Source organism: Glycine max, chromosome 12 (assembly GCF_000004515.6).
Source record: "Glycine max cultivar Williams 82 chromosome 12, Glycine_max_v4.0, whole genome shotgun sequence".
Classification (NCBI taxonomy): Eukaryota; Viridiplantae; Streptophyta; class Magnoliopsida; order Fabales; family Fabaceae; genus Glycine; species Glycine max.
This window is the reverse complement of record NC_038248.2, coordinates 6,837,197-6,893,429: the sequence shown is the minus strand read 5'-3', so window position 1 is coordinate 6,893,429 and position 56,233 is coordinate 6,837,197. Positions and strand designations below refer to the sequence as shown.

The 56,233-nt window shown below is 31.1% G+C and overlaps 4 protein-coding genes, 1 long non-coding RNA gene and 1 other non-coding gene across 8 annotated transcripts; 4 read left to right on the top strand and 2 right to left on the bottom strand.

Annotated features, from left to right (window-relative positions):
- The first annotated feature begins 2,475 nt into the window (after positions 1-2,475).
- LOC100793041 (nucleobase-ascorbate transporter 12) lies at positions 2,476-10,397 on the top strand. 2 transcript variants are annotated; one of them, XM_003539760.5, is made up of 10 exons: positions 2,476-3,217; positions 3,335-3,432; positions 3,534-3,704; positions 4,110-4,210; positions 4,964-5,099; positions 5,253-5,303; positions 5,402-5,689; positions 6,313-6,547; positions 9,004-9,290; positions 9,860-10,397. In XM_003539760.5, exons 1-10 carry the CDS (start codon positions 2,755-2,757, stop codon positions 10,079-10,081), a joined length of 2,052 nt encoding a protein of 683 aa, XP_003539808.1. In that variant the 5' UTR covers positions 2,476-2,754; the 3' UTR covers positions 10,082-10,397. The 2 variants fall into 2 exon arrangements, with proteins under 2 accessions (XP_003539808.1, XP_006592309.1); XM_006592246.4 differs by lacking the exons at positions 3,335-3,432; positions 3,534-3,704; positions 4,964-5,099.
- A 5,528-nt stretch (positions 10,398-15,925) lies between these two features.
- Positions 15,926-17,931, top strand: LOC100809331 (arogenate dehydratase/prephenate dehydratase 6, chloroplastic). Its single transcript, XM_003540737.5, has one exon. It carries the CDS (start codon positions 16,399-16,401, stop codon positions 17,683-17,685), a length of 1,287 nt encoding a protein of 428 aa, XP_003540785.1. The 5' UTR covers positions 15,926-16,398; the 3' UTR covers positions 17,686-17,931.
- Positions 17,932-24,461: 6,530 nt separating this feature from the next.
- On the top strand, positions 24,462-28,107 carry LOC100808784 (pentatricopeptide repeat-containing protein At1g74900, mitochondrial). Its single transcript, XM_026124573.2, has 4 exons — positions 24,462-26,163; positions 26,280-26,459; positions 27,328-27,700; positions 27,812-28,107. Exon 1 carries the CDS (start codon positions 24,655-24,657, stop codon positions 26,140-26,142), a length of 1,488 nt encoding a protein of 495 aa, XP_025980358.1. The 5' UTR covers positions 24,462-24,654; the 3' UTR covers positions 26,143-26,163; positions 26,280-26,459; positions 27,328-27,700; positions 27,812-28,107.
- Positions 28,108-30,443: 2,336 nt separating this feature from the next.
- On the bottom strand, positions 30,444-30,524 carry TRNAL-AAG (transfer RNA leucine (anticodon AAG)). The gene has a single exon. It is a non-coding gene; the product is annotated as a tRNA-Leu (tRNA).
- Positions 30,525-40,229: 9,705 nt separating this feature from the next.
- Positions 40,230-42,907, top strand: LOC100792699 (uncharacterized). 2 transcript variants are annotated; one of them, XM_006592245.4, is made up of 2 exons: positions 40,230-41,111; positions 42,295-42,907. In XM_006592245.4, the coding sequence occupies exon 1, from the start codon at positions 40,439-40,441 to the stop codon at positions 41,105-41,107; it is 669 nt and encodes a 222-aa protein (XP_006592308.1). In that variant the 5' UTR covers positions 40,230-40,438; the 3' UTR covers positions 41,108-41,111; positions 42,295-42,907. The 2 variants fall into 2 exon arrangements, with proteins under 2 accessions (XP_006592308.1, XP_006592307.1); XM_006592244.4 differs by having other exon boundaries at positions 40,232-41,111; positions 42,337-42,907.
- Positions 42,908-51,475: 8,568 nt separating this feature from the next.
- On the bottom strand, positions 51,476-53,092 carry LOC121173187 (uncharacterized). Its single transcript, XR_005887583.1, has 3 exons — positions 52,882-53,092; positions 51,875-52,015; positions 51,476-51,799 (listed from the first exon to the last, which is right to left on the bottom strand). It is a non-coding gene; the product is annotated as an uncharacterized lncRNA (long non-coding RNA).
- Between the last annotated feature and the right edge of the window lie 3,141 nt (positions 53,093-56,233).

The following is a 56,233-nucleotide window of genomic DNA, read 5'->3' as shown; positions in this document are numbered from 1 at the left end:
TTTGAAAAAACAAAAAATAATTAATGAAAAAATAACATGTAATTTGATTGGTTAAAAATTAATAATATCACTCTTTTAAATTATTGGGACACCATAAAAACTCTCTTCCAATCAAATGCCACTTAACTTATTTTTAACCTTTGTTTGGAAGGAGTAAAATAAAGAATGATTTTTTAAAGTTTAATTTTTTTAATTTAGTTAAAAAGAAAAAAAAAGAGAGGGAAATAATTTTACTACAAAATTTTTAATATTTCTATCCAAATTTTCAATATTTCTTTAGAGTATGACTGCGAGTGACATTCTAAAAGGGAAAACCTAACAGGAGACTTTCATTTTTAAATTAATTAATACAATTACATAATATATTTATATATAAAGGAAAAATATAAAAATATATTCAACTTTATCCTTCAAATAACACTCCGATAAAAATTATTTTGATTTTGGTTTCTATAAGTTTTTTGTTTATTATTTTTAGTCCCCGCAAGTTTATATGTTTTCAATTTTAATCCCTTTAAGATTCTAATTTTTTATTTTTAGTTTCAACGTTTTCACACTCATAAGAATCAAAATTGGAAAGATGCATATTTATAAGACTAAAAATGAAAAAAAAGACTAATAGTGACAAAAAAACACAAATTTATAAGAACTAACGGTGAATAGAATTTTTTACAAAGACTAAAATTAAAAAAAAAAAACACGAACTGAAATCAGAAACATTTTTTTCATAAGAAATTTGATTATTTCATTTCATTAAGGATAATTGAGTATACATGTAAAGAAATGCAATCATAATCATGAGAGCTAACATGATAACTTGATGCCCTAACTAACAAATGGGTCACAAAATTAGTTTATCTCCTAACAAAACACCCACACTACATTTGTTTGAGTTGAGCAAAGACTGTTTACAATTTGTTAGAATAACATTGAAATCTAAAAGACCATTTCTACTTGCACCCAAATGATTTATAATCATTTTACAACAATCAGTTTCAAAGATCACATTATGAACCTTTAAAGATTGGATACAATCAATGCTTTTTTGTAGTGAAAATGCTTCCGTCTCTGGCAATGTTGGAATGTCATTGAAAAACGCTGCTCGAGCTTTATTGAAGCTGTCATTGTTATCTCCAAGGCACATTCCTATAATAAAAAACATATTTAAATCTATATAAAATAAATTTAATTATAGTGTAAAGTGTTTAAATCGTCAAAGAAATAAAAAGACTATCTTTAATATAAATTTTAAGGTAATTATCATAAAAAAATCAATAAATTTCTTATATAAGGTCATTTTTTATTAAATGGTGTAAAAAACCTTTAGACTATTAATATTTCAATTAAATTTATAAAGTAATGTGTCAAATAATGGTGTAAAGTAACAATGAAAAAAGTCATGAGCTAAATTAATCCTTAAATTACTATTTATATAAAAAGAGAAAATAATTTATCCATTGTTAATATAACTATTTACACTATTGTTCAATTATAACTTAATGTTTATGATAAATTTATTAATTTTTATAATAAATATTTAAAAAATAATACTATATATTAATAATTTCTTATCGGTTAACATGTTATTACATAAAAATTAATCTCGTATACAAATACCATCATGAAAGTATGAAACTGATTGACAATTGCAACCTACCGAAAAAGAAATTGCAGACCTATCAATCAGGATAAATCTAAATCAATGAAAATAATAAAACATGAAGCCCTCACGGAAAGGACACATTAAATAAGAAGACAGCACACTAGAAAATAAGTACTTATTGTGACGCATTAAAATATAGTTGAGTAGAAAAATTAAATATGGCCAATAGTAATTAGATATTTAGATGGTACTAAATGCATTTTAATAATAAGTGTGAAAGAGATAAACTACTTTTAAGATTTTTTAAAAATTAATCAGAATTCAGTGAGTAGTTTGAAATCTCCGTACGCTTTTAGGAATTAAATTGGTCATTCAAACTCAACCATAAATAAATATATTTAAAATACATGAATTTTATTTAAAAAAAATAGAAACATATTTTAAATGTTAAAACAATGTGTTTCTATTTATATAACATACTTATTAATTTCTTTTATCTCTTATTATTATAAGATTTTATTCTATCTCTTTTGTATATTAATTATTTTTTGATTAAACGATCATGAATTATCTTTCTCTCTCATGAAGATGGGAGAATATGAGTAGTAGGTTTCTAATAGAATTGAAGATAAATTTAATACTAACAATTAAATTAATTAACTTTTTAGAAAAAAAACATAAATTAATCAGTTATTTCTTATAATCATGGAGGAGTCAGAAGGATTTAATAATCCCTGAGTCCTGACGTTGCTCCGTTTAACAAGGGCGTTACAGTTCCATCTTATTTTGTTTCTTTCTTCCGAACCCATGTAATGTAATGAACTAATAATCCATTCTAACACAATCTAAATGCGATTTTTCAACTCCACCGATTGTCCCGGGAAAAGAACAAAACGAACAAAAGAAAAGACTAGAAAAATATCTATTCTAATAAATAAATACCAACGGCTTTCTCTCTACACTTCTTACTTAGTTCACACTCTCCACTCTCTTTCCAATTCTGCTTCCAACACACTTCACTGCACATTCTCCATTTTCGTTCTCACTTAATTGGCGCGTTAAACCCTTCTTCATTGCTGCAACTCCACGCGCCAGATCTGCAAAACCATTAAGCTATGCTCCAGCACCACTACGCATAGCTTATTCCAAAAATGTCCAATTCCAATCCTAACAACCGTAACCGACACGCTCCGTCGCCGCCGGAGCCCAAGCCCATGCCGCCTTCTTCTTGGGCCAAGAAAACCGGCTTCAGGCCCAAACTCTCCGGCGAGACCAATGTCACCGATTCCGGCCCGATAACCACCCCGCCTCCCAACGTAGATCTCGAGGCCGGTCGTGTTCGGACTCCGGCCACCGCTAACGGCGTCACCAACGGCGACAAGGCTCCCGTTCCGGTTCCTCCGCCGCCTGCGGCGGCAAAGAAGCGGAGAGACTCCGACGGCGTGCCGAAGAGTTCTGTTCTCAGCACCAACGGACAGGCGCCGGCGGCGGAGCCGCCGCCGCGGAGGACGGCGAGGCACGAGGAAGTGGTAGACGGTTTGCCGGCGGATGACGACGAGTTTGTGTCGCGGCACTCGCATATGAAGTATGAACTCAGAGATTCACCTGGTTTAGGTATTGAATTTTTGCAGTTTCGATTCTGAATAATTGAATGGTTCATTGATTTGATTCAATGATGGTTGGAATTGAAAATATGATTTCGATTTTCACGTGTGTTACTTGACTGTTTAGTTCCTATTGGCGTGTACGGAATTCAGCACTACTTTTCCATATTAGGTTCGTTGGTTCTGATTCCGCTTGTGATTGTTCCTACAATGGGAGGCACTCATGTGAGTTGTTTTCGTGTGGCTTAGTTGTTGTTTTTCGTGATGTGTTGTGTTTGAGTGTTTTAATCTTGGTGGCGAAGTTGTTGATGTGTTAGTGAGTGTAGGAGGAAACTTCTATGGTGGTATCGACCGTGCTCTTTGTCTCGGGGGTGACAACTCTCTTGCATATTGCTTTTGGCTCCAGGTTGCCCTTGATTCAGGGCCCTTCTTTTGTTTATCTCGCACCGGCGCTCGCGATAATCAACTCCCCGGAGTTTCAAGGATTGAATGAAAATGTTTGTATCTCTTCCCATTTCTTTATGTTTCACAAGATGGGAAATGTATTCCTTGCAGTCATGCATTCACACTGTTAATTGACACCATTGATGTAGGATGAGATTGGCCGAGTCATGTTTTTTTAAGTGTGATTTGTGAGATAAACTATGAGCTGTCTGATTTTCATTCAACAGTTTCAGTTGATCGACTGTGTGAATGCGTTAAATTCTGACTGCAGGAATCCTGGAAGATATCGATTGTTGTCTGTATGTTGGTTTTGTCTAACAAAGTTGTTGGGTATTGCAACGATTTCTAATTCTATTTAGTTGTTCATAAGTTCTCGAGGGAGTCGTGTTGTATTGTAAATTTCTGATGGATTGATTTGAACAAAGACAGCTAATAATATTTTTTTTCTCAAATTGAAGAAATTCAAGCATATAATGAGGGAGCTCCAGGGGGCTATAATTATTGGCGCAGCTTTCCAAACTTTACTTGGGTATACTGGACTTATGTCGCTGTTAGTAAGGTATGGTATTGGGATTTTCTCTGCTTCATTATTTTTTGTTGTTAGTATTTACTTATACAAACTTCAACTTTTCACCAAACAGAATTTATTATTGTGGATTGATGCAAGTGTTATGTTGAAGGCTGAGAAATTCATGTTAAAGAATTGTAGAGGTAGCAGTGAAACTTGGACACAAATTTTGTAGGGTCAAAAATATTAACTCCTGAGATTTCATTTCTTGTTTTTTGATTATATTAAATGAATTACAAATATTATTTTTCATTTTACTAAACATATATTATTCTAAAAATATCCCTCTCCCCAAATAGAGCTAGTGAAATATTAACCAAAATTAGCTAGTCAAGCAATGTACTTGTAAAATAGTTTCTAAGTACTTTTAAAAGATAGGAGATGATATATTTTTCTTTTATCATTTATTAAGGTTATATCTAAATTTATTAGTTGGTTGGTTTAGAGTATTGATAACAGACAGTTCACGCATAATTACTATGCTGTGATCATTCTGCCATGGAAAAGTGCTGTTTCAAAAGTTTACATACCTTGTTTGAGTGTCATTCTTTCAACACATATGCATCCCCCCTCTCCATTTTTGTTTTGGTTCAATATTAAACTATGTCCTTTGCCATCCATCACAATTTAAAGTTTAAACAACTTCTCTGCCGCAGTTGACTGAAATAAAAACATCACATTTCAGATCTTACTTTCTGTTCAGCGTAGCTGATAATGAGCGTCATTTTATGTGTTTCCTTACAGATTGATCAATCCTGTAGTTATATCCCCAACTATTGCTGCAGTTGGACTTTCATTCTACAGTTATGGTTTCCCATTAGTTGGTACATGTATTGAGATCGGTGCAGTACAAATATTAGTGGTTATTGTTTTTTCTCTTGTAAGTTTGTTGAATTTATCTTGAGTGTTTATTTATTTATTTTTAATATGGATTCATTTATTTATTCTTTATTTAAAAGATCCTAGTGTGTCTAACGTATTGTTTGTTTTGATGTACTAGAACTTTTAATTTATTATTTCTTGCTTTCCACAGTATCTTCGTAAGATATCTGTTCTTGGACATCGCATATTTCTAATATATGCGGTAAGTTGAACATTACAATATCTTACATTACTCTTCAGTAGTTGAAATAAAATTTGTGGTGTAGCAAATGATTTCTGTTTTCATCACCTAACTGCTAGGTTCCTCTGGGTCTGGCAATTACATGGGCATTTGCTTTCATGCTGACTGAAGCAGGAGTTTACAGCTACAAAGGGTGTGATGCAAATATACCTTCCTCAAATATGGTTTCAGAGCACTGCAGAAAGCATTTCTCAAGGATGAGGCACTGTCGGGTTGATACTTCTCAAGCATTGAAATCCTCTTCATGGTTTAGGTTTCCTTATCCACTACAATGGGGTACTCCTGTCTTCCACTGGAAAATGGCTATTGTGATGTGTGTGGTTTCCTTAATCTCATCTGTGGATTCGGTTAGTTTTTTTACTTTCTCTGTTTTGGTTCCTGAGCTGTATTTTATCTTGAGTCTGAATATGATCATTTGACTTGCTTGTGTTATTTTAGGAAAAACTAATTATCTACAGGGCCCTTTTACCAACTTTATAACTATTTTTTAGAAATATTGTATTTATAAGGTTGTTCTTTTTCTTGGATGTGATACAGGCTTTGTTGGGAATTATGATTTGGACCTACCACTATGATATATGTTTGATAAAAACGATGGCCTGGATGATGAAATATGAAACTTATTCTATTCACTTAAGAGTTAAAACTATTTGTAAATTCATTTTAACTGCATACTTTGTCAAGGAAGGTGGAAAACTTTTGCTATTAAAATGATACTTTATCAGATCCAAACTTAAAAAATATTGTTGTCTACTTGTCACATTGTTTTTACATTATCAATGCCTTTTCTTTTGTCCATCCTTTTTTCCACACTAGGTAGATACCAATTACAATATGTATTGATGTTCTAGAGAACAACTGTATAATATCTCAATTAAAACAATGTTACTTGTATTTTTCTCAATATGCAGGATTGTAACTAATCGCTGTACTGTGTCATTGATATTCATTTACTTTAATCTTTTTGTAGGTTGGCTCATACCATGCATCTTCATTACTGGTAGCATCCAGACCGCCAACTCCCGGAGTTCTTAGTCGAGGAATTGGTTTGGAAGGTCTTGCTAGTGTCTTGGCTGGTCTCTGGGGAACTGGAACTGGATCTACAACTTTAACTGAAAATGTTCACACAATTGCTGTGACTAAAATGGGAAGCCGCAGGGCAGTTCAACTGGGTGCATGCTTTCTGATAGTGTTGTCTCTTATAGGTAAGTGTCTGTTATCTTTCTGTTCTTGGATCTAACCTTCATTAGAAGTGTACTTATTATGAACAATGAGTTACTGGGATGAAAAGCCAATTTGGGTTGTGTATCCTTGATTTTTCTTGTAAGGAACTCATGTAGTTTGTGGTATTATTTACCATGCAATTTCTTTGGTTTCCCAGTGACTCTGAAATTTCATTTTGCTGGTCTGCAGTACTTTGGACAATAGTTTTGTGGAAAACCATATGATGTTTGTAACATCATTTCTGGAAATTAGGCTTCCTGAAGAATTAGAGGCAGTAGGATAACAAATTTTTCATTACTTTCATTCATTACAATGTGGATTCCAAGTGAATTCTAAGTTTCTAATCCTATGTAAATTCTTGTCCAAACAAATGGCTACTGCAATTTGCAACTGATCAATGATTTCCTAACAAGTGAATAAAGGACAATGAGGCAGGATCTGTTTAATTGGTGTAGATAAAAGCATTCTTGCATCATTCAATAATTTTTATTGGATAATTATTTTACATTGCAGTTGGATCAGAAGTTCTTATCATAGATCATATTTGTGAACTTTTACATTAATCTATTTAGTATTTCATAGGTTCATTTTTTTACAAAATTTGACACAAATGGTATAGGTAATTGATAATCATAGTTCAATGTTTGGATCAACAAAAATCAAATTCTATATGAAATTATGAGTGGTGTAAGAATATTTTTGACTTATATTGGTTTAATTCCTCTCTTATCGAATTAGATGGTGATGTAAAAATTTACAAGTTATTGCAAATAATTCTGTAATGTGCACATAGAGTGATGAGAAAGCCTAGGGTTTATGAAGTCAAACTTGATAGCATTGGAGTTAAGAGAGGAAGGACATAAACTGTGGTAGATTCTAGAGAATAGATTCAACGGCATTAGGCTTTCCTGTGGGCTTCTTATTCTGGTTGTAATATAATATGTTATGTTGTTACCATTGAAAACGGAAAGAAAGAATCTTTATTAAATAGGAAAAATCTATGGGTCTGGCTCAGTGCGAGTGCAGCCTGGAAAGGGAAATACTATATGACAATGCTCCGGAGAAATTAGACCATGGACTCTCTCCTAAATGCCTTACACTGTTCAACAACCAGATCCCTTGATTTGTTACTCTCCCATGCATAACAACCGTCCCTAACCAACGCTAATCCAGACTTCTAACCAACACTAACTACTAAACTGATTCATGTTACATCAATTTGGACCTTGCTAGCTTCTGGCCCAATTCCCTTTGTAATATTGACTGTGTTATTGTAATATACTGACAATTTTCTAATAGACATCTGTGGTGCCATTTAAGGCAAGGCTAAACCGCTAGCAGCTTTACATGTGTTTGTTTGCACTCTGAATTATGCACTCAGAAAGTGAGAAACTGGTCTTTCAAGTTAAGACTAACTATACCAGATCTTAGTAATGAAATGAGCAGTTATGTTAGAAAATCCAATATATGATGTTGACAAAACTCTTAGGTTACTGACCTGTAATTTGAAAAGTGAAAAGAATTGTCTTAGGTTACCGACCTGTGATTTGATTTTATTTACTTAAAATGCCTGTAGAAGATTTTAACCTGTACTTTTTGTCTTTGATCCACTGCTTAGTGTTCCTGGCCTAAGTAGTATGCAATAGAGAAACTTATTTCTAAGGACTTCATTGCCTTGACTCCTCAGAGTCCTTCATTAAACTATATTCTTCAATTCTATTTATACCATGTCAATTATTTTATGGATGTGCATTGGAATGGTATTACAGAATGTTGACATTGCTTAGGCTGTTCACATAAATATGATTACATAATTTTGCAACCTTTAATATTCAGTATTTCCATGCATTTACAAATGGTTTTGCATCCTAAATTGCATATTTCCAAGATATTATTTTATAATTTCAATGTTATTTTTGCATCATGGGACATGTAAAGAACTTCAAAATGCTCAATTATATTTAAAGTAATGTGTTGAGTTTGATACATGTTGGATATGGACGCAGCTGCTTTCTGATGTATCTGTGCCTCATATCTCTATGCTGCCAAATGCTTCAATAGGTTTTATCAATCTTTGCATGGCCATTTTGTTACTTTAAAACTGGTGGCTAGTTAGCCCTTTTGAACTGATGATTTAAGATTGATTTCTATCTTCCAAGTGACAGAACCTAACTTGTGTTAATTTGTCTGTTGAACTTATGATGTCTTGAAGCAGTATAGCTACTGGCATTGTATATAATTGGTTATTCATTACCAAGTCCATTGTCAACCTACATAGAAACTTTAATAAAATGTTGGTTTCTTGCGCTAAGTGTATTTATTTGGTCTGTTTTTTTGTCGGCTTCTCTTGTTCCCATTTGATATAGTTTTGCCTCTTGTCTGTAAAAAACTCCTTGCAAATTTATCCATGTTTAATTTTGCTTATGCCATACAACAGGTAAGGTTGGAGGATTCATTGCTTCAATTCCCGAAGTCATGGTTGCTGGTCTCCTCTGCTTTATGTGGGCAATGCTCACAGCATTAGGCTTGTCAAATCTACGCTATAGTGAGGCTGGAAGCTCTCGAAATATCATCATAGTTGGGTTATCATTGTTTTTCTCTCTTTCCATACCTGCCTACTTTCAACAATATGGCATCTCTCCAAATTCCAACTTGTCTGTGCCAAGTTATTTTCAGCCCTACATTGTGACTTCTCACGGGCCTTTCCACAGCAAATATGGAGGGGTATGCTTGTGTCATTCTTTTTTACTATTATGAACATCGTGCTTGAATTTGTGTCAAATTTTGATCCCAAAATTTGTTAACTACTGTATGATTTTCAGAAAAGATAAAAAGTAACCCAATGGCCACTTTCATCTCTCTAGGTGGGCGTGGCTCCCAAAATTGTCATTACATATCTATCTACGTGATCTTGTGAATGGATGTTGAAACTACCCACGCTCAATAGGGAATAATTAGATGGTTTTATATGTTTTAAGGTCAATTGCCTATTACTGCATAGTTTTGACTAAGATTTCTGCTTATATTTGCAGCTTCTTTTTTGACAGAATCACAACCCTGCCTCTTCTTTATTTTATAGTTGCTAAATCATTTTATTATATGGAAATATAGGAGATCTTGAATTCATGATGCAGTGAAACTAACTGTTAATATGTATCTGGAATTAGCTTTAACTATGCTATTTTGGCCCTTGAATGCTGGTTAAAATTTACTTTTACACCTTGGTAGAAATTTCTCGTAAGCTGGAATGTCTGGTTTTTCTAAAAGCACCTGTTAATCTGTTCCTTTTGCAGTTGAACTATGTCTTGAACACACTTTTTTCACTACACATGGTGATAGCGTTTCTTGTCGCTTTTATCCTGGATAATACTGTACCCGGCAGTAAGCAGGAACGTGGGGTATATGTTTGGTCCGAAGCAGAGATTGCTAGAAGAGAGCCTGCTGTTGCTAATGACTATGAATTACCCTTGAAAGTTGGTCGGATTTTCAGATGGGTGAAGTGGGTTGGCGTGTAAAACTAGGGTTTCTTTGGTTGACATATTCACTTTATTAAATGCTCTCAACTGTTGAAGGGGCATCGAGTCTAGATTCAAATGTCTTATGTTGATTCAATGATGGAGAGTAATAGGTGATGTTACAGAGTTAATTTGTATACATTGGGGATTTGTAGGGGTCTATTTGTGTTGTAATTTATTAGATTAATCTTGTGGCTAGTTTTGATTCATTCGAAATTTCCAGGTGTATTTTTTATTTTTTTTTTGCTTGCTTAAAGGTGAGAAGTTTGACAAATCATTTTGAATGTATATATACTTTTCTTTTTTTGCAGTTTAATCGAGCTTCATTGCAATTCCTAGTTGTAGCAAGCTATATATAATATGTATGCATCATACTTGGTAAGTGTATTCACGGAACAATCTGTTAGAATCAAATGCAGCTCATTTACATTGTCTTCATATTCAATTTAATAATGAAAAATGCATTCATCAATTTTGCCGAAAGCTACAATCTCAAGTAATCCATAACTATCCAAGGATTGTCTGATGTCATTGAAATGATGGAATAGCTAAGCTCACAAGACCAACTGCTTGAATCTAATGATTTATATGTTGGTTTTTTAAAAAATTTCCAATGGGATTCTTTCCGTTAGGTCTGTTAACTCCAGCAGAAAGTAAAGACGCCCCTGATTTGACAGCCAATGCAGCGATTGGTGGTTGAGGCGATGGCAACCGAAACACTAAATCGGAGCTGGTTCTCCCTTAGGGCTCCAAAATTGGTCCCCGATCGCCAAAGCAGCGACTGGTTTGGAGAAGGCGTAACACACTCTCCAACTTGTCGGAATCAACTTTGTACATGTCTCCTCCTTCTTCTGCAAATGTGTCTCCTTCCTCTGCGTATGTGTTTCCTTCTTCTGCAAGCTGTCTGTCATTGTCATTCACTGAAGAATCCGGTGAGAGCTCATTGTCAAGGTTGGAGGTGGAATGTGACCAAAAATCGAGGCTTGTTGAAATTTTGGGGGAAAGTTGATTTGGAAATTTTGAGAAAGATAGGGTCACCGATGCGTTGATGAATCGGTGAATAGTTGTTGGCAACGGCAAGCAACAATGGCAAGCGGCAATGCTAGCAATGATGGCAGCGAGCTGGTGGTAGTATAATGTCACGTACAATATTTTCCTAAGCCAATCTAACTGATAGAATATATGATAATATATTCTTAATCTATCTATCAATTTGTATTTGATAAAGATATATTATCATAATGATAAAGATATATTATCATATGATAAAATATTCTATTATTAGTCTTAAAATTATAATGTATAAATGAGGAAAATTCCCACTGGTTGAATTAACTTTTTGAGGTTGAGTTAAATCTCTCTAAAAATATTCATAAAATATATTTTATTAAATAGAATATGATAGCTAAACTAATAATGCTGATCTATTCTATCAATAACATATCTCACACAAGAAAGGATCCAATTGAATAAAATTACAAAACTAACGGACCAAATTGCAGTCTAAAAAATTAAAGAATTTAATTGAACATTTTTAATAAATCAAGGGACTAAATTGGGTATTAAGTTTTAAAAAATCTAAATTTATAGTTTCTTATTTTTTATAATAATAAAAAATTTATTTGTCACATTCCCCTAGCTCAATCATAATAACATAATAAACGTATTAAAACATATTAAGCTCTGGCTGAAAAAATGAAGCGTTTCACCCCCAAACAATTTTTCGTTTTCTATTTTCAAATAGAAAATCAAAACATTGATTTTTTTTTTTAATGTGGCATAATTAATTGGGCCTATTTCCTACTGGTCTAATTATCTCAGCAGGAAAACGGGCAGTTTCTTCTTGCAACCCATGAATTGCTTCCTGCACCTATCTGGAATGTAATTTTTACATTCTGGATTAGCTTTTCTGAAATGTAAAATGTTACATTCTGGATAGGTTAATTCGAAATGTAATTTTCTGCTCCGGATTAGCCTTTTCAGATGGTTAAAAAGGTACGTGAAGCAAATTTTTAGGAGCAGGAAACAACTGCCAAAAAAATGTTTCCACCAGATCCATGGAAATGGATAGACTACATGGAGGCCTAAGGCATCTAAATAAATTATATCAATATTTGGTATGCTCTTGACCAAAAACAAAACTTTGGTATATCCATACAATAGTAAAAAAATTACTGAGTTATATTTTACACTATTCTATGTTCTTAAAATTGTCTCAGATTCAAAATGTTTTAGATATAACACCAGTCTCCATCAAGTTCACAACATATTTGATATTTGATGTTTGATGTTTTCTGTTTTCTTTGATTGTCCTAATATTGTGGCACAAACAATTTGGTCAAAGAGAAACATTAGAAATGTGGCATAATCAATTAGGCCTGCTGGTCTAGTTTTTCACCGGGAAATATCGGGCATTGCTTTGTGTACCTAGCAAAATTGCTGGTACACCCAGTAAAACAATAAAAATCCATTTTTATCCTTCTGTAAAGCTGATATGAATTGTCCAATCCATATGAGACCCAAAAGATTATTAGTACGACGCTTTAATAAACTGAACTAATAGATTAATTATATTATAAAATAATTAATTTCACTATATATAACAATAAAATTTCTAATGTATATTTAATGCACACGCAAGTTTAGATAATAAATTTTGTGATAATTAATTTTGATCTAATAATTAATTTGTTTACATAACTGGTCTATTAGTTTAGTTTGTTAGAGTGTCATGCTAATAACACAAATCCGTATGAGACCCAAATGATGTCAATCTGTATGAGTCTTACAAATTGGTCAATCCGTATTGGGCTTATGGATTAGCCAATCCGTATCAGCTTTATAGAAGAGCAAAAATGGAATTTTGTTGTTTTATTGGATGTACGAGCAATTGGACGGGGTGCACAAAGCAATGCCAGGAAAGTCTTCACGAGGCCCATGGAAATGGGAGGACCGCTTTGAGGCCTATGATATCTATAAAAAAACATTTTTTTTTTGTGATCTAAAAAATATCTTCTGTCAAATTGTATAAATACATTTCAGAGAGTTTACACATTTGTTTATGTTTTTAACTAAGTTAAACCTCTTTAACAAATAAAAGACTTTGGTATGTCCATACCATACTCAAACATGGAGTGACATATAAAATTAATGAATAACATTATATTATGGTTTAAAATTTTTGTTTGAGATATAAAATTTTCAGACGTTTCCCTGGTCTCCATTAAATTCACAACGTGTTTGGTGTTGTCTTTGGTTGTCCTAATATTGTTAAGAGTGTGCTTTTTTTAAAAAAAAAAAAACAAATTATTTATAAGACTAAAATTTAAGATTTTATTTAAAATAATTAAGTTTAATTTCATTCAAACCAATGACATGTTAGATTATTTGAGTTTAAGAAACTTTTCCTTATATTTGCACTCAACTATTTCTATAAATAATTTATTTATTGAAATTATTATGTCATTTTATTTCCTTCATAGACTTATTTTTTAAATCATATTTTATTTTTTTAATGTTGTTTGCAAGTTTATCATTTATTAGTTTAAGATTTACTTTTATATTTTGTTCCTTTTTTTATTAAATAGTTAGATTGAATTTTAAGCTAATAGAAAATTTGTAAATGGGGTAAATTCAGATACGTACAACAAAATCATAAAATAAATTAAGCTAAAATAATTTTTTCATTCTCGTAAAATTAAAAATGTTTAGATTTCATAAAATTGAAATCGTGTCAAATTTTAATTTAGAGTTAAGCTTAGTTAGATCCCAATCTACATAAGGATTTTAGGGAATAAAAATTGCCAAAGTAGTAGACTTCTTTTATAAAATAAATGTAATTTGTGACGGTTTTTGTATAATTTGTGTTATTTTTCTTTAATTTATCAAAGTTTTTAATCCTTAGAAATTCAACATTTACAAATAATGTAGACTTAGACGTATCCAAATTTAGCTCTGTATCAACATATTGACCCATTTCAAATTTACAAAGACAAAAAATGTACTAAAAAATTCACAAGAACAAAAAATATATTTTATTCAATAAATTATTACAAAAGTAAATTAGTTACTACATAAGCTTTTGATATTATGTTTGATTTCTTTACAATATTTTGAGTTAGTTTAAAACTTCCTAAAATATAAAATAAATTACAAAATTTATCCAATCTAAACTATATTAAATTATAGCATCTTGTAAATTAATTTGATGATATAAAAAAATTGAAGTGATTGGTTGTAAAAAAAAAATTCAAAATTAATCCAAACTAATTTATAGGCACTCCTATTCTTTGCTTCATTATATTTTTCTTGACATTATTTTTAAAAAAAACTACGTATAAAAATTATTTATTTTTAAGAAAACGTAAAAAATGAAAAGAGGGATATCATTTCCCTTATTTCCATGCCAATTAGGAAGGACTGTAGGTCCTAAAGAAATAACTTCTCTCCTTATTATAAACGGTAGAAATTTTATATTTTCTCCTTTTCATTTCTTTGCACTCTATTTCTATACAAACACAAACATAAAATAACATTAACATTAACAGAAAGAGTTCAAAATCATGTGTAAGTCATTTCTGTTTTGTTGTTAAAATTAATTGTTTTAAGATTTGTTTTTAAAATAGCTGAAAAAATCAGTTCACCAAACACATTTATTTTAGATTTTTCATCCTAAATCAGTTATTAAAGACCCTCAACTGAAATTAGGTTGTTTGCTATTTGCACCTTGGAGTTTTATTGCAACAATGCTATAAAAAAAACGCAGTATTTATATTTGTAAATACAGAATCTCATGAAATTTGTCCTTATTATATTTGATACTTCTTTATTTTTGGATCCTAAAAAAACTCCCTAATTTAGTGGGTTTAATTACACCGATCTTTCTCTTTTGCCTAAATCTTACACTGACTCTCCTCTTAAGCATAAAAAAATGTTATACCAACTTCCTTTAGGGGCCTCAAAATAATGCAAAAAAATGGAGAAGTATTAATTGTAATATGAGCAAATGTAGGAAAATCCATGAAATTTAATCTAAAATTTATTAAAAATAACACAATGAGTAGAAAGTAATTAAAATAAATAAGACTAAAAAAATTATGACTCCCAATAAATATTAACTAATAATTTCATATTTTTTCCAATTGTCTATAAACTTTGTCAAAGAGCAAAGAGACGAGGGTAAGTTAAGAATAGGATGTAAAGCTTGTGTCCTCTATAGAGGATGAGGTCAAGTAAATGGATCTCATGTTGACAATCCTCGCCCTCTATTTCCAAGTGCAAGTTTATCCAATGAAAGACATTTGACCGTACATAATATTTCTCCGAAGAAATCTGTTTTCATAACAAGAAAAAAAGAAATTAGATACCAATATAATATTTCTTTCTCATCAAAATAATAGTTACTCTAGATTGTTTTACACAAATAAAAATAAAAATAAATAGATAAAAAAAAACAGTAATCATTATTTTATTTATAAATTTTATTTTTTATTACTAATATTATAAAAGATATAAATAAAAATATTTAATTAAAAAACTAAAATAATAATTATTTTAAGATAATTATTTTTCTTTTATATGATAATTGTAATGGGAGAAAGAGAATAGAATGGTTGATAAATAATCATCCTTTTTTAACTTTTTAAGAATTTGATAAGGATTCAATCCTCATGTCCATGAATATTGAGTAACATATTGAAAAATGTTAAATCTTTAAATGAATTTTGTTATTTTAAAAAAATTAGTTATTTAGTTTTCAATTCTGACGAGAAGATACCAAGTTCTAGATGAAAAAAAGAAGAAGAAGAAACCCAGTTCACCAAGCACATTTTTAACTCTTCTGTTTATTAAAAAACTAAAATCAAATTTTAAAAACAGAAATTAATCATGGCCCAGGGAGAAATTCTTGAATGACAACAATACTCAACACCAAAATAAAAATACTACTACCATTAATTATAGATACAATAAAATAATAATAATAAATATCTATGTCCGTATGCAATGTTAGAGATGGAAAGAGAAGGGGGTAGGTGTGGGATTGACCGAACCTCCTTAACGCACACACCATTCTCAAGATTTGTCATGTTCCATTTCCTCCTCAAAATCCTTAACCAACCAACCAATATATAAACCCTTTAACCCTTCCCTGTCTTCTCTCAGCTTGACGACGTTCCCACTTCAAAGAGAACGAACATCAAGCTTCAGACCAGAGCCCCAATCAGCAAATTCAAGCAGTACTAGTACCAATAGGCAACTAAATTCCCCTTTCCAACCCTAATTTTTCTTCTTAATTAATTCCATTTAAGTCCTTTAATATGCAGACCCTCACCCCACCGTACCCCAACCCTCTCAACTATCTCACCCGGGCGCGTCACTCGGTCATTCGGGTCGCTCCGACCCGTTTCACAGTCAAATGCGGTTACGGCTTCGAATCCGCGAGTTTCTCGCAGGGACTCGGCGCGAGCCGAGCCGATTGGCAAAGCTCGTGCGCCATCTTAGCCAGTAAGGTCGTGTCGCAGCGGGAAGATTCTCCCGCCGACGGCGACGACCACGACAACAACGTCGGCGACGTGAACGGCCATAACGCCGCCGTAACGAATCTAAATATCGTACCTGTCAAAGCCGATGGTGAAAACATCAAGCCGATTCCGCCGAAGCCACTCACGATCTCCGACCTCTTGCCGGCGCCGATGCACGGCTCGCAGCTGCGCGTGGCCTACCAAGGCGTTCCCGGCGCGTACTCCGAAGCTGCGGCGGGGAAAGCGTATCCGAACGGAGAGGCGATTCCGTGCGACCAGTTCGAGGCTGCGTTTCAAGCGGTGGAGCTCTGGATCGCGGATCGCGCGGTTTTGCCGGTTGAAAACTCCCTCGGCGGCTCAATCCACCGCAACTACGATCTCCTCCTCCGCCACCGCCTCCACATCGTCGGCGAGGTCCAGCTCCCGGTGCACCACTGCCTCCTGGCGCTCCCCGGCGTCCGCAAGGAGTTCCTCACTCGCGTGATCTCGCATCCGCAGGCCTTAGCGCAGTGCGAGCACTCGCTCACGAAACTCGGCCTCACCGTGACGCGTGAGGCCGTCGACGACACCGCCGGCGCTGCCGAGTTCGTCGCCGCGAACGACCTCCGCGACACGGCGGCAATCGCGAGCGCGCGCGCGGCGGAGCTCTACGGCCTCCAGATCCTGGCCGACGGAATCCAGGACGATCCGAACAACGTGACGCGGTTCGTGATGCTGGCGCGCGAACCGATCATTCCGCGCACGGATCGGCCCTTCAAGACGAGCATCGTGTTTGCGCACGATAAAGGAACCTCTGTGCTCTTCAAAGTGCTTTCCGCGTTTGCGTTCAGAAACATAAGCTTAACTAAGATCGAGTCCAGGCCGCACCGTAGCCGTCCTATTCGCGTTGTTGATGATGAGAGTGAGGGAACCGCCAAGCACTTTGAGTATCTCTTTTATATTGATTTCGAGGCTTCTATGGCTGAGGTTAGAGCACAGAACGCACTCGCTGAGGTTCAAGAATTCACCTCCTTCTTGCGACTCTTGGGGAGTTACCCTATCGATATCACACCCTGGACTCCCTCTTCTCCGCGCCAAAATTAACATCCACCTCCATTTCTTTCATCTCAACTGTATATATATATTGGAGCCCCTCATTGCACATAATGTGCTTCTCTTTATGTGTTTCCAACTTTCCATGGGGGTGACGAATATTTTATGTTTCAAGTTTTTGCACGTCTGAAAAAAGTGTACAAGAAGGGGAATAGAATATTCGGCTTGGCATTTTCATATTCTGTCTTGTAGTGTACTGGGAATAACAGAATATACGTGATGGCTATGTTACAATTCGATTTTCTATCCAAACTTCTTGCGTGTCTTTGGTTTGGAGGGTTCAAACACATCGGAAATAGATTTCCACTTGTTCCTGAAATCATATCCCACACAAAATCTTTGAGATTTAATCTAAGAGCATTTAACTGAAACCAAAATATAATGTGTATTTTTAGTTCTAACTGAGGGATTCTTATACACGAGATCTCCCTCTCCTACTAATGATCATTTTCCCCTCCCCTTAATTATCTATTTAGTTGTCATTGAGTGTGTCTTATAACAGTGTCTCTTTAATGATCGTTACGAACTATAAAAGAAGGGGATTACACGAGTGGTATAATGGCATGATCATCAATCAACCCAAAGTAGAGTCTCCTACTTAGTGTTCGTGGAGATCTTGTTTATTTTCCTCTCTTTACTAATACTGTTCCCTTCTAAAATGGATATTTAATTAATCATTTAAAAAATCTCTTTTTTTATTTTTACTTACCTAATTATTTTAATTCAATTTTTTTTTTATCTTTTTTACATTCTTTTTCGTTTCTACCAAATAATTTAATTTCTACTATGTTTCAACTTTCTTTCATCCATTTTCATTCCGCACATTTCCATCTCTTTTCATTCCTTTCAACAAAACACACTTTTTATGTTACATATTGCATTTAATCTTTTTTAATTTTTCGATTTCATGACTATTATAAAAGTATTATATTATTTTTATTTTAAATATTTATATAAGAAATAGTAAAAATATTTTTTTACTAAGGTAATAAAAATATCTCAAGCTTAGCCTCGGTCCGAAGCTAGAGACAGATAGAAAAGATTAGAAAAAAAAAGTTGATATTTTTTTATGAGTAAAAAAGTTGATATTTTATGATTACTAATAAAAATTAAAATATTTTTTCTTTTGAATAACTAACTGAAAAATAGTTCGTTCTAAGTTATTTTTTTTTATCCTTTCTTTTGTTACATTCATTTTCATAAACCTAACATTAAACACAACTTTTTGAATTTCAAGCTTTTTTTTTAGAGAAATTTCAAGCTTTTCTTAAGAAAACCCCTATTCCTATAATACCGGTTGATATATTTGACACAAGTGTGTCTTTAAACCAAAACTTCAATATGCTTTGCTCCGTGATATTATAAATTATTAAAATATATAATTTCAGTAAACTTTTACTCTCAACTCTTTTAATTGTATATTTTTTTAATATTTTTCTCTTTAATCATTTGCATATTTATTTCAGACGTTATTCCAGCAATTAGCAAAAATAAATTATTAATATTTTATTTTATCTATATATTTGGTCCTTTTAATTGTATATCTTTTTTTTAATTTATCATCTTTTATTTTTATTTCTAAATTAAATTTTAATAAATTTTTAATAGAATTTGTTAATAGCTAAAAATACCTTATATTAGAATTTAAATTATTCATTAAAAAGTATAAATTATAATTTATATATTAAAAACTATTTATTTACTATCTTTTTTAGTTATACTAAAATATTAATAACCAAGTGTTAAAGACATTAATTAGAAATAATTAATGTGTTGAAGTAAGATTAAGTCATTTAAGCAGTAAGTCAGTAACTAATTCAATTCTTAGTGAAAACGATTATTAGTTATGTTTGACTTTAACTCTTAACTAAACTCCAAATCAGTTAAAAAAAATTCCCCTACAAAATAGAATCAATTAAGTCTCTTAATCACTGATAGCTAATATATATATATATACTGTGTTCATCAATCTGCTATCCATATACATCCATATACTACAGTACAAAACACTACAAAATAATGATGCTACTTCTGAAACTGATCGAGGAACTAATTAAATTAATGTTAACGGATTTGAGGAATTAAATTAATATTAGTTGTAATGTAAAGACTAAATTGATTGTTTATTCTGTTATAAATTTATGATATCAGGCCCCAAGTTGCTACATATTTTCTTTACATTGATATTCAACATTTTGATTAATTTGATTTTTTTTTTGGTAATGCAACATTTTGATTAATGATTTAGTTAAAATATATCAATTAGTAGTGCAAATATTTTTTATGCACTCAAATAGTTATTGATTTTTATCTCGATCATTGAAAATCACTAAACATTTATAATAATTACTTTAAGTATTATATAATAAATAGTTAACCGTATAAAAAATTTATCAAACAAAACTTTAAGAGAAGTACCAAAAATGCAGAGTAATCACGATAAAAAAGTTTTAACATCTAGACAGCACAAAAAAAAAATGGTAAACTATGATATTTTCTTCAAGCACTACAGCATAATCGTACTGTTTTTTTTTTCTGCCATAATTTTGTTTGTCGTATTTGTGCAAACTATATTTTTTTATTCATAAATATTAATTATAAAAATGTTAATTTTGTAAGTGGGAGGGATTAAGTCTGTGACTTTTTCTTTCTTCTTTTTTTTCTCTTAATTATCCAACCCACTTTATATCTCCTCCACAATCTACATTGGTATAAAAAAGAGTTGTAGATCATATATTACCATGATCCAAACTGTCATAAGTTGTCTATAGATGAATGGTAGATGATTCGGCAATAAGTTTTTTTTTTAAAGGAAGCCATCAACAAGTGTTATAATAAATTAATAGTTGAAGGGGATTAAGAATGAAATTATTGTAAGAGAGAAGATAGTCACACAGTACCAATTTCTTAGGCGGAAGGTTGGGTTAAGAATGAGGATTTGGTGATGAAGAGAGGCCATGACGACGAAAGGGGTGTACTTGTGGTGGTAGGTGAGGATGCGCTTTGTTATTGTTATGTTCATTAATTAAATGTTAATTAATTATATGATTTGTGGTTGACAGTTACTGATGTTTCCATTGTAAGAATTAATGTCTCTCATAACAGACATTACAATTGGATTAAATAATTAATAAATAAATAAATAAATAGTAGTAGGAAAGGTATGTGAATTATATAAAGATTAATAAATAAATAATTAATAATTAAAGACTAAATTATAATTAAATTAAATTAAAATAATTTTTATAGATAACTAATATTGATGAGAATAATGATTATAAATGAGTTAATATCTACTAATGTAAAATATTACATATCTTTGTGGTATAGAAGTATTTTTTAAAATAAATCTCTTGTCATCGCGAACCTAAGATAGTTATAGAAATAAAATTTTATTTCTTTTTACTTTTAAGGAATAAAAAATTATACTAATTTTTTTTTTATTATAAATAAAGATATACAATGTTTATCTATTATATATAAAAATCATATATTTTAACATCTTACACATTTTGTATGATTGTTAATCTTAAAAACCCTTAATATTTACATCAATATCCATTACCTCTAGCTTACGAATAAAGTAAATCTCCTTTAATATTTACCTGTTCCTTCCCCATCTAGTTTTATTTCTCGTTTCATTACAGTGCTGAAGCATAGTTCTTGAAGGAAGAAGTTATTTTTGCATTGTTGTCTTCAACCTTTAGATAAGTAGTGAAATACATTGCTGTCGCTGAAAATGAGTTGATCTATTTAAATGAGCGGCTTATATATACTCGCTCAACTTGCGTAAAATTTCTTTAATTTAAGTGATTTGATTCAGGTTGAATATGGATTTGTTTTTAGGTTTACGATACTAACTAACTTAAATTTAGGGGTTTTGAGTTGTTTATTGATCTGTGTCAACTTATTTATTTGGTTCAATGATTCCAGCCATATACTAATAGTTGTAACGTTAATCTATTAAAAAAATGAGTTTAATGGGAATGATTATTGGAAAGTAAGAAATATTAATAGGTATGACAACAAAGATTGAGTTTATAAGAGAAAATTTGAGTTTGTTTTTTATATAATATATTTTTAGGAATGGATAATGAATTTTAAGAGTGATAAAACTTTGAGTTAAATATTAGTCTATTAGTTGACTCAAAAGATTAAAACTTATAAAAATATTTTAAAGTTTCATGAGAAAGTCAAAGACATTAAATAGGATGGTTAAAAAAAAGAAAAGTTCACCCAAGTTTTTACATTGTTGATGTTCTTATGAAAAATATATGTGGATTGTATATAAAAAAAAACCATTGAAGTTTCACAAAAATTACACAAACTTTTCCAATTTTTTTCTATTCATATACTAATCCTTTTTATTTATTTGAAAAATATACAAGTACACTTCTCATATCTTACACAAATTTCTTTAATTATTTGAAAAAAATTAAACCATACTCCCCTATAAAGGAGATTACTGCAAATATTAAAAATAAAATAAAAATTGTAATTTCACAAAACCTCAAAGGCAATTAGTATACTTTACTATAGAACACATGTTTAATTATATTTTTAATTCTTCAAGTTAAAAAAAAAATGTTTTTTTTAGTTCTGTTGGCTTGAATTTGAAAGACTAAAAAAATGTAAATTTTTATTTGAGATGAACTAAAAAAATATTTTTTTGAATTTGAGGGACAACAAATATAGATTTTGATTCGAGAACTAAAAAGATTGACCCCTAATTTGAGGTTTAAAAACATGAGAGAAATGTTAGGAATACACTTTCTCACATTCTTTTAAATACATTTTTTTTAATGATTGAAATTTATTGAAAATGAAAATTTTTATAGGACCCATATCATATTTAATGATTTTCTTTTTTGATTTTCTAGTTTTAAAAATATTTTAATCAATTTAAAAGAATGTGTTTGGACGAGTGTGTTAAGAACTGGATTGCTAGCACTTTTCAATAACATAATTAAGCAAAAAACAAAGCATGTTGGAAAGGTTTATCTTGATATTGTTAGCGCCTTTCAATGAAAAAATTAATATAAAAAAAACATGTTATAAACTAGACTTGTTTTCGACCAAACAAGCCGTTTGGTTGGCAAGTTCTGGGTTGGGCAAGCTCTAGCACGGGCCGAGTGGGTTCATGCAGGTATAGGCTAGATGTTGGGATGGGGAGAAAGTGGTGAAGAAGGAGGCGATTTGAAGTGGTTGAGTTAAAACACTCAGTATCAAGATAAAATATCATGTGATATATATACAACTTAATAGACTACGTGTTTTATGTCACTGTAACATAACATAAAGATACACAATATCACAGTGACTCATTTCTCCTCAAAATATGCATATAAACATATACAACTCTATAAAGAACAGTTACTTGGATTCTGATTCGACCAACACGATACATAATGCTAAAAAGGAAACAAAGGACAAAAATCACATCATTGTAACACCTCGTGCAAATCACACTGAAATAAGAGAGATCCAGAGATTATACAAGTATGAGACAGTACAGTTGAAGATGACTTAAAGAAAATAATTGGTACTACCTATACCAACAAGATACATCTAATTTTCGGTAGCCCATCACTTAAGAACTTCATAGTCAAGTGTGTTTGGCTTTGAACAATTATGGGTTGAGTGACCTTTTGAGAAGTTTTTAGAAAAATGTGTGAATGGAGATAAAACATGCTAAAAAGTCTCATGTTGGTTTGTTGGGATAATCAATAGTCCTAAGAGTAGCCCAGCATTATCAGAGCTGGTTGTTGATGTCTTGGAAATGACTACCTACGGATGATTCTGACCGATGAAAGATTCTGACCAACGAGAAGTTGAATCATCATGTGAAGTGTCGTAGAATATGAGTTGTCGAGACGTCAATAATTAAGAGCATTACAAACATGTCTAGGCACACATATCCCCAAGCCATATTCTCCTACAAACATAAGTTCGAGATTATCACAATCAATATATACCACAACACAAATTTAAACTTACAAAAAATAAACATATTAAAACAATATAAAACTTAACGATTAAAACATAATCAATTACCACCATATATAGAACATAACATTCAAAAATCATATATAAAACATAAGAATTCACATTTCAGAGTATCTTATAATAATGATCAATTCACCAACCATTACATTATGATTCAATCATCATACATCACCATCATCACACAACCAATCATCAACATTATGATTCAACTATAAAAAATAATCATCATTAGTCTATCAATCATCGACATAAAAAAATATATTAGACTTTATGAAGACTTTCATCGCGTGAATGATTAACTTAAGTGCATCTCTTAACATAACATCACAAAATCATTAGGAGAGAACCAAACTAATCTTAAAGATATGTATGATTTTATCAATAGACAAAGTGGATAATGACTTATAAAACATACATCAACCTTAATTATTATAGGAATTCTCCCATCATTTATTTTATATGTCCGTTTAATATTAGCCTCCACAAATTAACCTAACAATGGGTCGATGATCCACCTAACATCCTGAACTGATATGCCTATTTATTGACAACAACTAAAAATTTCACTTGAATCACCTATGGTCTATTTCAACTTAAATTTAAATTTAATTACACTTATTAATTAAAATCTTGATATTGCAAAATGGTCCATGGTTACCATCTTTGTGTTGCCACGCCGCCATCATCTCCCTGATATTGCAAATGCTTCTAATATTATGGATGAAAATCTGTCATAAATTCCTTTGAGTAGCACTCTACAAGAAGGACCATACACAAATTTTCACAATATTGACACCAACCAATAGATAAAATAATCACAAGGACCAAATTTGATTATTTTAAAAAAATGACCACCCAGTCACACCTCCTCCACTGCAAAACAGGTTGAGAAATGAGAATCAGAATCCAAAACAGAAGCCACCATCTAAAACCCCGCGTGGTGAAAATCCAAAAATGTTCCTGTTCCAGAAGGGTTCTCATCTCCATCGTCTCCTTCTGTCAAAGAAGTACTACTACCATTTTCCGCTTCCACGCAATGCGGTTACCATCGCCGATTCCGTCGAACACCCCTCAGACGCCACCATAGCCAAACTAGTCCTCGAATCAGACCCACGCACCGTCTCCGAAGCCCTAACCAAGCCCACAATCCAATGGACCCCAGACCTAGTAAACAAAGTCATGAAGCGCCTCTGGAACCACGGGCCCAAGGCCCTCCAATTCTTCAAACACCTAGACCGCCACCACCCTTCCTACACCCACTCCCCCTCCTCCTTCGACCACGCCGTCGACATCGCGGCCCGCATGCGCGACTTCAACTCCGCCTGGGCCCTCGTGGGCCGCATGCGCTCCCTCCGCCTCGGCCCGTCTCCCAAAACCCTCGCCATCCTCGCCGAGCGCTACGCCTCCAACGGTAAGCCCCACCGCGCCGTCCGAACTTTCCTCTCCATGGCCGAGCACGGCATCCGCCAAGATCTCCACTCCTTCAACACCCTCCTCGACATCCTCTGCAAATCGAAGCGCGTCGAAACCGCGCACAGCCTCCTCAAAACGCTCACATCGAGGTTCAGACCCGACACCGTTACCTATAACATACTTGCGAACGGTTATTGCTTGATCAAACGCACGCCGATGGCGCTTCGGGTTTTGAAGGAGATGGTGCAGCGTGGGATTGAGCCTACGATGGTCACGTATAACACCATGCTGAAAGGGTATTTTAGGAGTAATCAGATTAAGGAGGCTTGGGAGTTTTATTTGGAGATGAAGAAGAGGAAGTGTGAGATTGATGTTGTGACTTACACCACTGTGATTCACGGGTTCGGGGTGGCGGGTGATGTTAAGAAAGCAAAAAGGGTTTTTCATGAGATGGTGAAGGAGGGTGTGGTTCCTAATGTTGCTACTTACAATGCTTTGATTCAGGTTTTGTGTAAGAAGGATAGTGTGGAGAATGCAGTGGTGGTTTTCGAGGAGATGGCGAGGGAGGGTGTGTGTGTGCCGAATGTGGTTACTTACAATGTTGTTATACGAGGTTTGTGTCATGTTGGGGACATGGAGAGGGCGTTGGGGTTTATGGAGAGGATGGGGGAGCATGGTTTGAGGGCTTGTGTTCAAACATATAATGTTGTGATTCGGTATTTTTGTGATGCCGGGGAGGTTGAGAAGGCTTTGGAGGTGTTTGGGAAGATGGGGGATGGGTCATGCTTGCCCAATTTGGACACTTATAATGTTTTGATTAGTGCGATGTTTGTCAGGAAGAAATCGGAGGATTTGGTGGTGGCTGGGAAGTTGTTGATGGACATGGTTGATAGAGGGTTCTTGCCGCGCAAGTTTACTTTTAATAGGGTGTTGAATGGACTTGTTATTACTGGCAATCAGGATTTTGCAAAGGAGATACTGAGAATGCAGAGCAGGTGTGGCCGTATTGTTCGGCGTTTGAAATTGTGACTTGTTTTATTGTTGGCTTAGGTGGGTTGTTGTTCCTTTTTAGCTTTTATTTACTATTAGAAGAGGTTTCAATTTGTTTTTTTCTTCTTGAGATCATATTGGTCAGTGATCACTTGTGTCATCTGTGCTGATGTTAGATACTCGAAGTTAAAGGAAGACAATCTACATGGTTCTGAACTATTGAAAGTATATTGTCTGTTCAATTGGAGAGCATGTCCCCATTCTGTAATTTTGACGAAGTTTCTGCATTCTGGGGAACTCTCTGGTGATGAACCCACCATTTCTGAAAATCTTGCTTTAAAGGTCTCCTCATTCAGGTTCATTTCAACGTTCCATTTTGATTTCCTTTTTTCTGTTTGTGTTGTTGAACAAAACATTATCTTAAGTGTTAATTTTGATGTATTTTGGCGCTGAAACTACATGTTTATTTTGAATATCATTCATTCTAAGCTTGGTTTATTTCAAGCTTCAATGTGATATGTTGCTGAAACACAGATTTATTCTATAAGCATTTTCTCCCTATTATCCTTGGATGTGTATACATAATAAAAGGGCAATGAACTCTACTATTTTTGTATGTAGAATATTTCTTAGATTCATTTTAAGAAGACCAATATGTGAAAGCCTAGACAATGTCCCTATTTGAACTTAGACATTCTGTTTTCCTAAGGGTATACTTAATAAATAACTTATAACTCCCATGAAATATGCTTGAGATGCCATTTCTTGATGGAATTTGGAGAGAGCTAAAGATGCTGAGCTAATGATGGCCATCATGCATCGTGGAATGCATTGGGTACAAATATTAACTTTCGGTTATGCTTAAACTTAGAAGTTGTTTTTGGTTATTCACTTTAGTTAGCTGTCTTAATTTAATCTTTTTCACGTGAAAATAGGTGTTCGAAAGAGCTTATAGCAGTTCTTAGAAGAACAAAATGGAATGAAAAAAAGATAAATTATCAGAATGGTACATTTAGAGGGCTATCTGGCAAAACTGCTTCTTTAGCAGATTATATACATTTTGCTTCAACTGAATTTTACATGCTTTTCAATATACAACATGATAATGAAGGCCAACATTCGCCATTATTCATATTAATCAATATCTTACTAGTTACCCAAGTTTAACTACGTTTAGCCAACTGTGAATGCTAAGCTAATCTCAACAATTTGATCCTGTTTCAGGCCAGAACAATGAAACCTATTTTGCCTGCTACAGCTTTACCACATTGGGGAAATACTACATGATTGGTCTGACAATCCCTGGCTGAAAAAGTACCATAATTTTGTGTTTGGTCAATTTAACTCGTGGAGAAAGATGGACATATTGGGTCTTGTTGACTGCCTCTTGGAGAATGCAGGTTCATTTGCTTTAGGCAGTTTTGGCTTATCCCTGCTCGTACAATTCAAGGGTCTATAAGATTCAACAGAAGATGACACATGTTACCGTTCCTTACTTCCTTCAAGCAGTCGTTGCTTTCCATAAATCGTAAGAGTTCTGCAGACGAGCCAATGGCATCATCCTCCAGATGTTTCACCCCCTTGTAAAAGGATACTGGTGGGTTCTTTAATGCAATAGATATTACTTTCACATTCCTCTGGCAGTGCTTAATTGTAACTTGGTTTGAGTCTGCTTTATCAATCAAGTATTATGTAATTGCCTGTGCAGGGATGATGGAGCACCAAACGCAATAATCCATGAATCATCTTCCTTGCCTACCAATAGATACGGTATTTTTTTTTTCTTTCAAAAACCGTCATTTATGCACAAATTGTCCTTTGTGGCAGTAGGTTTCTAGCTTTGTGCCAAAACTACCTTTCCTGCTGTTAAGAGTTTGCTGTTTGGTCTCCCATTTTGATAAGATTTGACAAAAACTTGAGTTGTGGACTGCTTCTTGCCAGTAAATGTCTGAGTTTGTTAAAACCGGCAAAATTGATATATGTAATTTATGCTGTAATTTAAGATATCATTTTTGTGCTTTTAGTTATAGGATCTTACTTGACCATTTGGATTAGCGGTCTATATTAAAATATTCCATCATCAAACAGTCATTAATATTTTTTTGTAATTTTATTGTACCGTAGTATACATGATTACAGTTCTGAATCACAACAGCTTATCTCCTGTTTGGTGAATTCAACTAAGTATTGAACTAAATGACACCGACAAGCTCCATCGGCCTATATTCCTTGATTCAACTTAGTATTAGGCCTATTGGCCCCTGAGAATGTTGTTCTGCAGTATGAGCCACCGAAAAGTTTAAAATAAGTTAGTCAATGAATCTTCTTTTCTACATTTTCTTTACTATAAATAAGTTCCTTGTGTTTTTTAAGAGTTTATATAAAAAAAGTGTTTGACCAAGCTTTTCTTTAAAAAGAGAAAAAAAACAAAAACAAAAAGCTGGAAAAACTTTCCTTACCCTCAACTTCATTATCTTTAACCAAATTAAATAAGAAAATCTTCTCTTTTACAATCATTATTTTCCCTTCCATCAATTTACTTTTGTCCTTTACTCCCTCCTTTTGAACCAATCATAGTGGCCCATAGTGAACCTCCTCTGTGTACCATTGTAGCTTTCTCTTGTAATTTTTTTTATTTGTGGAAATTGAAGATACTATAAAAAACTTTACAATAATAATTTAGGTATTATGCATAATCAATTAAGTTAGACAATCAAGTAAATTAGATCTCTTGACTAGTGACTTACGTTTAATATATAATTTGGAACTTGGAAGTCAAAAACTCTGGATATTTTTAATTTTAATTTTGTTGGCAAATTTGACGGTTTCCTAGCAAAATATTCATAGTTTTAATATGCACATTAGTGTTGCAGTTTTAATAAAGAAAAAAAAGTATATAAACAGGAGAAAATGTTCCACGATGGGACTCCACAACTTACCAAATTGCCAATCACGCCCTGCTATAATGTTTTCTTAATTTCTTAAATAAATAATATATATATATATATATATAATGTAAAAATTCTTTATATTAATATAAAATGTCATGTATAATAAGTTTATTGATATTTATAATATATAAAAAATAATTATATAAAAGATAAATTTATATTAATTGACAATATAAAAGTGTTCCTACTAAACTCAATTTCTAAACTTCAAAAAGAAAAATATATGATAGGGTAAAGTGTAAACAGACAGTTTTGTTCAAATAAAGAGATTAAATAGGAGATGAAATCCACTAAGGTCAACCTATTGACGAGAGCTTTGTGTAGTTTGTACAATGTGACTGATAAGTTCAAATTTTGTTAATGTGTACACCAAAAAAATGGAAGGACATGAATAGTAATTGTATCAAAACATAATAAAAGATTGACTAAATTAAAATTTTGGCACCTCTTTAATTATTGATCCACGATTTTTATTTTGTGATTTTCATATAGTATTTTTAAAATTTGTAATTTTGGTTCAATTATGAATTTTTCATACGTTCGTTTCTTTTATTTTTTATATTTTAATTAATTAAATAATTTTTTGAAAAAGATATTGAATTAAATTGGATCAAAATAAAGAAATAAAACATATGTAATAAATAATTAGATCAAAATTGTAATTTTTTAAAAAAAGGACTAAAATAACATATAGAACATAGTAAAACTGTTTTTGGTCGAGAATGCAATAAAACTATTTTATGAATAAAACATGATAAAACTTTTTTATTGTCAATAACGTAATAAATCTTGAATGCATTGTTTTTTGTCCTTGGATCAACACAAATGATTTAAAATATTTGTAGCATAAAGATGAGGAGAATGTTCTACGATGAGACTCCAGAACATGCCAATGAAGTAACGTTTTAATAAATACCTCCCAAAAAGTAGTATATTCTAAGTATAAGCAAATTGTTTTACTCAAGTAAAATATTTGGAGAAAAAGCAGTCGATTCTATTTAGCTTGCGAAACTTCATAGAAAAAAAGAAGATATATTAAATGAAAGGGCAAAAAAATGTAATAACATTAAAAGATAATAAATCTTAAATGTAATATTATGCTTCACTTAAATCATTATGTTAAATTATGTTTCACATAAATTATTATGTTAAACCCTAGAAAAGCCATTATGTTTCAGAAGATGGATTAAGGTAGGTTGGGTTTTGCCGCTAGGCTATTTCTAAACAGATTTTCAGTTTGATGACTTGGATTGGGTCCAACAGACATCAAATCAGTGTGTTAGGTTGAGCAGGACTTGGTCAACGATGAAATAAGCTTATGTTATTGTCTTATTGGGTCAACCATTTAATTAGGTTAGGGTGAAAAATCAACCGAAAAAAAAAATACATTGTTGAGAGTGGGATTTGAACCCACGCCCTTTCGGACCAGAACCTTAATCTGGCGCCTTAGACCAACTCGGCCATCTCAACGACATGTCGTTTTTTGGAGTAACTTTTTTTTATTATTAAAAAACTTACAGTTGCACGTTAGATCAGTTTTCAAATAACCACGGTGAGATTTATAGATACATTAAAATAATGCAAAAAAGATTTAACATTTCAATATTTTGTGATATGTTATCTTTTCAAATGGTATCTTAGTTAGGTGTGAGAATGAAAGCAAATGACATAACACGGGCCAATTGTTTTAATTTACGCAAAAAGTTATTCTCTCTTTCCAATTATGAAATAAAATGAAAATTATTAGAAGGCTGTTCGGCAGGGACCAAGTTGTGCGAAAGAGCGAAGAAGGACAAAAAAATCTACACTGAGAAGAAAATCGAAGAGATGAACAGTAAAGTACCAATAACGATTATGCCAGGCTCTGCACCTTTTTAAGTACGTTTTCTTATTATTATATTATAACAGTAATAATAATAAAATGATGATTTCTATTTTTTCTATTAAATAACTTTAATTCAATTTTTTTTTTATTTCTCTTCTATTTTTCTCCAATCAAACAACCTCTATTTTCATTCTACTTTTTTTTTTAACTTATTTCTCTTCTTTCTTTTTCCATCTACCTACTTTTTCTCTCCCTATTTCTTTTCGCAAATTAACAAACTTTGGTATGTCTTCTTGCAGGGACATGAAATTTAGGAAAATGGCAGGGGTCAACTTGACAAATCCATTATCCAACATTGTCTTTACCAAATCAAATCAATACCAACTATCCATTATCTAACGCTTTGTTTTTCTTCTCAAAGATGCTTGATAGCAATAGTGATTAGTGATGTATTCATCCATCTTTCTTTTCTACAAGATATTTTTTTTGTTACAATGATATTATCCTATGCAAAAATTCCTGATATATGATCCGGATTCGGGAAAATTCACCGGCACATGATATATATCGCAGACTCATAAAGAAGATACCATCATATAATGATTGCAATCACATATATTAATAGTTTTGGGAGATGAGATGTCTCTAGCACAGGTTTTGAAGAGTTTAGTAGTAGTATTTAATCGTGTTATTATAAATATGCATTTATTTTTTTCTTCTATTTTATTTTTTATCATCTCAGTACTTATTATTTCTTTCTCTTTCATTTTCTCTTTTTTTACTACTCAAATCTTCCAAAATAAGATGGACACTTATAATTTTCCAATTCAACTAGCAAGGAAATTACTTGATAAAAAACATGTAGCTACACAAATCAAACGACCACAGAGTTATAAGATGAATTTGGTAGTTAAAAAGAGAGAAAGAAATGTTGGATTTAAATTTCCCATGACATTCTAACAAAGAAGTAATAATTAATATTTACCGAAAAAAAAAACATACAAAATCTCATGATCCAACCTTTTTCCTATAATATTCACTTATTTAAACCAAGAAACAGTAAGACTCAAATCTTTAAAAAGAGGAGCATGATTTAGGCTTTAAACTAACTCTCCATTAATTACATGGAAACGACAAATGTAACCAGCTAACTCTAATTAAATTCAAAAGTGGTGGAACAAGAACAAGAATCAGCTTCACCACTTTCTAGTTTCTACCAATCTTTAAAAGAAACATGATTTAGGTTTTAATCTAACTATCAATTAATTACTTGGAAAAGAGAAATGGGACCAGCTAATTCTAAATTCAAAAGTGGAGCAACAATCTGCTTCGCCATTTTTTACAAAACCTTGCACTTTATGAGAAATGGAATCTCTTCTGTTTTATATGCATGCATCAAGCACTATCGAATGAAAAAACAAACCAGGTTCCAATAATAGAGTAAGCTTAGTTTCGTAAACTCGTCAAGTATAAAAAAATGAACTTGCTCACAAGTCACAAGCAATTGATCAACATGATAAATTAAAGCTAAAATAAAATAATGAAATGGATTAGGTCATAACAGAATTTGACTTTTCTGTTGTCCCTTCCCAGACTGTCTCTGTGTTGTTCCATGTAAATAACATTGCATGACAATTATATTAATATTTAATGGTAACATTTAATTTTAAAAATCATTAAAACTATATAATTTTAAAGGAGCAGCATAAAGACAACACAAGGAGGGATAGTAGAGAAGTCAGATCCGTCATAACAGGTCTGTCGGTCTTTGAAGATAACGCAGTCAAGTTTTGATTCAAAAGGCAACTATATATTTGCTAAACATCTTTTGATTAAAATCATATTCTTAATAATAATACTCTAAAACTATCATTCCCAAATATATAATTTAATATATGAAACAAACCCCCTTATTTTCTTTTACCTTCCATGGCGAAGGCAATTCGTTTTCTGCCTTGGGCTTAGAAAATTGTGACGATGTCCAAAAGATTGGCTTGTGGACAGTAGATTGGGCTTGGGAAACAGTATAGGCCATGATCAGACCGCATGACGCTTGTAACATAAATATATCCAATCAAATAGGGTTTTTTTTAATACTTAAAATTTACACTTTATTATTTCAAAAAAAAAAAATACACTCTTTACATTTTTTAAATTTTTTTTAGTAACCAGTTAAATTTTTTATTTATAAAAAAATAAATATAAAATATAAGTATACAAATATAATAATATTTAACATTTTCATACATATTTATATACTCTCACACTGTATGGCGACACAAACATTTGTACTAGAAAACATTAAGCAACAATTCCACTCTGGTGCTCCCATCTATTCCCTTTTCTTTCTAATTTCCTCCTCAAAACTATCTTGTCGTTTCTTAAAAGAGGCTGCAAATCTATAAAGGTATGTACATTGAGAAATAGGGATATATATATAGTTTTATACTGTTATCAATTCATCTCATTATGCATGTTGATTTTCATAATAATAATTTTCAAAGTTAAATTTATAATGATTTGTGATTAAATAATACTGTAAAACTTTTTAGAATTATTATTACATATCCATTAAACTCATACATTTTCATTTATGGGCTCATTGTTTTTCTTTTTTCTGCTTTTGAGTAATTTAAACTCTACTTTATGATTGTTTGTTTTTCCCTGGAATATAATAGCTGCTGGGGACGGTGGATAGCAACAGTAGCAATGAAGAATGTTTAAAGAGAAAAATGACTTTTGAAGTTTACCTAGCACACATTTTATACTTCGAATGTTCATTATTCATTTCCCTTTCACTTAGATAATACTCAAGTAAGATATCTCATAACCTATTCCTTTTGATTTCAATCATACTAGGAGCTTTGCAAAGATTCGCTTTTGAGGTGGCATATGCTGCTGTTTGATAAACTATCACCGCTAAGATATTGACTTAACTTTTGAGTTTAAAATTAATCTGTCAAGACCGTTTACTCTTTGATGATAATTTTTGTAGATAACCTGCTTACACAGATTCCGTAAATTCAAGCAACAAAAATAGCCTATCTATTCAATGAAAGCAGGGGCCATCAGACATCAGTGATTAGATAAAATTACCAAGTTGAAATAATGACTTATTTGACAATTTTTTTCTATCCCAATTCCTCTAACACCCTATCATCTTCCTTTGAAATTATAAATTCAAAATTAACATTTTTTAGGCCTAAATTTGAGTGTTAAGACTCGACCAAGTGCAATACTTGCAAACAAATCAGTTTCTTTCCTCAATTTATGATCCTTACAACTAGATGTTAATAAACATCTTGAGAGAGAGGAAGAAATTGAGAGAAATGAAAATGTTATAAATAATATAATGTAGAAACAAGTTTGAGCATCATTAATGGTTGCGGGCATTTCCAATACTTGCGGTGCCATCTAAAAGCTCAGAATGAATGAACATATACAGGGTTAGTGTAGAAATGTTGCTTACACATAGTAATATGCTCATGCTAGACTCGTAGTAGTCTTTAATTCGATTGGCTCCCTTCAAAGCTTGACACGAAGAGTCTATTACTGACAATATATATGCTAAATCTTTCACTATAGACAGTCTATTTATTTTAATTGATTTTTTGTCAGGAAGATTGAGGGGTTAAAAGCAATTTATGTATTTTGTGACGAAGAATTTTTAATAGAACTTCAGAGAAGGAAATTTTCTCTCGCTAAAAACATTCTAGTTATTGCAATTTAACATTTTTTTTTATTTTTAATTCTCGTAATTTTTTTTTAACTTTTTACTAGTTATATTTTTTTATTTTTCGTCCTTGTGATGTTTTAATTTATATTTTTTATTGTTTAAAATGTTATCTAAAATGTTTTACAAATTAAAAATAAAACAAATATAATTTGTAAGAACTATAAATAAAAAATATTTGGACTAAAAACAAAAAACATTAAATTGTAAAGACAAAAATGTATTTAAATCTTTATTTTATGATGGAATTTTAAATTGTAAAGTCTATTTATTTTAATTTCATCATATAAACTTATGATTCGTACGTCACTAAATTTTATTCTATAATTTGTCACTAAATTAATTTTTCTAATAGTAAAACATTTATACTAAGCGTTTAACTAAGGGGTAACAATCTCTTAGTATCACATAAAAGATGAACAATGCTATATAGTACGAACGTTTCATGGCACGAAATGCACGAAACTGCTGCGTGATTATTTTATGAAATAATAATTTAAACTTTAAAAGAAAAATAAAATAACAACCATTTACTATTGTGTTTGAGGGTGAGGAAACGAGTGGTGAAGGAGTAGCTCCCAATGGTGGGGGGGACTTAGTGAAACGTGTGAGCTTAAGGGGACTGAAGTGGGTTGATTCAAAAGGGATATAGATCGAGAGATGTTTAGGTGATGGTAGAGAGGTGACTTTTTGGTATGCTAAGTGGGTGGGCCAAGAGAGTTTAGTCTCAAAATATCATATGTTGTTCTCTAATTCCGAGCAAAATTAAAGTTTTGTATGGTGAAGGAGGTGGGAGGTTGGCAAGGGAAAGTTGGTTTCAACTAGAAACCTAGTTGGTACAACAATAATTATCAGAAAGTGAGTCTGAACTTAATTCAACTTTACAAGATCGACGTGTAAGATGATGATTATTCCCTACTTATATAATTTATCTTGACACTATGGACGTGAGACTTTAACATATCTCATTTTTTTCATGATTATTCGTCATGTGCAACTTTCAACATATCCCTAACCACAATAATTGATGAAAGAGATTGACCAAATTTCACCACAACAACAGGATGTATATGATGGATGGTCATGGAGAATGGGAGCTACAAAAGTACATGGTTAAAGAAGTTTATGACCTCCAACTCGAGTCATTTTTTTAGCACGTCGGGAGTATGAGGGGTTCAAAAGCAAAACAAGGATGGTGGAGAGTCAGGATGGCTGTGGTGTGGATACTTTGGAAACATAGAAATGATATTCTATTTAATAAGGTAGTGTGCAATTTAGACACGGTGGTGGAGGAATAATAATATTAGTACTTACAATCTAAAGCTGGAAAGTTAAAGTTCAACTACCTTCTACCTTGATTCCTTGTAAGCTATGACGAACTTTTTGTTTGCCAACCACGACTGAACCAAATCCAGTCCAAAACATGTCATATCAAAAACAGAAAAAGGAAAAAAAAAACTAATCAAATACGAGCCTAAAATAACAGTAATAGTAAGAAGATTGCAGTTATACGATGGATTGATAATACTCCTGAATCTCAACCTTATGAGATTGTCCTGGTCAACTTGGATCCCCTGAAAGATAACTTTTTGTTAGGTTTTGAAGGGAGTAGTATACATGGTATTATGTAAAGGGTTACGGGAATTCGGATGGGGTAGGAAAATCTTCTGTAAAACACTTTTTTTGGTACCCCTGCTGGTACAAATACTTTTTGCCAAAGAAGTTAAATTTGTATTATATAAATATTTTCAAAAACTGAGGGTCATATTTCAGATCAAAATTGAGTTCGATCTTTATGAAAAAGTTATGATTGAGAAAAAATGTCCCATTAAAAGATGAAGAATCAGATTTATTAATATTATAAAGAAACCAACATTTGTGCAACAATTTAGAGTTAATTTCTTTTCTCACATGTATAAAGTGGTTCCGTCATAGTTGTGTGTTTAGGGTTCCCGCGCTTGGCTACCATCTCCAATACATCATATATGAATATTTTAAACATCAACAAAAAGTTAATATTGTTAGTAAAAACAAACTAACAAATGAACCAATTTTGTCCAAAAGAAACATTTCAAGAGATTACAATATTTTTTTCAAACTTAAGAAACCGCAACAAAACCAAAGGTTTAAATGAGAGAATGTTTATAGCCGAGATATGATGGTTATCAGACCAAGTTCTCGTACATTATCCACATAGATATTCGATCAACAGTCACAATTTTATTTTTGTAAAATGTATCTCAGTGTGGGTTGAGAGAAGAGAATATTTATAAATGATATGTGATTTCGACTCTTAAGTAATGTGGAACTTTATGACTACAAGGAAAGAAATTTATCTCTTGTGTAAAATTTGATTAGATTATAAAAATTAAATTTTGATATACTTAGCTTGAGATGAGTAGAAGAATCTCTTCAAAAGTGATTAGAATATGAGTAAAAGTTAGAGAGACTGGATGATGTAATCGAAATTAGTTATTTTGATTGGGATTGTTAATTTCAATAATTTCATTCATGTACATAATTGGAAAACATTGGAGAACAAAGTATTTTTTGACAAATCGAAGTACCAGTTGACATGATTGCAGAGAAGTTATATGAAGACAATTACTAGTATATTTAAGAATATCATTGTATACGTGTTGAAATCATATAATTTAAATGTTAGTATTGGAAGTGTATAAATAAAATTGTTGACCCTTAACTTTAGAGGGATTGAAACAAAACCACTTAAATCCTCAAACACCAATATCGTTTATCATCGAAAATTGGTTAAAGATTCCGTAGGTCATTGTGTATGTATTCAATTTTCATCTTTTATGAATTCATATTGGTTTATTTTACTGCATCTTTTTAAACTTTTTCTCTTTTCAATCTTCATTTTTTCTCAAAACTTTACTTTTCCAATATCGACTTCTTATTGTTTTTAGAATCACTACCAAAATCAAAATTATTATAAAAATACTCTTCAAATTTCCTTAATAATCATTTTATGAATTACTATATTATTGTAATAGAAATTAATGTTTTTATCGAAATTATAATGATAATTCACAACAAATATTAAATAATTCTTTAATAAGTTAAAATTTATAAACTTATTTGTTTAAAAAAAAAACTCAGTAAAAATCGGATTCTATATTTCATATTTAAATATGTATTTATTAATAGAATCATTTAATAAAAATTTCTTTATTATCTTAAAAATATTTTTGATTCAAAGAATAAATACAATTTTCATGATTAACAAAAACAGAAACAAAATTATATTTTAGTAAAAACATAAACTTAAAATATCATAGTTAAAAAACCTAAAATCTAACCCTAGAAAAGCCATGATGGGCATGATTAGAAGCAGTTTTGATTTGATTAGAACATACAAATAGAAGGGTTGAGATGATGGTGGATCCGAATTCTCATTATTTTGGGGCATACTAGTACAGAGACTGAGGAAGCAGCTGTTTGGACCCAAGGCCACTGGCAGCAGCTTCAATTTTCTCTTTCAGTCAGTAATCCCAGTTTGCCACGTCTTCCGTGACATCAGAACAACGACGACACGTCGTCTCAGCCCCAATTACAGTCCGACAACCTTACTTAACCGCACAACAGGACATTCATTAGAACCCAACACAATATTTTATTCAGAGACTAATTCATAAATTGATTAGTGTTTCATTCCCATAAAAAAAAAATAGTGTACTTTGATCTGAACAAAAGGAAAACATCTGATGTTGCAAGGTACAATGTCAGATATTTTATTTAAGTTAGTATTTTCAAAGATCAATTTAAGTTATCACAAATTAATAACAAAAACATACTATAAAATTTGCATTGATAATTATTATCAAAATGTGTTATGACATTTGTTTCATTAAATAATTTATATTCAATAAATATTCTTTAAACAATTATTTTTTTAATTTTTAAAATATCAAATTGTTTCTTATATTTTTTGTAAAGATAATTTTTTATCTTTTGTTTTAATCCGTTAATCAATGTCAAAACATACTTATAGTATTATAGGATGAGAAAAAGAAATATAAATAATATAAATAACTTTATATTTTTATTCAATCAAATATTATTATGTATGTATGATAAATTTATTAACTTTAATTTATAAAATAATTTTAAAAGTTATATCAATAATAATTTATTATTGAATTATAATATAAGATTATTTTACATTGATAATTATCAATGTATCACTCTTATAAAATATCATTGTTTTCAAATTAAAATTAGAATTTTTCTTGCATGATTTTTTATATCAATAAATATTCATTATTGATTTTATTAAAATATTAGTAAAAAATTTCAAATTCACACTCTTTTCCTTTCCGCTTTTCCCTTCCACCACCGTGCTAACAACTCCTATTTACTTGCATGTATTGTCTTCTGGGGTAGATTTTTATAACACAAATTAGAGATACAAATTCTAACCGTATTTAGCAATGTTCCCATAACTATCATTGAACAGCAGGAGTTATTGGTTTAACGGTGAATGATTTCATGGGATCGAAATGGAGTCGAACCAATTTTAATGAGTTATATTTTTTCAAATATTTTAATATAATATTCTAGTGATATTAAATAAAAAATAACATAATATACATAAATTGATAATAATAAAAAGTAAACTTATAATCATAAGTTATAATATTTATTTTTATTTTAAGACCAAAATGATGTCCTTTTAAAAAAAATTATTTATTTAAAAAAATAATTTTAAGCGAAATTGATTAATTCATCAAATTTATTGATTTTAATATGGTTTTGACAGATTTAACAGTTTTAACCTAGTTTAAGGATATATCAATTTTCTAAAAAATATCGGATCAGACACATGACCAATTCTCAACGAATTGACAGATTTGGTTTAAGGATAGAGAGGTGATAAATAAATCTTACCGGGAAAAAAAGAGATAATAATAAAAGTATTATTTTAAGTAGTTTAAGAGAAGAAAGTTCTCTTTTATTTGATAGGAAAAAAGAGAAAAATATTATTAATATACTATTTTTCCATTCATAGATGAAATAAGGAATAGTACATTTTTAGAGCACAATTCAAGACTAATGAATTAATTTTTTTCCCTTTAAATCCCTTCAATGTTAATTACTGTCTTTTATTTTTCTCTTCTAACTTTTCAAATCAAATAAATTAAAACTAAGGGAAAAAAAAAATTATCCCAAAAAACGCTCTCCCGAACAAAAGACATAAGGGATAAGGGGACATTTGGCAATTCGAAAGTTTATATATTTTTTTTTTCAAGAATCGAATCTTTTAGAGTGAAAAATCATGATTTCTATATTTAATATGTAATTAATAAAAATATTTTCAAGCAAATTATAATTTTCGAGAATTTATTTTAATTTATATTCATAAAAAATATTCTCAAAAACAAGAATATGAATCCCATTTTTCTGACTGGATAGAAAACTTTAATTATGTATTTTATAAAAAAAAATTAATTCTCAAATAACATATTAAAACTAATAAAAATATATTTTATATATTTTTAAGAATCATAATTCTAGCAATCCATTTTCACATAAATTATGTTTTGGTGCGAAAAAACATTTTTTTTAGCAAAGGCCCCCTAATTTTAATTAAAAAAATATTAACAAATACTGGTGTAGTGGTGTTACTGGGCAGAATATTTTTTCCATTAATGAAGACACTTTTCTTCTTGGGTTGCAAAGACACACAAAGAAACATTGATCTCAGTCCTCACTAGTAACGCAACTCATGCTCTGCGTCTCCGATTCATGCGTTAAGCCCCTTCCGCTGAAGAAGAAAAACCCTTTCTCTTTATTTGTTCAACATCAATGGCTTCCTCGTGCCGCGGCTATTCCAAGGCCCAAATGTGCTTCTTCAAGATTCTCCGCATAATTTCATCCACCCCACCCTCCAAACAACAACAACCCTTTCCAACCAAAGGCGTCGGCATCGATTTGAATCTCAGATTCCGTTCCGTCACAGAGACCGAAGAATCCGAATCTTCTAGAAGCGACAACGACAACGCCTCCGCCACTGCTCAAACCAACAGCAACGAAGGGTTTCCAGAGAAGAGCGTTGAAGTTTCGGAGAAACTGGACAACAACAACAACAACAACACCACTAACGAAGTTAACAATCACGCGGAAACGGCGTCGTTTAAGGGACGCGATGGTAATTGCTTTGATTTGCTTATCGAAGCGGCGAGGGTGGTGTCCGGGAAGGAGGAGTCTGACTCGGAGGAACTCGGTGGCGAGTTGAGGACTCGGAGGGCGAGTAAAGTGAAACGGAGGGAGAAGTGGGTGGTTGTGGATTTATACGGCGACGTTTTAGGGGAGAGAGAACCGGTGGTGAGGTCTAAAAGAGGGAGGAACCAGGCGTTGCCGTACCGGTTCAAAGACTCGGTGGTGGAACCGTTGAAACGCGCAACTCGTTCTCAGAGACCGTCGTCAACCACACACCTCACTAAACGACTTCTTAGGTCGTCACCCACAACGTAAAACGGTAATGCCTATTCGTTTTCTTTTTTTCTATTTTGTTTGGTGAATAAATTTAGCTTTCTTATTTAGTAGTAGTAGCCGTCAAATAGAAAAAGGAAGAAGAAAAGTCTGCATTGACGTAAGATAGGAAAATAAAGAAAAAGTGCTTCCAATGTAAACGACATATCGTTTTGAGACTCTGGTTATTTTTTCTTTTTTTCATTTTGTACTGGAATTATTAATTACTCATTAATTAAGTGATGGCTACTTGGGCATCGAAAATAGAGATGGAATGTGAAGTAGCGTTGCTAAAGTTGAAACAGGATAGGTATAGGTTTCGCATGTTGTCCTAATGTTTCGTTTCACCATATTATCGTACTATAAGAGTAAGAGATTGAAAAAAAAAAAGTGCAATAGACTAGATCATTAGATTTTATAAAAGGACTTCCTCCGTTTTCATTATAATTTTGTGGAAAAAAAAGTCTCGAAATAATTATAATTTTATTTCTTTTAATGTAATATTAATTACTTTTTTTCACTTGATATATATGTTCTACCTATCTTATATAATAATAATAAAATTTAAAAATAAATTAATAATAATATAAGATCAATTTTATAAATTATTATTCTCTTTTCTTTCTTTATTATTTTTTCTTTGGTCTTCCAAAAGTACTCATTATGTTCTTAATTATAAGATTTTAAAAAAAATATTTATTCCTTTTTATAAGATTTCTTTTTAGTTTTTAGATATATTAATTATTTTTTTCTTACATATTTTTATTGAATTGTTTACTCTCATACTATTAATAAAAAATAATTAAGTGGATAGAAAGATTAAAAAAAGAATAATTTTAGAATGATGTATAAGAGGGATGAGTGAAGGGCTGAATTAATAATAACTCTTATTATTATTATTATTATTACATGCTAAAGGACTGATAAAAAGGAAGAAAAGGAAAGAGATTGAAAAAGAAAAGATAAAAATAATATGAAAGAGAAAGTAAATGTAAATATGTGTTTTTGAGTTTCATAATTTTTCGTTGTAAAACAGCAATGTATATGGAACTGAAGCACTAGTAATTAATAAGAAAGATGGCGAAGAAACTATTTTTTTTCCCCACTCGCTATTTGGTTCTTTCCTTTGCATAATCTCACTCTTTCTTAGTAACTGTATTTTTCATTTTTGTTTTGTTTTGCTAGATTAGGCTTAAGAATGTAGCTAATATGGCAGTGTCTTTATTTTGAAGCGTGAATGCATGATCAATGTTTCACTGACGCATCGTCGTCGTCATCATCATCATCTCCTTCTACCTCGTTAATTTGAAGACATCATCATGGAAGTCATTTTGGAAATATCTTAGACGCGACATAGAGGAGTATAAGAGAGTGGAGGAGACAAACAAACACGGTGTGTGGCTGCGAAAATGCATATGTTTTACCCTTTGAATATTTACTTGTATTTATTTGATCCGCGAGAACAATGTATGTTGTCAGCTTCAAACTTCACAGACGGAAAGACACAAGGTAGAAAAGGATTTTTATTTTTTTCTTCTTGGACCTTGGTTATTGTGTTACAACAACTTACAAAGGTACGACCCCCCCAATCTGCTACAACTTATGGTTGTGAACAGTGCGAATTTCAGTTTAGGGAATTCAATGGTTTGTACATGTGATGTGATGTGACGGAAATCTGGGGTTATGATTTATTTCTTTCTTTGGCAAGTGGGGTGTTGCTTGAATTTAGATCTATTTAGACTTTTCTCTATCTTTTTCTTTGTTAAAAATCATAATCATATATTACATCTATTGATTTGTAAAGATTAGTCAAATTGATTTATAGTTGTTTTATTTAGTTAATATTTTGTGGAGATTGATTTATGTTTGCTGAGATTAGTCCATTGATATCAAAATTCATCTATATTATTGTATTTAGTCAATTCACAAATTTCTAAAACCTTGACTAATTTGTTAATCACCATGCAAAACAAATCAATCAATCTCTACAATTCATTAGATGTAACATAATTATTTTTTTAAGGAAGAGAACGGTGAGAAAATTGCGAGAAAAGTTCACATTTGTTGTGGTTTAAGATGTACTTTGAGTATAGAAATCATCACGTAAGACTGTGAGTAAAGCATCACTAATTCCAGTAAATGTGCACCACTGAAATAACCCAACCTCTAGAAGGGAGTGTCGAATGATAAAATTGAATTGCTTGGTATAAAAATGGGGTAAACCTTTACCTTGATAAGTTATATACGTTATTTTATTATTTTCTTAAAAATGAAAAAAATCCTCAATTTCATCCTTAAAATGTTATTCTCTCTCCTAATATTCTCTAAAATAACAAAATTATATAAATAATTTCAATGTATTTAAAATTGTAATACGTAGTTTGTCAAGTATTGAAAAATGTATCAAATTGGTCTTGAACGTTAATAAAATGGTAGATATATAATATTTGAGGGATGGCTTATATAATTTTATTACTTTTTGGACTACATAGGAATGAAGGTAATACTTAGCCTACTTTGGTCAAAATTAATCGAAAAGTTAACAAAACTAACTTATTAAATTATAAATGTTTGATAAAATTAACTATTTAAATAAATGAAAAATATAAAATGACATAAAAATAATAAAATCATGATTTACTTAAAAGTGTAACTAGAAAATTTGACTAGAAAATTTGATACATTGAAGATAAAAATAGAAAAAAAAACAAAAAAAACTTGAAGCTGCTAAAAAATTAATTTATCAAACTAAAATAAATTTTTCAGTTAATAAAAAAAGTTATAAACTAATTGAAATAACTTGACAAAAATAATTTCAATGGATTAAATTGATGATTTATTTTAAAAAAAATATTTTTTATATTAGGTTTTTAATTTATAATTAATTAATCTTTATCACCCACTTAATCATTTTGAAGTTATATACAAGAGGTTTTGTTGGATAAATGTGACTTAATTCATCAACACATATTCAGTTTATAGAAGAGACTTCAAATATAATTCTTTAAGAAAAATTCATTTGGACAGGATGTGAAACTTTAAGTGTGATAAAAAAGTTCAAATCAAAAATTAATTTTATAATCACTTCAAAGAATGAAAGCTCTTATAAGATACTTCAGATTTAAAGTTCCTAATTATCCTGTAGTTAAAAAATTCTCTAGAGATTTTATATTTTTAAAAATTTAATTCAATCTTTAAAGTTGTTAAGAATTAATATTAAAATACAAGTGTCATTGAAATCTCATATCAGATGACAATAAAAAATTGAATATCATATATATATATATATATATATAAGTGAAAATATCTATAAATATAAGTTTAATAGATATCCAATGGAGATGAGGGATGGAGTCATACGTGGTTACTAATGATGGTGTCGGGGTTCAAATCTTTTTTCGACCACAACGGGCCAAAAAAGGGAAGAATTTTTTTCTCTGGGAATGGAAAATCATGATCAGACTAGCGGACCCAAAGCTTTTGTCGAGTTGTTCTTACTCTGTTGACCAATTTTACCTGTAATTTTGAGCCCAAACCCCGTCTGTTCAGCAAATAAAATACATAGTGTACACAACTTTGCTTGAAAACAATGATGTCCTTGATCCAAATTACAATTGGTCTTTGATCCCAACCCACCCAAGCTGAGACTATTACCATACAAAATTGAAATTTCACCTCGTTGGCCTCAATTCAACAAAAAATGAAGAATTGTCTCTACTCCATTGTATGCCGGTACTCACCATCTCATGATTAAACGATTGTTTTGTGGCTATAAAACTGAACGATTGCTTTATTCCGTACCTTTTAGCACTTATATTTTTTATTGTCTTTCACTAATTTTCTTTGTCTGCATAAGTTCGAGTGTACTTCGTTTTCAAAGTGCCGTATAAAAATACTAATCATAATAGTCACTAGAAATTTCTACACCAAAACTACTTCAATTATTATTAGTTTAAAGTAGAAAGAAAAATGGGTTTCCATTGTTTGTTGGATGACAAGAGGGTAAGATATTTTCCTTCATTTAAGACGCCAAATAACTTGATCATTTTAAGGTAAATCGATTACCCCATACACAAAATTTTCCCCTCTTTTTCTCAGACCCTTTCATGGCAAACTTCCCTCTTCTATCCTGACAACTAAACCCTTCAAACTCCTATTTCTTTCCCATTCCTTCAGTCCTTATCTTTTGCCATGCCAACATTATTTACACTACGAAGCACATATTTTCCCTTTCTTTGTCACGAGCCAGGTCTTCACGAGTTAGGTAGTTCTGACTTCTCCCTATTTCCAACAAATTTTTGCTATGCATTAAACATTATAGGAACCAAGTGAGGAGAGACCCACCACGTTCCACTGAGTGCATTTACATATTTTACCCTGCTTTTTCCTCTACTTCTGCACTCTTTTATTTTGATATGTTCACTATTGGATACGAAGTGTTTGTCTTAATCTTTGAAATGTTATTTTTTTACATAAAATTTTCTGACACCCACCATTTGTTGTTATATATAAAATCGGTAGTTCTATTATATATGGTGGTAAAAGAAAATCATTAGTTTTATGATTCTGAACACCCAATTTTGTCCATCATTTTATATATATTTTATTCATTCTTATTATTTGATTTCTTTTTATTTAAATCATATTTGCTTTGGGTTTGGCACTCGATGATCCAGATAATTATTCATTTCTTAATGAGTTTATTTTTGGGCTTGCATAAACACAGATTTCTTTTATACCATCTTTTTGTTGTTTCTTTAATGCTTTTAGTTTTATTTTATTTTCTTAACACCCAAAATCAAATCTACATTACTATTCTGTTAACTCTGGTTAACTTGCTTTGCAACGTTCGCTAACATTAAAAGTGACAAAAGTTAAGAGGGACAATCTCTTAGTTTCATTACTACCTTACATTAATAAGAAAAAGTTTTCATGAGTTAAAATCAAATTTTCTGGTCAAGTTAAATTATCAAAAATTTAAAAAAAATATTTAGAGTTAGTAGCTTATAATAATTTCTCTTCACTTTTTATGAGTCATTTATTAATTTTTTTTTTGTTGATCATGGTATTGATACGAAATAATTTCCATTGAAAGTAGTAATTGATTTTTGTTGGGAATTGTGAGTGTACACAGGTGATATTCCTTTTTCAACATGATTTATTCCATACCCAAAGTAAGAATTTGATCCCTGAATCATTTGATTAAGAAAAACAAGTTACTATCGCTTGTATAAATAGTTATTGGTTTTCTTGTATTAATGATGTTTTATTTTATACATCATGAATATGTGCTGAGACTATTGATTGGTTTTTCTGGTTCATACCAAAACTATGCACTCCGGCCCAACAAACTGTACGAACTAAGTGTATTAAGCTCGCCGGCCCAATAAACCTCTTTCACTTTGTGAATTTTTCACGAAAAAAAGATAGACAGAACTGGACTTTACACGAACTGCAATTTGAAGTTTAGAGTGAACTATCTGAATTGTTAGGTTGAACCTTATAACTATAGTCTATATAGATGTCAAGGCCTCAAGGGTGGAAAATGCAAGGCATCAATTACAAAAATAAAATAAAAATTGCAAGGCATCTTAGCATATGATTATAATGGCATATAATTAATCTATGCTTAAACATAAAATAACTTTTCTTTTGCGTAGATTCGTAATTTGTTTGTGTGCTCGCAGGGTAAATCTATTTTGGAGAATTGATTGAAGAGGGCATGAAATTTGAGTGGTAATAAATTTTGTTTTCATAATTACATTTTTCCATTTCAACAATAAATAAAAAAATGTACTAGCTGTTGGAATAATATATCATTGACCTGTCACTTTAAGCTTCGCGATGCTCTAGAAATAAGTCACAGGTGGCTGCTGCACTCCAATGTTTGTTGTGCTTGTGCACAAGCCCAATTTGAAGTTCGTTAGACTTATTTAAATTTTATACTGGAAACCTTCAATTCAATTTGTATTTCGTCTTTCATTTAGACCATTTATTTGATCACTAGATTCGTTGATAGGTAAATTAGTTTTGTGGACTTTAGGTATTTAGGTGCATGTGCTCTATATGTATCTTGTTCCTCCTTCTCATCACAATGTCTATTTAAAATTCTTAAAACCAGTAAAGAATGCTTATCACCCTTGTTCCTTCCCCATTTGTGGCTTTGACTCAATATATATTTCAGTTAGTAATGTGGAAAATGGTAGGTGGTACCAAATTATTGACGAAAACTGCCTGTTACAGAGTTAAAACTAGGATTATTCTAATTTACCTAATGGAAGACACTGCCAGCAAATGAGGTCTTAACCCCACCCAAGACCCTAGGGAGCAGGATCTTAGATAAGTAGTCCTAATTGATGTTAATCCATGAATATTGTTCATCTATGTGTAAACATCTTATTATTTAAAATAAAAAATTATTATATAATATAAATATGTAAGATCATCTTGTATAATTTTTTAACTATTTAATTTTGAGAGCATATTTGGATCTCCTTAGGTCCATCCTAATACTGCCACGTAAAACTATGACTGGTTTTCTTTTGATTGTTTAATTTTTTAATAGACCAATGAAAAATCCCTACTTTGAATTTGTGTAAATTCGTGCATAATACTTTTGTGCTCGCCAGAATTTTATACCACAAATGTGTACATGATTTTTTTAAAAGGCTATATATATAATCAAAAGGCCATTGGCTCCACTATAAACTATGTAAACTACCCTGTGGTAAATTAATCCTGAGTTTCCAAAACACAAGCCCTCGGATTATAGCACCACGACGAAAATAAAATCCCTGGTTGAAACCCAGTCCTATATTAATAACCAATTCCAAGACACAACCTTAATATGTATTAAAATATCAAACGATTCCACTTCTTTGTTCCTAAAAACAATAGCATTTCTCGACACCCAAATGCACCAACAAATTGCATGCATTCGATCACAGAATGCATTGACAGCTGCATAAATGACTAGAATTTGTTTTTCAATTGGAAGTGGTGCATGTTGAGGTTGTTTCAGTACTTCTGTAAGCCTTGCAAAAAACAGATTTTACCCGTGCACAAAGTATGTCAGGAAAGACAAATGTAAAACTCTACAGTGCTCTGACCCTATTTTTAATTACAGAACTACTATGATAGTAGTGTCTCAAAAATTTAGGGACTTTAAGTGGAAATTTACTTCATTAATTTATATATATACCATGAGTCCTCAAATACTCTGAATACAATTAACATCCTATTGGTTGGAGTGATATTAAATTTAAATTTCTTAAATAAGATTCTAAATTTAAATATTTTAGATGAAAAAAATATAATTAAAATAAAATATTCTATTAAAAATTATCAATCAAATTCTCTTGTAAATTATCTATAAAACTGATAAATATGATTGTGACAGAAAAAAAATAAACTCCGAATACCAATTATTGGATATTTTACAAATTACGTGACACATTTATTCAAGCAACCAGCTTTGAACAAGGGGGAGGAATGTAGACCCAGAAAAAGCTTAATTAATACCTACCCCTTGGTTATCATCTCACCAACCTTCAAATACCAATAAGCAACTGTTTAAAATCAAGTATACTACGGATCATAGTCTGATTTGATTCAGTTTACAATAATTCATACCTTAATTTGATTTGTAATCCTCTTGAATCCAAAAATGTACTATAGTTTAGCTTGAGACCAATCATAAGATTGAATCACATTCTAACTCTAAAGTCTAAACGGCTTAATTAACAAAAAAAAAAAAAAAAAAAAAACTGAATCTAAAGTCTAAACACCGTCGGCACCTACTCAGAAAGAGAGCCACTTGCTTGTTGAAGTGTTGCATTCATATCACATCGATTAGTTGTAGCATTCTAGACGGCCAATTGAAATTGGCATTATATTAAAGTTTGCATTCTTGAAAATTTGGATATGGAACTTAAATGGACACTGAAGTTTTATCTAAATCTATTCACATCAAATATCGCCAACTTCAAACTTTGGAGGGGATGCTGATGAAATGTAATCTGAATTTTTATTTTTCTCTAAAATTTTACTTTATATTGAAGTTCCCGCTTTTCGAAAATTTTAAAGCTTAAACTACTGAGTTTAGTTTTAATATTTTGTCAGCATAAAAGATTTTATATTATAAAGAAATTAGAAATAAGCTTTTGCACTACCCTAAAGGTTTTTTATTCAGTGTTTCAATAATAGATTGTGACATTGTTAATGGTGAAATTTGTGTTTGTTTTTGTTAACAAACATAATCTCATGTTATATTTAAGGAATGAGATAATTTTTTCTTTGGAGGCTTTTTATGCTCTTGGTAGATCTTTCGCTATGAGTCTATGTGTTAAACTTCTATCAAAATAAAAAATCAAACATTTGAACAAATTATAAACAAAGAGTGATGATTTTTGATAATATTGATTTCAATGATAATCCTAATAGTATTTTAATAATAGTTTTAATAGAAATTTTGAAAATAATTTCGATAATAATAATAAGTAGGGATTGGAAAAGTAAAGTTTTGAGAAGAAATTGAGATTGAAAAAAGTAAAGTTTCAAGAAGAAATGAAAATTGAAAAAAGTAAAAGGATTTAAAGGAAAATAAAAACTGAAATTAAAATGTCGGTTGAAAACATTGTCTTAACCCGTCAATTCGTAAACATCGCGTGAACTTGAAAGGATATGAGGGTATTACATGTTTCAACCTTAATTATAATGGTACAAACTAGCATTTATAGACGATAATTCCTAACTACCTATAACTTGTCAAATAACTTTAGTCGACATTTTCATCATCGATGACTTCTGTCTTCAATCTTCAATTTCTATTGTCGATATCTTTTAGTGTCTTGATGTTTTTCACATCTTAATGTTTTCTAAATCTTTATTTTTTCTATTATCTTACAATTAGCCAAAAGACTATATTTTGACACTTAATCAAAATAGTCTATTAAAAAACTATTTTTCAATACTTAATCGAAGATCACTTTTCGATAATCGAAAAATGTTATTGTTAACACACATATAATAATTATTGAAATTTGAAATCACTAGTTAAAAAAATTATATTTGTTTTCATTATATTTTGAAATAGTTACCATCCATTTTTTTTTATATATATTTGGATTTGGTGTTGGTTCTTATCTAAGAGTATGACAAAAATATGAACTTCAAAAGTATTTTGAATTCACTAATGTGAGACTTCTTTTTCAACAATATCTCCTTGGTTCCAATCAACTTGATCTTAGTTTCATTTATTTATCTGAGCTTCTATTCCTTTTGTTGATATTTTAATGCTTTTATTGAGATTTAATTGTAAAGATTTTAGGTCTAATTTTACTGCTTTTGCCTTTTTTTTTAGCTTGACCTGTTTGTTTTGGTTTTAGTCTTTCGATCTTTCCTTATACGTGTGTTCTAATACAATATTAAAATTTTTCTGAGTCCCTATTTGAAAGTATAAAATTTTAGTCGAAGTGGTTGTTTATCCATAAGTACTTTGACTCTCTAGACTCATGATTATTTTATTTATATAATCTTTTTAACTTGTATCTAATGTAACAATAATGTAAGACTTGTTTTTCAATATTTAATTACGAGTAAAATATCAAATTAGTCTCTTACTTTTGGAGGCGGTGCCAATTTGGTCCCTGAAATTTAAAAAATATCAAAATGATCCTCGACTTTATATTTTGTTTGTCATGTTACTCCCTGCCGTTAGTAGTCTCCTAACACCGTTAGTAAATGTGTGATGTGGCATGTTAAGTGCCACCTGGATGCACACTTGGCAAGCGTTATTGGAAAATAAACAATGACACGTCATAGGAACTAATATGACATAATTTTAAATGTTATATTGGAAAATGAAGAGTCAATTTTTGTATATAGTATCAAATTGATCCCTAATAGTTCTTAGTCTAATTGAAAACGTGATGAATTCCCTTTCACCATTTTCTCCCTCCTATGGTTGAAGGATAGCGTTCCTGTGCTAGGTCCGCGTTGATCATCGCTCTCCTAGTGGTGGTGGTTGCCGTTCTTCGTCATTCTTCACTGTTCATTGATGCAATCAATGCTTTTGTGTGTTCCACGTTGATCATTGTCACCCTCCAGTGTTGATTGACGCAATCGGTGCTTTCCAGTAAAGGTAAGGGTTTTGTTTTTCACTGCATTTTGTCTTCTCGTGTTGAACCAGCGTAGTTGAACCGACACTATATCATTCAAACACGTTGTTGTTTGCGTTTAAACCGTTGGAGTAGTTTTTGAGAGTGAAGGGTTTGGAATTTTGGTTTAAGAGGTTATTGAGAATAGCGTAGTGGTGTATTTTCATTGTACATTGTTGTTTTCTTTTGGATAACAAATACTAAAATAATAGGTAATTAAATATAATGACAAAATCGAATACAACGATAACACAATATGTCATAATTTCATAAAATTCAAAACATGAAACATTACTACAATGGATAACAAATTATAATATCATATTCTCTATGTATGATTACATGATAAAATTAAAAATATCACCACTATAAACTCTACAACTACACAATATGTTAACATCCTAACTTCTCTTTGCAGAATCTCCAGTCTCAACCTTAGACCAAAGTCTGGTATTGGTTCTATTCTACCTATTTCAGTTGCACCAACATCAATGTCTTCATCAACCCACAAAAAGAAATTACATCGATCTACATCTTACTGCACAACACAAAATATCCACGTTTAATCTTGCACAAAAATTAGAATACAAAAAACATCATTAACATTACTTACTTGTGGTAATGGACAAGCATAAAACAGTCTCCCATTATTCCTTGCCGTCCTTGCTGTTCGAATGGTAGCTCTTCTACGACAATAGCAAAGACGGTTTGATGTGACATTTCTCCTTGTGCTTGAATTAGCAGACATGGTAGACTACAAAATAATAGAAGAAGAATAAGAATTGGATGAGAGTATGAGTAGGAGGAAAAATGGAATGAAAGCGTGAATGTTAAAGTCCGTTAGGGTTTTAACATTTTGGGAAAAAGATAATCACTTAAATTATGTCATTTTAGTCCCTTTAATGTCAATTTAGTCCCTCCTTACGTGGCAAGTAGAAGAAACTGATGTGGAAGTTATACGTGTGTGTCCAGGTGACACTTAACGTGTCACATCACACATTTACTAACGGTGTTAAGAGACTACTAACGGCAGGAATTAACATGACAAACAGAATGTAAAGTCGATGATCATTTTGACATTTTTTAAATCATAGGGACCAAATTGACAACGCCTCCAAAAATAAGAGATTAATTTGATACTTTACTCATTTAATTACCTTACGAAAGGGCAAAAATAACAATTAACATTTCATTTAGGACGTGCATTTAATCGTAATTATTAATTAGTAGACCATGTTTTCCCTTTTCTTGTAGTGGTGATTTTCTACGCTCTTTTACTCTCTCTCCATCAAAGGCAAACTACCTTTCAATGTACTTCCTCCTTAGTGAAAAGTGCATATATAGCACAAAACTTTTCAATAGAAATATACATTGAAGTAGACTATTGTGGAACAGCGGATTAAGTCTTCCACAGGGAGAAAAGTCATCTTGACCGTAGGATCTATGGAACTATAATAAAATTATCTACATCAGAATATCATTTAAAAAAATGTTCTTCTGCCAACAACTACACCAAAATCCACTCGCACAAACCAGATCCAAAGTCGACCCACTCTCCCATATACATTTGGATGCAATCAGTCATGCAATGAATCAACTGTTTGATGAAGTGGTCCATACCTGGTGGTAGATGTTTGTTGAACTCGTTGCTTTCGGTGTGAAAAGTATAATTGTATTGCAAGCGTAGCATGCGCAACTGCTCCTCGATCGTATAGCAAATTTGATGCATTCCAAAAGAAGAATCAAACTTAGTATAACTTTTTCGATAGACCAAGAAACAAAAGAGGTGGTTTTCAGTTTTCACAATTAACATCATTATTGTTTTGCAAGTGTGGCTATATCCATCTTCACTAGTAGTGTAGAACACCAAGACATATAAACATGACATGAAAGTCCATTGGTCACACATCAACGGCATTCCTCATGCTTGGGTCCATAGGCACACATATATATATATATATAGCGCAAGATTCATGCATATTTATGAAACACCAAAAACCCCAATAATGTAGGAGGGAGGAGGATTCAATGTTGATCACATGCAGGACGAACGCGAGTGACCTCACAGTATATATACTAACAATTGGGCAGTGTTTTTAGTCATGATATGGGATCACCCAGGCATGTCTTTGTAAGTTAACAAATTTTAATGATTATATATACTTTAACAGATTTACATTCATAAATATTAAATTTAAATTAGTTGTCATAACTATTAAGTATTACAATTACAAACACTTTTTTAAGAAAATTATATGTTGACAGTCCTGTGATTTTTAAAATGTTCTTTTTAGAAAGTAATCCTCATTTTTTTTACCCTTGTAGGATTATAGTTGACAAAAGTAATTTACTTTTTTTAAAATTTATTTTACGAATTAAATGTGAACAAAATGTAATTAAAGATTAAAACAAAAAATGGCACATATTTTTAGTAATCGGAAGTTTATCTAATAAAATAAATAATTTCAACTTCTAATTGATTAGCCTGAAAGGGAATAACGTTTTTAGACGTAGAAACATAGAGACAATAAAACAACAGAAGTTTGTGCTCTACATCATAGTTCGGATCTAATAATCATGTTTTTCATATGTTTATAAAAAATTTAAATCACTTTTTAAGTGACCCAACATCCCCTGTTAGGCTGTCACCATGAAAATCTGCCTTACCAACTTGTAAACTAAATAATATTCGTAAAACATTATTTGTTAACATGATCCCTTTTCAATTATAATTAAGAAAAAAAATATTTTTTATGGATATCATAATTTGGAATTTTTAAAATAATTTTTTGCACAATTAATGTATTGATAAATGCTTTTAGAAACCAGTTGATTTGTTTAGTAACAACTGTAATTATAATTTTTGGCTTTCGGGTGGGATCTAAAGATACTTTTATAAGTTTAGCTCTTTGAGCTCCTATAAGGCCAATGATCACTTTGAAATTAGTTATACTTAAAGTTCATTATCCCTCTCCAATAATATATTATACAGAGATTGAACTCAAGTTATTTCCCACAAACTCAGGATTGTCAACTAAACTACACTCATAATATGAGTAAGGTGAATTAATAATACTCAAAAGATTAATTGTATAATTAAAATTTGGCCATAGTTAATACTAACCATCTATAATAATATACTAGAGTGTGTGATCCATGTCATGCTCGGTTAAAATTTTATAAATATTTAACATATATTAATATTTTTTTTTATAAATTTGCATTAAGAATGATTTATAATTAAAATATAATATTTTCATCATTAATTATAGTTTTTTTATACTCCCAATTTTAAAAAATTCTCATTCCTAGGCTCATACTCATGTGAATAAACCCATAGAATTGATAGAATAATATAAGACTCTCATGCGTTTACATATAAGGAAGATCTATTTAATAATAAATTTTATGTTTGATTTTTTTCATGGGAAAAATTTATTTAGGCTGACGACAATCGCAAACGGAATTGGCCAGTAACTAAGTGAATTGCGAGACATATGTGATCTCTGATATAAAAAAATACTTGTGTACATAGAATTTTTAATACCCATATCATATCTAGATGAATACTTAAATGCACATATTATTAATTAATTGATAAAAAATAGTATTAATTAAAAATATAATAGTTATTAAATTAAAATCTTATTCAAAATCTTTCAAAATATATGATCATAATCATGAAACACCACAAAAATTAAATCTTATTTAAGATCTTATACAAGCCATAATTTTTTTTCAGAATTATTGTTTAAGTGTCAATATTTTAGTCTATAAACATCAAACTGATTCTCAATATTAAAAATTGATTCAATTAATAATCCTTTGATATGATGACCTTGCAGTAAATTTTGAGCCTTGAAATAAGCATACATATCAAGCATTTTAATAAATAAGAAAACCATATATATAAAATGGTAAATACATTCTCTAAAAAAATGGTACATACATAGTAAAATTATTTTGCAATCAGGAATTCAATAGTTAAAAACAATTAATCATATAGCACAATTTAAGGTATCTGTTGTAAGTTCATGTTATGTTAAATTGTACGTTGTGATTTTTATGATGCTTCTTTTTCTTTAAGAAGACGAATAGTAGAATAAAGGTCGAAGGAAACAAAAACGATAGTGTAAGAAATTAATTTTATAAGGCCAGGTTTATTTGTCATTAAATTTGCAATCTCTAATTCCTATTTTAGTAAAAAAAATCTTATTTCAACAATCCAGCTAATTCAATGCATTTACTTTTTTTTAATTAGCTGATTATCTTAATAAATAAAAAATTTACAAAATTGAAATAGTCAAAGCATAGTCATTTTTTCTTTTATGTGATGTTGAATCATTCTTATTTTTGAATTACCGTCAAATATGTGCTTTGTGATAAGACATCAAATAAGGCACTTGCTCCTAGTAGAAGCTATTATACACTAATATGTAATTTATAATATTATTGTTTTATATATGTTTTGCAGGAAACTGCTCCTAAGTTTGTTCAATAATAAAATAAAATAAAATTATTCACTCGAAAATATCAAATCGAGCTAAAAAAATCAAACAGTAAAATAACATATTGAAAAAGACTAAACACTACAACACCTAAAGTTTCAATTTAACCAATGACACATTACATCCATGTATGAATTAAAGAATGAAACCTCACTATATGCCATATACTATATGTAAAAATTGAAATAAATAAATAAATAGTTTTTAAGATAAAAATTGAAAGAAAAAAAATCTATGAAGGACGTGTGACAAAATTTTATTGGATGAATAGATGTAGATGGTGGAATATGAATGGTGATCAACAATTTTGTTTCTTCTTATGGAGAACTGAAAACGCAATAAGATAATTGTTAAGGATAGGGAAGAAAAAAAGCAATAGATCCTCTTGCATGCATGATGGAGAACAATGCTGATTGCAAGGCTACGAAACAAAACATAAAGAGGATTGAATGTGAACGATAGTG

Bases quoted from the DNA above. Each gene is read 5' to 3' on its own strand.
- LOC100793041 (XM_003539760.5), top strand. From the start codon at position 2,755: ATGTCCAATTCCAATCCTAACAACCGTAACCGACACGCTCCGTCGCCG. The intron at 3,218-3,334 runs GTATTGAATTTT...TTGACTGTTTAG, and splicing joins CAGAGATTCACCTGGTTTAG to TTCCTATTGGCGTGTACGGA. The intron at 4,211-4,963 runs GTATGGTATTGG...GTTTCCTTACAG, and splicing joins CTTATGTCGCTGTTAGTAAG to ATTGATCAATCCTGTAGTTA.
- LOC100809331 (XM_003540737.5), top strand. From the start codon at position 16,399: ATGCAGACCCTCACCCCACCGTACCCCAACCCTCTCAACTATCTCACC.
- LOC100808784 (XM_026124573.2), top strand. From the start codon at position 24,655: ATGTTCCTGTTCCAGAAGGGTTCTCATCTCCATCGTCTCCTTCTGTCA.
- LOC100792699 (XM_006592245.4), top strand. From the start codon at position 40,439: ATGGCTTCCTCGTGCCGCGGCTATTCCAAGGCCCAAATGTGCTTCTTC.